General features: G+C 50.1%; 1 protein-coding gene across 1 annotated transcript; it reads right to left on the bottom strand.

Annotated features, from left to right (window-relative positions):
• Positions 1-11750: 11750 nt before the first annotated feature.
• Positions 11751-66891, bottom strand: ANKRD35 (ankyrin repeat domain 35). The gene is made up of 13 exons (XM_083167029.1): positions 66548-66891; positions 33813-33943; positions 33358-33446; positions 28458-28522; positions 27793-27850; positions 27576-27649; positions 27038-27144; positions 20801-20982; positions 17182-17222; positions 14168-16390; positions 13362-13451; positions 12997-13062; positions 11751-12226 (listed from the first exon to the last, which is right to left on the bottom strand). The coding sequence occupies exons 1-13, from the start codon at positions 66605-66607 to the stop codon at positions 12155-12157; spliced, it is 3258 nt and encodes a 1085-aa protein (XP_083023155.1). The 5' UTR covers positions 66608-66891; the 3' UTR covers positions 11751-12154.
• Between the last annotated feature and the right edge of the window lie 5198 nt (positions 66892-72089).

Below are 72089 nucleotides of genomic sequence, written 5' to 3'. Positions count from 1 at the left end.
GTTCGGTTTAGGATGATTACAATAATACTATGGGCCTTATTCTGGTTCACTTCTCAAATGGACAAAACCATGTGCACTGCAGGTGGGGCAGATGTAATTTGTGCAGAGAGAATTAGATTTGGGTGGGGTTTTTCTTCAAAGTGAGATCTATATTGCAGTGTAAAAATAAAGCAGCCAGTATTTACCCTGCACAGAAACAAAATAACTCACCCAAATCTAATTATATCTGCCCCACCTGCCCCACCCCACATGGTTTTGTCCATTTGAGAAGGAATTTCCTTCTGAGAGTGAACCAGAATAAGGGCCTATGTCCTATGAACAAATGTCATTCCAGCAGTCAGATTTTTTTATTTCACAAGTCTTTTTTATTTATTTTTTGGACAGAAGGCAAATAGTGTTGTGCACCATCCCCCGAATTCTACATCCGGTCACTAGTACATATACTAATGCACACATAACGCTGCCAATGAAAGCATACAGAACGCCATTGCGATCTGTATGCGCTTGTGCAATCGTGTCTCTAACCGACTTTTCCCATAACTCCCCGGGCTGGGTGCAGGAAACTAGTCACAGGGGGAACTCCGTAGGAGGGCTGCGCAGGAAGCTTCTGGACCAACAAAGTCTTCTATTTTTTATTTTTTTTTATTGCGAAAAATTTTTATTGACATTTTTGTCAAACATACAAAAATAAACATGAATACAACTTTACATAGATTGCAATGTTACAGATGAATTAAGAGTGGTATAAGCAAATGATTCTTGTCTTCAAGCATATTGAAAATACACATTCAAAGGAGTCCTATAAACCAAAGTACAGTCCCTGCGTAGTTATTATTATTATTATTGGGGCAGATATAAGTAACGTGCAGAAAATAAATTGCATAGCTTCTGTGAAATTGAGGTGTTCCACTTTCTATACCATAGACACTAGCGCCATCAGTGAGTTCTTCCAGCGATCCCAGCTATCATGGTACTGGTTTAACATACCTCATACCTCATACCTCTCATGACCAGAGACTTCATTTACCAAAGCACGCCACCGGTGTATGGAAGGAGAGACCGCGGCAAACCAATGGCGCACAATAACAACCTTAGCCATGGTGGAGAGACATAGGACGTATTTATAGATTGAGGGAGAGTGACTCTAAGGGCACACATGCAAATAGCCGGTGATATAGGGGGGAGAAAAGATTCCGCTGTCACACTATCCGACCAGACTGTCCTCCAAAAGGCAAACACCCCAGGACATCACCACAGTAGATGCCAGAAGTCCGCATCGGGCAAAGCACATCTGGGACAGTCCGCATTTAGTCTACGGATCCAAACTGTGGCCCTCCAGCTGTGGTGAAACTACACATCCCATCATGCCTTGCCATAGTTTTAGCATTCCCTAATAGCAAAGCGGTGGCAAGGCATGATGGGACTTGTAGTTTCACAACAGCTGGAAGGCCATAGTTTGGACATGCCTGGTCTATGCAGTACCACTGACATGCGACATGAACGGTGTACTATGTAACAGAATATCTGTTGGTATCTGATACAGGGAGTATTCTGTATCCACTGCGTTTCTTCTGTGTGTCCCAAATCAACTTCCCATTTAGCCCTGAGGCTGTGTAACTGGTGGGCAGAGGCATGTGAACGAAGGTTAACATATATAGTAGAGACCTGTTTAGGCTGAGGAGTAGGTCCGTGATAGGAGATGACGTGATATTTGGGGCAGAGCCGGCAAACTGCAACTGTGTCGTGTGGCGAAGTTGGAATTATCTAAAAAATAGTCTGTTGGAGTCCCAAACTCGGCACACAGTTGTTGGAAGGATTTTAGATCTACATGTAACAGTGCAACCGATGTGAGCCCCGGCCGCAGCCAGACATTGTCCTCTGATATTAATAGGAGGTCTCTGTACCATATTGGTGACTCCCCATCTATCCCTCCCCAGCCATAAATGGAATGTTGGGAGAGTAAATGCTGATTGTATCTGCCGAAAAGAAATGAGTTCGGACACACTGCTATAAATGTAACAATTTATAATAAAAATAAAATCACACAAAAAATTACAAGTCAGTAGGAATTAATATGGGTCCAAGCGTGTAATGAATAAGGAATGCAAAAAGCCCGTCCTTCTTAGCATGTCAGCAAACAGCCCGTCCTTCTTAGCATGTGAGCAAACAGCCCGTCCTTCTTAGCATGTGAGCAAACAGCCCGTCCTTCTTAGCATGTGAGCAAACAGCCCGTCCTTCTTAGCATGTGAGCAAACAGCCCGTCCTTCTTAGCATGTGAGCAAACAGCCCGTCCTTCTTAGCATGTGAACAAACAGCCCGTCCTTCTTAGCATGTGAACAAACAGCCCATCCTTCTTAGCATGTGAGCAAACAGCCCGTCCTTCTTAGCATGTGAACAAACAGCCCATCCTTCTTAGCATGTGAGCAAACAGCCCGTCCTTCTTAGCATGTGAACAAACAGCCCGTCCTTCTTAGCATGTGAGCAAACAGCCCGTCCTTCTTAGCATGTGAGCAAACACGCAGATGTTCTGTATTGTCAAAGGGGCTGATAGCACAAATTGTAGTGAATGAATTAGATCATAGGCCTTGTCCCCACACTAGCAATGTGAATTGTGGGCAATGTGCTCACCTACTGAAAGCTGAGTCCGGTCCTGGGTGAGCGGATAGGATGTTTGTGGTGTTAGTAAGCCGGTAGCGTTCTATGAGCCGCCACGCTCACGTTCCAGGGACCGGGCAGTGGGTCACTCTTAGGTTGCTTGTATCCGGTGCGTGGAGGCACTTCAGGGTGGACGCTCTGTGTGTAGCGTGGTGCGGCAGAGCTTGTTCAGGCAGACCGGAGAACCACCATGAAGCAGGATTTGCATCAATGCGTTTCGTAACCCTTTGTGTACGGGGAATTTTTGCAAGGAAGTGAGGGAGGGCCCTTAGGGTCGGAGAACAGAAAATGTAGCGGAGACATTGTAGGGTGTTCGCGGAGAGTAAAAAACCCAGAAAATGAGGGACTGTCCTGGTCCCTGAGCCAGTTAGAGATGTGCGCTAGTTGGGTTGTGTATAATAATCTAGACGTATGTTAGGTAGGCCAAGGCCCCCGTCACACTTATCTCTCACTAGGGTCCGTAGGGCCACCCGAGGGGATCTGCCTCCCCAAATAAACAAGGAGAAAATACTATTCACCCGCTTAGGGATATAAATAGGGGAATGTTGTAAAGGTACAAATATTTAGGTTGCACAACCATCTTTAAGAGGTTGATGCGCCCAGTCATCTCTAGGGGGAGCTTACCCCACACCCGCACCTTCTTTTGGAGATCCACTGTAACTGGGTCTATATTGTGACAAACATACCCCTCACGTCCGGAGTGACCCACACACCTATTAAAGCGAATGGTCCACTGCAGTGGGCAGGTACCGGGGACATTAGATTTACCCCAGTTTATGAGCAGTCCTGAGAAAGTGCCAGAGCAGGGACGTCAGGGAGGGGCCAGCGTCTTTTAAGGAAAGGAGCATGTCATCGGTGTACGGGGCAATCACATCAGTTATTGCACCCATGGGGATCCCCCTGATATCTAGGCTATCGCAAACCATACAGGCCAGAGGCTCAATAGCCATGGCAAAGAGGGCCAGGGAGAGAGGGCAACCCTGGCTTGTTCCGCGTCCCAAGGGAAAGCTTGACGTGATGTATCCATTAAGAGATAACCCAGGGTTGCCGACCCTCCCGGAATTTGCGGGAGTCTCCCGAAAATCGGGTCCTTCCTCCCGGCCCCCGGAAGGGTGGGCAACCCTACCGGAATCAGGAGGACCCCCACTGAGCCCCCTCGATCGCGGCATTTATATGCCGCAATCCGCGGGTCTCAGGGGAGAGGGCGGAGCTAAAACGGCACAATCGTGTCATTTTAGCCCCGCCCCCTCCATGGATATCAGTTATTTCGGCTATTTCCCGTAATGGGGGTGGGGCTTAATGACGGCACTGTTAAGCCCCACCCCCAAAATGTGTAATGCAAGATTCCTCTCCGGGCTTCTCCCGGAGAGGATTTTTTGAAAGTCGGCAACCCTGAGATAACCTTGCCTTGGGAACAGAATACAGTAACCGGATCCATTTTATAAACTTTGGGCCAAATTGAAACCTAAGCATAACCTCACATAGATACTGCCATTCAACAGAATCCAACGCCTTGGTGGCATCCAGCGATACCACCACAGCACCCGTTGTGTCCAAATCGCCTTGTTGTATGTGGCAGAGCAGTCTCCTTAAGTTTTGAAAAGTCGATTTGCCTGTCAAATCCTGTCTGATTGCCATGTATTATATTATGTGGAACAGAGTTGAGGCGTAATGCAAGAATCTTTGCCAGTATTTTAATTGGTGGCGTAACAATCGCACCGCAGCCCCCGCGGTCACGGGGAGGTGCTGTGTAAGTGCGGGCGCCAGGAGGGGGGGCGCCGCCTGCGGGGCTATTGTAATGAACCCCCATCCTGCGCAGCTTTACCTGTATTCGCTACAGTGGTCCCGGCTCCCCTCCTGGCTTCATTCTGCTGCTATGGAGACGGACCGTCATAAAATGTCCGCCCCCATATAGCAGACAGTTCTCTGAAACTGTCTGCTGTATGGGTGCGGACATTTTGTGATGGTCTGTTCTTCATAGCATCAGAATGAAGCCAGGACTCAGGAGGGGAGCCGGGAGCACCACAGAGAACCCGCCCACAGCACTGACATCACACCCTCAGCGCTGACAGGCATCCCAGCTCCCACCCGCAGCGATGACATCCCAGCTCCTGAGTACGTAAGTATATAGGTGGCGGGGTTGGGGGGGAGGGCACACCAGAAACTTTTGGCGGGGGGGGGGGCGCAATATTTCAAGTTACGCCACTGATTTTAATGTCTGTCGTTAACAGCGAGATCGGGCGATAGGAGTCTGGGGTAGTAGGGTCCTTACCCGGTTTGGGAATGACAACTATAATAGCCTTCATCATTTGGTCCCGAGTATAAGAGGCCCTAGAGGCATAAAATGTATGAAACCCCTGTGCAATATCTGGTGTGAGTACTGCCTAGAGCCATCGCTGTCCCTAACGTGATGAAGGCAGTGCCACCATTATCGCCCCTAGCTGAGTACAGTCTTCTATTTACAAACAAACAGGAGTGAACATTTATTTAGTAGAGGAGTGTGTGCAAATCTGTCGGCGCTCACCCCAGAGGGTGATGCAGATGGACCCCTCTAACGTAGGTAGGTCTTCTACACGCGGGATGAAGGTCTCCACTGCGGCTTCCGGTCACTCAATAACGAATGAAACGCATTGTGCACTTAATTTGATGGAGGGCCAGGTCTGAACTGTACGGCCAATGACCAAGCTCTTGGATGCGTTCATGGGCCAGAAAATACACTTTCCTGGACTTCAGGGGCAGGTGCATAGTCATGGTGGAGAAGGGTGCGAGTACTTGGATGGTGCCTTGAAATAGCTTCCAGCATTTGCAGCAGGATTTGGTTGGCTTACCCGCCCCAGGGACAGTGCGCTGTTACACGAGTGGTACTGTAGCTGCATGACCCGACTTAGCCACAAAAAGAGCAGCTATCTGCTTGGCCACACTGTACTTACATCAGAACTTCTGTGTGTGCACCGCCAACTGGGCCGACTGGTGTTTGGGCTCAGGGGTCGAACCTGTAGATCTAGGATTCATCGCCATTGGTGATCCCCCAGAATGTGAGTGCTGTAAGGGTGTGTCTGGTGTCTGCGACATGTAATGTATTTGAGGCTCCATTCCTCCTAGTGCCGCACCATGCAGTGGTGGTGATGCTGACAGCAGCACTCACTGGACCCTTGTGATTGGCTGAGTGTGTAGTGCACTGAGCTGCAATAGTGATAACTGGGGGGTTCAATACTGCGAATGCTTCACGTTCCGGATATTGTATACATCCGGCGGCATCCCATCCCCCTAAGAGGGATTGCAGCAGGTATTGGAGGTCCCTGCTGCGGACCCTCCTGCATAGATTCAGGGGATACTTAATGCAGTTAACCCCCAGAATTGGGTGTTTTTAGGGGAAACAGCTACAAATATAGATTGATAAATGGGCCCTTGATCACCCTAGAAAACGGCAAACATTGAAGCCGCTTCTCGGTAATGCCACCAGATATCTTTCAGAAGCGCCACGGCTGAGGCAGGAGAACATTGCTGCCAGCCACGTAAGTGGCACCTATGACACTGACGCGCCCTATGCCACCCTTGTGAGGCAGTGACTGAATCTAAAGGTATATGGGCAGTTTCTCTATGATGTGAAGCAGATCACTGTACACTGTGGCTTGGGTTCCACTTATGGCCACGACTGTAAGAGGGCAGTGGATGACAGGAATCCCCAGTAAGAGTAGAGCCTGAGGATGCGTGGGGACATAAGCTTTCCATAGCGTAATAACCGCTATACCCTGTATTGCAGGGAGCGGTCAGAGCCTTTCAGGTGTTCTCCACAAGATGGCCGCTCTCTTGCCTCAGCTGCAGCAGCGGCTTCTGCATCAGTAGCTAAAGATGATCTGGGTATCGGGGACACGAGGGATAATTATGTGGATTATTACATTTCCTGAGAGTACTGGGAACAACCTGACTAGAATGTTTGTTTGTATTTCTATGGAAATAAATCACGGCCTACTAGAGATGAATAGATTTATTAATGCAATTGGGGCAAGAGTTTGGTATCCTGTATGCCATGGACAGCTGGTCTCCCTTTAGTGCATACATTGGGTTTGGTGGACTCAGTAAGACGATTCGTCTGATGGAAGTCATGAAAGCGCTACTGAATATGCTGGTGCTATATATTAGTAAAGGTTAATAAATATACATGTAGATGTCCCCAGAGGCAGGAAGCCTTAGCAGACCACAGTTATCTTCTGGAAGCAGTGGAACTACCTCCCCCTGGTGGTGTGAGTACGCATGACATTCCTGGTAGAGAGGGAGGACGGGAAAGCTTCCTGAGGAGCATCTGATACATCAGTCAGGAAACAGAACAATGAATTGTGTTCTGGACAAACAGGGCTGCTTCAAGCGCGTCTCTTACCTGACCTATGTCATTGTATAACACCAGCTTCTCCTGGTCAGTGTGCGACACAGAGACCTGTGTTCCAGGTCCGTGGGATCACCTTAGCTTAGCGTCATCACTGACAGGAATTATTGTGCTTGCGAAACATACGGAACCAGTATTTTGTAAATTATATCCAGTAGTTTATTCCCCTGAGGTGTCCTGGTTCCCAGTGTTTTCACCTATTATCTATATCACACCCAAATGGACAGGGGCTCCTGTTTGCCCAATATAGCCAGCATGGTAAGGGAATGCGGGTGAGTGAGCTACAAACAGCTGGTGGAACCACAGATGATACCAGGTAGGTATGGTGTGTGGGGGATGCTCCATGAGAGGACGAGTAGAGCATATGGTATACAGTGGAGGTTCCTTCTTACAGCTCTTCCTAGTTCTACCTGATGTGGCACATTGGACTTTTGCCATGGTCCTTGATGGCCGTCATACTGGTTCCAGCTTGCTTAGTGAGACTGTATGGTCATGGCATGAGTAGAAGGCCAGTTCTCCTGTCCAATACCCCGATCCCTTCTGCGGGTTGGTGTTTTATTTGTGTGTGGCCGGAAAGTAACAGAGGCCACCAAATGTTTTTCTTGTGTGTGCACTGTACTTGTGTATTATCACGGCACCCGATTTAATCTAAATCGCATACCATATCGCATACGATTTGCGGCTGATTCTCCGCGATTTCCTACCGATTTGCATGCTATTCCATCCTTGCACACCCCCACTATCCAAGTCAGCCCGAAGTGTGGCGAGCATCCTCCCGACCTGTTATACCCCCCACTATCCACGTCGGCGTGGAGTTGATTTTGTAAAGCGTGGCGAGCACAGCGAGCCACCGAGCTTGAAGTGTGGCGAGCGTAGCGGAAAACGATCCCGAAGCATGGCGAGCGCAGCAGAATACACGCCGAGTAATCTGTGTCCCCTCGCGGGGCTCACCACGCTTCGGGATCGTTTTACGCGTTGTGCTCGCCACGCTTTATAAAATCAACTCCAATCCGATATGGATAGTGGGGGGTATGAACAGGTCGGGAGGACGCGTACAGCGTCCGCTCGACATGCTTTGGTCTAACTTGGATAGTGGGGGTGTGCAAGTATGTAATAGCATGCAAATCTCGGAAAATCGCCCACAAATTCAGCCGCTAAATCACATCCAATTTTTGCATGCGATTTGTGGCTGATTTCGTGGGCGCCGTGATAATACTTAAGTACCGTGTGCACATTAGTGGAACCCTCCGATCCAGTCCATGGTCTAGGTCCTGGTGTAATGGATAACAGAGGCCGATGTTCTGTGTCTGCTAATCAGGCCTTTCCAGATTAGAGGCACCCAACCCACAAGTTTACATCACCACCCGCATATCTACGTGTCTCAATGGGTGTAGCATGAGGGGTGGTGGCTTTTAGGGAGAGATTTATCAAAACTTGGAGAGAGATAAAGTACCGTCCAATCCAAACCGTCCAACGTTCATTTCAAAACACAGTCGATAACATGGCAGTTAGGAACCGATCGGCTGAAGGTGCCCATACACGTGCTATGCGATGCGCTCTCCCGCGGGCATCTCATCGCACATACTGCACATCCTTTTTGTCCAGCCCATAACGGGTGCGATCACTGCACCGTGTATGGGCACTTTGTCTCTCTTCAAGTTTTGATAACTATACCCCTGTGTTTGAGGAAATCTATTGTAGTGCCCCTGACATTGCTATGTGATTCCAGTATGATCAGGTTCCCAATAAATGACATTAATCTTCCAGTATTTCATGCTTTGTACTCACTATATATCCCGCTGGTAATGTTACGGTTTATAATCCTTTGCAGGATGAACCAAATGAAAGCACGCGGCGGGATGAGCTTGGCGTCTGCATTACAAGGTAATACTGGATATATTCCCTTATCTATTGATGTTTATGAACTGTAGTCCCTAAGCACAGATGCTTCATACGATGGTAAATAGAGAACAGGCTCATCTGTATCATCAATGGGTTTTACCGGAACATTTCTTTCCCATTGGTGCCTTTATGGATACGCCCTGATCCACAGATAATCAGCATCTGGTACATGGAATCTATACAGCGCAGTCCTCCGGTACCCTCAGCAGGTCATGTTCTCAGGATTTCTGCCTGTGGAAACAGCTTGGATAATTACCGGCCCAGCACAATGAACCCTCTGAGTGCCAATACCTCTGGCAGAGATGTGCAAGGTATTCGCTAAAAACGCCAGCGTCACTCAAATTTCATATATAAACTCAAATAAAAAATGTTGTGTAAAAAAAAAAGAATATATATATCCTATATACAGTAAGGTAACATTACAGGTCATTACGATGAATACAAAAATGTGGTAATTTTTACACCTATTTTGACAAATTCACTTGGCACTCGAAGGGTTAATCATGTTGCCTCTGCGTGATTAGTGAAATCCAGAAAACATGACCTGTTGGGACACTTTGAGTACCACTGATGGATACAACTGACAAACATCTCTCCCCTAGTCTCACAGTTCTGGTGCCCACACACACACTGCGTGTTGGCTCCTGCGTATCTTTGGCGATGCTGCGGTAAGAATCCCCATGGATTAGTAGATCTATTCACTAAACCTTGGAGAGAGATAATGTGGGTGAAGGTAAAGTACCATCCAATCAGCTCCTAACTGCCATGTTACAGGCTGTGTTTAAAAAACCCAACAACGTTATCTCTCTCTACGTTAATTCTCTACAAGGTTTATTAAATAGACTCCTACATGATGGTATTGAGAGAGGACGGTGCTGGTGTCACTGGAGGGTATTTGCAGGATCCCCCCAGCACCACCAAGGCATATTATATAGCCAACAACAGAAGTACATTACCCACAGTTCTGTTCCCGGGGGCTCACAGCTGTCAGATGGTCGCGTTCCATAAGGTAAGTGACTGGTTACAAAGGGCTCATTACGGTCACTGTATGTGCTAGATTGTGAACATTATCCCCTTGTTGGCACTGTAGCACAGTGGTTAGCACTGCTGCATCACAGCTCCCAGGTCATGCATTATATTCCTGCCGTAGGAAGTAGATGTGTGGGGTTTATATGTTCTCTCTGCATTTGCTTCCACCCTCTTGAAACATACTGGCAGGGTAACTGTCTTCTGACATAACTTGTACACATTAGGGTTCATTTTATGGGGAATATAGAGTGTAAGCTCCCTGGGCCAGAATGACATATTCTGTGTAAAGCGTTGTGGATTAGTGGATGAACATAACCTGTGTGTGTCCATATGTACAGAAATGCAATTCCTCATTCAGTCACTTAGAATGTGACAAGGACCACGGTCTCTTCAGGTGTAACTGCCTGTATTTCTATGTTTATGTATCTGCACGTAGTGACTGTGCTCTGCTAGTGATGTCATAATGCAGCTGATGTCATATCAATAACCTGAGGTCCTGACCTGTATCCTTAGCGTAAGGAATACTGCCTGTGCTTTGTGGCAGGATGGCGTAATGCTGCAAGGCCTTGTGGGGGGAGGGTGGCGCATGGATATGCAGTGGGGTGGCGGAACGCTGTATTGTTATGCATTGGGGTGGCGGAACGCCATATTGTTATGCATTGGGGTGGCGGAACGCTGTATTGTTATGCATTGGGGTGGCGGAGTGCCGTATTGTTATGCATTGGGGTGGCGGAACACCGTATTGTTATGCATTGGGGTGGCGGAACGCTGTATTGTTATGCATTGGGGTGGCGGAACGCCGTATTGCCATGCATTGGGGTGGAGAAACACCATATTGCTGTGCGGTGGGGTGGCGGAGCACCGTATGGACGTGGGGTGGGGGGCAGAACACCGCATGGAGGTGTGGTAGGGTGGCAGTACACCTCATGTTGGTGTGGCGATGCACCATATGGCTGTGCGGGGGGGGGGGGTGGAATGCCGCATGGCTTTCATCAGTTAATAGACTTATTCTGAATAATGTTTGCGTGTCATAATGGAATACATTGTGTGTGTGAAGGGTGCGATGTGCCATTACCGCGGCACCTTAACTTGAGATCACCACAGCTAATTGTATTATTAACAGTTTCTTATAGAAGGTTCCTTGTCGCTTTACAATTGGAAATAGGGATAAAACAAAGGGATGTCGTATTGTCGACACCACTTAGGATGACAGTCATTAGGTTGACACCGTTGGGTTGACAGGTGTCTAGGTCGACATGGGTGAAGGTTGACATGGCGCAAGGGCGACATGGTTTTAGGTCGACACAGCGTTAGGTTGTCAGAAGGTCAACTTTTGTTTTTCAATTTTTTGAAGCCGACATGTGCCGACAGGCAGTATTTCATGCCCTACCATCCACTAGGGTGTGGTGGGAGAATAAAATAGTGTGCCGAGCGCAGCGAGACACCGTGCCCGAAGTATTGCGAGTGTAGCGAGCGATGCGAGGGGCTGCGGTTGACATCCAACTGTGTCCATGTTGACTGTGTCGACATTCGTGTAAAAAAAAAAACCATGTCGACCTTCCGACCTGTCTACCTAACCCGTGTCGACCTAAACTCATGTCGGATCTACTCCATTGGTAGCGCTTTAAACCTGTTACTAGCAATTTCTGCTACATGCTGAAATCAAAGCTACTGTACAGATGTAGCCGGAATCACTGTTGCCATGATACGTGCCAAAGTCGTACCTGCGACACGGAAATGCCAACGTGCACCGTCCTAGCAGAGAATTACATATGCAAGACAGATTTATTTTCTCATTTTCACCGATTTGGTTTTAATCGGACCGATACCAAACATCTATAAGTTATTCTTGTATTAAATATAAAAAAAGAATATGTACGAAATTGTATAATTAAAATATAATTCTAGTGTTTGTGGCTGGACGCTGTGAGCTCTTGGCACCTGGGATATGTACAGGTTACAGGGGTGGTCTGTAAGGCACAGGGAGACAGGTGACCAGTGAGCCGTGCTCTGTGCCCGACACCTCCCGGAAGGTGAATGAATGAGGAACGGCTTCGGCTCTGTCCTGGGTGTGTTCATATAGGATTCCCATCCTCCTTGCAGCACTTGGGAACGCACAGTATTGTTCGGGAGAAGGGGCCTGTGCAGGAGCCAACGTCTTCTCACCCCCCAACAAGGTTCCGATCAGTACACGATTTCTTTCTGCATCTTGAGAATCCAATGCAAGGTGAAATGGATATCTTCATCCATGTATCCCTGCGGGGAGGAACAGGAGTGCAGTCAGACATTGCTTTCAGCTGCATAACCTACCTCTATCCAGTAACCAGAGGCCGTGCAGCGCACATGCCGCTCTGGATCTGCGTGGGCCTCTGTCTGGAGGAACTGGCAGATGTCACCAGGCTGCCATCAGAAATGTGGGGCCCGAGACAGCGTCACAGCAGCAGCATGGGGGGAAGGAGTCTGGAGCAGGCAGCCATAGAGGGACAGCATCAGCGGCACCTGGACTGTGGAGGCAGCCGCGAGCCAATTGGAGCTCACGGACCAGCAGTGAATTAGGAGAGGCCTGCGGTGTGCTCTAATCCACGCTGCTGCCATGCAGGCCCCATAGCAGTCTAGGTCCCGTGAGTGACCCTGCATCTCCCCATAAGCTATTGTAAAGCCCCATACACACAAGATGACTCATTTTGGCCCTTCTGAGACCTATCATTTAAAAACTGTGCTAAATAAGTGTGCTCAATATCGCTAATGATGCGCACTCCCGCACATCGCTCATAACCTCCGCCATGGTCTGAACATGCAGGTCCATTTTGGTTCTGTAGCTAACAATTGCTGTATAGTCAGTGATAACAGGTCCTGGTGACGTCACTCACTATACTCAGTGTGGTTTGTCCGGGGGCTCAGAGAAAACACTGATCGCTCATACCGTCCTGTGTGTACGCAGCAGCGGGTGTGTGCGGGTCCCATTTCTCTGCGGGTCTGACCTCGTGGGTCACAGCAGAACCGATTATAAGCCCAAACCCCCTCACCTGAGCTGCGTTCAGCAGGTGCGCCCTGTACACGGAGATGATTTCCTCGTGCCGCTTGTTGGTGTCCTGTGGGGAACAGAGAAATGATGTGTCATGTACATAGAAGAAAACAGATAGAATCTGTTTGGTTACCCATAGCAACATCCCAACTTCAATAAACCCCCGCGAGTCTGTAGGTACTGTAAGTATCGGCATTTACTAACACAGGGGACTCGCAGGGAAATGGTTTGTCTCTAATGTACTTATTCCAGTAAATGCACAAGAAGTAGGCAGAGTGAAATTAAATGGAATTGGAAGAGCGCCCCCTGGTGGTGAAATGGTTATGGAAGCGATACACCTGCAGCCTGGCCTGCGCAGTCACTTGCCTTGAGTTGGCCAGTTAGCTCCTCGCACTCTCTCTGCTGCTGCTCAATCACTTTTGTCATGGACTCCAATTCCTTCATTGATTTCTCCACCTTGGAAATAGAGGAGCAACATTGAATTTAATTCTGTAGCATCGCCAGCATGTTCTGCTGCACTTCACAAGCCATAATAACACATGACTGGGTCATCACAGACAGACATAGAGGTAACAGGGCCTAACATTATGTGCAGGTAATAATATGCTGATCTGTTTGTCCCCTGGTCACTAGTTCTCCTATGCTCCTACCTGCATTATCCATAAATGTGCCTGACCTACAGCACTTGCCCCTACGCCTGGTTGGGGCTTATCTCCATCTATGGAGCTCCTACAGAACATCGCATGTGTCATGATGCGAAACTCGTTATTCCTGTTAAATTGATTTTTATTAAAACCGTGTGGGAACAATATGAGCTTCATGATTGTCACGGATTTACACCACTCACATATATTTATTGTTAGAGCAATAAAACCTTGTTCATTCGTAATACCAGTAAATCCTAGTAGAGGATCAGCCTGTCAAGGTGGATGTGATTTAAGATTACCTAGTAAATATCCTACTATTTTTATACTTTTTATATCCTTTGGGGAATTCCCCTATTATCTTTATGTAACTTCCTCCTGAGTGAAGACCATATGATGCTTAATAATAGTTATGGGCTTGTGTTGTCTACCGTAATTTAAAGGCCCTAATTTGAAACCTATGTCTTGGGGCACGTCGACCTGATTGGAAACAATCATTGAGGCCCACCAGCTGTGTGTCCCGCTTACCTTCTCCTGTTTCTCCTGGGAAGTCAGAGATAGGTGGTCACACTTCTCACTGAGATTGCGGTTCTCTTCCTCATATTTCTGGGACTTTATCTTCAGCTGCTCCGCCTCCTTTATCAGATCGCTAACTTTCTCCTCTACAAACTTTACCTTATCCCTCTCAGATGCCAACATTACTTTGCAATTGGCGGCTTCCTTTGAGGTCTCCGTATATTTCACAGAAAGCTCCTGGACTTCCATCCGTAATTCTTGAAATCGGATATCTAAACCACGCCTGGCTTTCTCAAACTCACATTTTGTGCTTTCTTCCTTTTGCCTCAACGCCTCTTTTTCTTCAGCATCTTGTTTAAGCTGCTGTTTTAGCACCAAGATTTCTTTGCATTTCCCCTCCAATGCTACCTGGCACCCCTCGTTCTCTTCCTTTAGAGCTGTAACCACCCTTTCCAGGTCAGCCAAGCGGCTCTCGACTTCTTGTCTAGAGAAGCTGTTGGAGGTCTGGGCAGCCAGTTGCTCTTTGAGTTCGACCATGCTTCCCATGACTTGGAAAAGCCTCTGTTTTAGATCCTCTGTTTCCCTGATCTTGGTGTGTAACTCATTCTTTATTTCATTGAGGATGTTTTTGTGCTCCGTCATTGATATCGTCTGGACCTGGTCATCTAGAAGCCTTTGATTTTTCTTCTCTAAAGCAACAGCTTGCTGTGTCGCCTCATTGTATTTCCTTACAAGAGTTCCGACGTTCCAGTACAGCCCTTCCAAGACGTCGGAGCTGAACATCTTCGCGCCCCTGCTGCTTTCTTCTTGAATGATCTCGGTAGGGAAACTGTCCTGTAGCATGACCATTTCTTCTTGTTGAGCATCCAGCCTCATGTGCAACTTGTTGAGTTTCTCCTGCTCTGCCAGCAGTTCATCCGACAGGGCTGAGACTTGGTTTTTGTAATCCTTGCATCGTATTTCCATTTCTTGTCTCATGGCAAACTGCAACTGCATGCTTTCTTGCAGTGCAAGGAGTCCTTCTTCCAAGTTCTGCTTCTCCTGAACGACGAGGTCCATCTGGGTAAGGAGTGTGTCGTGAGCCACCTTGAGAGTTGATAACTTGGTTTCTAGTTCAGCTTGCTTCGATGGTTCTTCTTTGTTTGGGAAGCTGCCCTCCTGCTCATTAACCTGGGATGATATACTATTGAGTTGGTTCATAGTGCTTTTAGTATATGTTAGGTCATTCTGTAAACAAGGCACATTGGCTTCCACTGGAAGATTGGCTTTGGTGGACATTCTCATCATTATGTGTCCATTATTTTGCTTACCTGTGGGACTGTTGCTAAGACCAGAGTCAATTTTCCCTGATGCGGCAGTGGCCAGATTGTCTTTCGGTCTTTCAACATTTATGATATAGTTCTCTATGGCAGGAATTGCGGTCTTCCAATAATCTACATTTTTTTGTAGGACATCTTTTGGCACATAACTAGGACCTCTATTTGATACTTCATTGCCTGGTCTTATTTCTACATTAACACAGTCACTTTTCAGTTTGATGAGTAATTCGTTAAGTACATTGTTGTCTGGCAAGGATTGGCCATTATCAAGTCTTTTTATGTGGACATTTTTATCCTTCTCTTCTTGCTCCTGGAGTTTTTGAAGCAAAACTAGCAGCTCTTCCTTCTCACACATCACCTCTGAGATCTGTTCCTGCAGATCTTCCACCACTGCACTCTGTATGCGCTTCCGCTTCTCGAACTGTGACATTACTTCCCTCATGTTCTCCAGGTGGCCTTCCAACTCTGTCACTCTCCTTCGTGCACTCTCCTCCCTCGATCTTGCCGCGGAAGCTTCACCCTGGAGATGTCTCATCTCCTCTCTGTGTCGTTCTTCCAGCTTTTCAGTCTCAGTAGACCTGGCATTGAGCGCTCTAATCTTTTCTTCCTGAAGATTTTGTTCGTTGGCTTGACGATCCTGGAAGGTTTTAACTTGACCAAGAACTCTAGTTAATAGATTGTATGTGTCAGAGGTGGGATAATATTCTGCCTTAGCTCCCGGTGTCTTGGTCTGGCCATCTAGAAGACCATCGAGTGTCTCAGCAAGTTCTCTGATTCTGTTGCCCTCCTTTGATATAGTCTCAAGTTCTTGGGTCTTCGTCATTAGTTCACCTTGTAGCCAAACACCGCGTTTCTGCTCTTCATCATATCTTTTCTTCCATATGTTGACCAGCTCATGTTCTCTGCTTGGGGTCTGCTGTAGAGAAATTATAATCGACACATTATCAATATACAATGCACGGCTATATCTCACTATTATACATTATACAGTGACCAATGCTACCTTGCCATCTGCATCTGTGCACGTAGCGGCTGTGCAGTAATATGCTAATTAGATGCATCCTGCCGGTATCTATGATCTGCTGCTGCTTCCAAGGAGACAGCATCAGATCATCTGCATGGACAAAGCTCTGACACAATTTTAGTGTGCTCCAATAGCAAAAATCTGATAGGGCATGCTGGGACGTGCAGTTCCCCAGCAGCTGGATAGAAGCAGGTTGAATACCTCTAATCTTCAGGAAGTGAAAGTCGTCATTAAGGTGTGGTCTTAACCAAGTAGGAGAGGGTGCAGAGAGCTTGTCCACGGTAGGGGAGAGGGAGAGAGCTGAAGACTGAGGGGCAGCCTGGGCCCCCGAACCCCAGGGTGTGTTCCAGTGTATAGATAGACCATGTCTAGTTAGACAGGCAACAGGATGACCCATAAAGTTGTCATGCTATAGGTCACCAGGTATGTTGACCACCTTGCCCAAATTGTGGGAGCATCGACAATTGCACTTTTCGTGGTCACCTGCTATAATTCTTGACCTATTTTGTCAAGAAAACATAAAATATCTTGTGTCGGACATTTCCATGTTGATCATATGAGGTTTACCACCTAGTGACTATCTACCCCCCCTCAGCGCAGTGAGCCTGGAAGTATGGTCTGTGCTGCAGGCCTCCGCTCCTCTGGCCACCAATCCCCCACAGGGAGGTAAGTATCGGACATACCTTAGATGCCACCAGGGTTTCAGCACCTCGGGCAGACTGTTCTGTAGGAAGAATCACAAACAAATCCGTATAAATAAAGCGCATTAGCCTAAGGCACAATACTATCATGACTCGCATTCTACTGATTACTGAATTCTCTGGTGGGGTTTTGCGAATCGCTAATTTTCTTGCTAACAAGAAAAGTGTTTAGTGAAATGATGGGATTCCTGTTATTGCCGTTAGGAGAGAATTCTGCTATACACCTCGGAGTGCGCCCTCTAGGGGGCGCAGTATCACAACGATCAGGAATTCCTTTATGGATTCACCAATTCACAAACAAATGGTTTTAGGCTGGATTGGAATTTAGTGTATTGCAGAGGCGAGGACCTTTATAAAATCTCTCTTGTTATAGAAAATATACAATTCTTTGGGATAGCAAATTCATTATATGTTATCCTGCTATTAGTGTGACATTCATAAGGTCAACACTCAGTGTTAGGTACTAGGGGGAGGCTTGGGATTAGGGTTTGACACTAGAGGGAAGGTTAGGGTTAGGCTACAGGAAGGAAGGTGAAAGGGTTAGGCACAAGGGGAAAGGTAAGGGTTAGGATACAGGAAGGTGTAAGGGTTAGGCACTAGGGGGGAGGTTAGGATACAGGAAGGAAGGTGTAAGGGTTAGGCACTAGGGGCAGGGGTGGCCAACTGGTCAGAGGTAAAGAGCCGAAAATATCGGTAGTCAAGCTAAAGAGCCGACATCATGCGCGAGCCGAAGGCGCATGCGCCAAAAAAAGGGGCGTAGCCTATTTTGACCCCTTGGGTGGGTGTGATACAAATATGCCTCCAATAGTGCAGTGCCATATATACATATGCCCCCAATAGTGCCAGATACACATATGCCCCCAACGGTGCCAGGTATGCACCACACGGTACCGGGTATGCCCCCACAGTGCCAAAAAGCTGGTATGCCCCCACAGTGCCACAAACTGCGATGCCCCCACAGTGCAACAAACTGCCATTCCCCCACAGTGCCACAAACTGCTATGCCCCCACAGTGCAACAAACTGCCATTCCCCCACAGTGCCACAAACTGCTATGCCCCCACAGTGCCACAAACTGCTATGCCCCCACAGTGCAAATTTCCCAGCAGCAGCACTCACCGTTGTTGCTGCTGCTGCCAGGTGGGGAAAGGACAGTCTGGTGTCCCCCTGCAGTCCTCCTGTCATGTCACCGATGGGAGGAGAGCACAGCACACCGCACGTCTCCTTCCCCCTCACTTCCCTGTGACTGGGCCGCCCACCAATCAAAGCTCACTGGCCGGCTCCTGATTGGCTGCTGGCCCACGAGCTCTGATTGGCGGATGGCCCAGTCACAAGGATGCACAGTAAGGGATAGGAGAGATGTGCGATGTGCGCTCTCCTCCCCTTAGAAGGAGAAGGGATTCAGGGAACCAGCAGCAGGGGGGACTGGGACAGACGGTGGGCGGCAGGCAGCAGTGGGAGCAGGAGCCGCACTTTACAAGGGGAAGAGCCGCATGAGGCTCAAGAGCCACAGGTTGGCCACCACTGCACTAGGGGGAAGGTTAGGATACAGGAAGGAAGGTGTAAGGGTTAGGCACTAGAAGGACGGTTAGGATACAGGAAGAAAGGTATAAGGGTTAGGCACTAGGGGGAAGGTTAGATTTAGGCTACAGGAAGGAAGGTATAAGGGTTATAGTCTTCATTCTAGCACCCGCCATATTTGAAAGACCATGCAGTTCCTGTTCCCTGCCTGGGGTGTCACTGTCTGCTGTGGTGTTTCTAGCACAGGTCTGGATTGCATATCAGTGCAGATATACAGACCACACTGTGCTACAAACACTACAGCAGACAGTGACATCCCAGGCAGGGAAGAGGAACTGTATGGGTTTTCAAATATGGCGGGTGCTAGAATGAACACTAGGTATAAGGGTTAGGTACTAGGGGGAAGGTTAGGGTTAGGGTACAGGAAGGAAGGTGTAAGGGTTAGGCACTAGGGGGGAAGTTAGGGTACAGGAAGGAAGGTGTAAGGGTTAGGCACTAGGGGGGAGGTTAGGCTACAGGAAGGAAGGTATAAGGGTTAGGCACTAGGGGGAAGGTTAGGCTACAGGAAGGAAGGTATAAGGGTTAGGCACTAGGGGAAAGGTTAGGGTTAGGATACAGGAAGGAAGGTGTAAGGGTTAGGCACTAGAAGGAAGGTTAGGGTTAGGCTACAGGAAGGAAGGTATAAGGGTTAGGCACTAGAAGAAAGGTTAGGGTTAGGCTACAGGAAGGAAGGTGTAAGGGTTAGGCACTAGGGGGAAGGTTAGGGTTAGGCTACAGGAAGGAAGGTATAAGGGTTAGGCACTAGGGGGGAGGTTAGGGTACAGGAAGGAAGGTGTAAGGGTTAGGCACTAGAGGGAAGGTTAGGGTACAGGAAGGAAGGTATAAGGGTTAGGCACTAGAAGGAAGGTTAGGGTTAGGCTACAGGAAGGAAGGTATAAGGGTTAGGCACTAGGGGGAGGTTAGGGTACAGGAAGGAAGGTGTAAGGGGTAGGCACTAGGGGGAAGGTTAGGGTTAGGCTACAGGAAAGAAGGTGTAAGGGTTAGGCACTAGGGGGGAGGTTAGGGTACAGGAAGGTGTAAGGGTTAGGCACTAGAAGGAAGGTTAGGGTTAGGCTACAGGAAGGAAGGTATAAGGGTTAGGCACTAGGGGGGAGGTTAGGGTACAGGAAGGAAGGTGTAAGGGTTAGGCACTAGAAGGAAGGTTAGGGTACAGGAAGGAAGGTGTAAGGGTTAGGCACTAGAAGGAAGGTTAGGGTACAGGAAGGAAGGTGTAAGGGTTAGGCACTAGGGGGAGGTTAGGGTACAGGAAGGAAGGTGTAAGGGTTAGGCTCTAGGGGGAAGGTTAGGGTTAGGCTACAGGAAGGAAGGTGTAAGGGTTAGGCACTAGAAGGAAGGTTAGGGTACAGGAAGGAAGGTGTAAGGGTTAGGCACTAGAAGGAAGGTTAGGGTACAGGAAGGAAGGTGTAAGGGTTAGGCACTAGAAGGAAGGTTAGGGTTAGGCTACAGGAAGGAAGGTGTAAGGGTTAGGCACTAGAAGGAAGGTTAGGGTTAGGCTACAGGAAGGAAGGTATGAGGGTTAGGCACTAGGGGGAAGGTTAGGGTTAGGCTACAGGAAGGAAGGTATGAGGGTTAGGCACTAGGGGGAAGGTTAGGGTTAGGCTACAGGAAGGAAGGTATGAGGGTTAGGCACTAGGGGGAAGGTTAGGGTTAGGGTACAGGAAGGAAGGTGTAAGGGTTAGGCACTAGAAGGAAGGTTAGGGTTAGGCTACAGGAAGGAAGGTGTAAGGGTTAGGCACTAGGGGGAAGGTTAGGGTTAGGCTACAGGAAGGAAGGTATGAGGGTTAGGCACTAGGGGGAAGGTTAGGGTTAGGCTACAGGAAGGAAGGTGTAAGGGTTAGGCACTAGGGGGGAGGTTAGGGTACAGGAAGGAAGGTGTAAGGGTTAGGCTCTAGGGGGAAGGTTAGGGTTAGGATGCAGGAAGGAAAGTACTGTACAAGGGTTAGGTACTAGGCGGACTATTATAGCATTATGCCCGTCCTGCACAGCCCACATTACATCGCTGCAATTGGGCTGCACCGCACCATTTTTCCTTCTGTCCAATGCAGTGTGGATCAGTTTCTTGAGGGCTCCATCCGCGGATAGGTTGGCATAATAGAGAGCATCGTTGCCTTTGTTGTCCTTGAGCCTGGGGTCAGCTCCCTTTGTGATCAATGTTTCTGCGGCCTGGATGTTACCTTTCTCACAGGCCAGGAGCAGAGCGGTCCTGTCACAAAGACACAATGCACACTGGGGAGTTATTATACGCGTCTGCCAGTTACTGTCAGCAATATGGATTATTCCATATATCCGTTATATACACAGAGATAACGGCCAATGTGTGGCCTGGCCTAATATTCATGAGACTGCACCATCAAATGTTATGAAGTGATTTCCGTTACGTGAGTGGAGAGTGTAGTGGGTGTCATAATGGTAAGGGGCTGCTTTAATGTGGCATAATATGAGCAGACCAATGTAGTGTTTCAATTAGATGGACTCTTTATTATGTGGAGGGCACTATGATGTTACTTAATAAGAACTGAAGCACTTTAATGTAGTACAGTATTAAATGCAGGCACTATAGTGCGGCACAGAATGGATAGGGGGCACGGTCATTTGCAATATGAACTGAAGGACACTGTGATGTTTCATATTCTGAACTGCTCTTTGTAATGTGGAGGGCATCATAATGTTACATAACCTGATGGTAAGTCAGTAATCCGTGTCTGCATGTAATAGATAGGCTGTAGCGCAGTATGTACTTAGCACACACGTCACACCACAGGCTGTAGCGCAGTATGTACTAAGCACACACGTCACACCACAGGCTGTAGCGCAGTATGTACTAAGCACACGTGTCACACCATACTGCGCTATCACTGCTGCTTCCACGGAAGGATAAACCCTTCCACCGCGACTTTATTAAACCCCAACGTGTCCTGGCAGCCCTACAATGTGACATCATTGGGCACTACCATGCTTCTACAATAACCTAGGGCACTGCTGTGGTTCAGACAATAACCTAGGGCACTATGATGCTTCTACTATAACCTAGGGCACTGCTGTGGTTCAGACCATAAACTAGGGCACTACGATGCTCATACAATAACCTAGGGCACTGCTGTGGTTCAGACCATAAACTAGGGCACTATGATGCGTCTACAATAACCTAGGGCACTGCTGTGGTACAGACAATAAACTAGGGCACTATGATGCGTCTACAATAACCTAGGACACTGCTGTGGTACAGACAATAAACTAGGGCACTATGATGCATCGACAATAACCTAGGGCACTGCTGTGGTACAGACAATAAACTAGGGCACTGCGATGCTTCTACAATAACCTAGGGCACTGCTGTGGTACAGACCATAAACTAGGGCACTACGATGCTTCTACAATAACCCAGGGCACTGCTGTGGTACAGACAATAAACTAGGGCACTATGATGCGTCTACAATAACCTAGGGCGCTGCTGTGGTTCAGACAATAACCTAGGGCACTATGATGCTTCTACTATAACCTAGGGCACTGCTGTGGTTCAGACAATAACCTAGGGCACTACGATGCTTCTACAATAACCTAGGGCACTGCTGTGGTACAGACAATAACCTAGGGCACTACGATGCTTCTACAATAACCTAGGGCACTGCTGTGGTACAGACAATAAACTAGGGCACTACCATGCTTCTACAATAACCTAGGGCACTGCTGTGGTACAGACAATAAACTAGGGCACTATGATGCGTCTACAATAACCTAGGACACTGCTGTGGTACAGACAATAAACTAGGGCACTACCATGCTTCTACAATAACCTAGGGCACTGCTGTGGTACAGACAATAAACTAGGGCACTATGATGCGTCTACAATAACCTAGGACACTGCTGTGGTACAGACAATAAACTAGGGCACTATGATGCATCGACAATAACCTAGGGCACTGCTGTGGTACAGACAATAAACTAGGGCACTGCGATGCTTCTACAATAACCTAGGGCACTGCTGTGGTACAGACCATAAACTAGGGCACTACGATGCTTCTACAATAACCCAGGGCACTGCTGTGGTACAGACAATAAACTAGGGCACTATGATGCGTCTACAATAACCTAGGGCGCTGCTGTGGTTCAGACAATAACCTAGGGCACTATGATGCTTCTACTATAACCTAGGGCACTGCTGTGGTTCAGACAATAACCTAGGGCACTACGATGCTTCTACAATAACCTAGGGCACTGCTGTGGTACAGACAATAACCTAGGGCACTACGATGCTTCTACAATAACCTAGGGCACTGCTGTGGTACAGACAATAACCTAGGGCACTACGATGCTTCTACAATAACCTAGGGCACTGCTGTGGTACAGACAATAAACTAGGGCACTACCATGCTTCTACAATAACCTAGGGCACTGCTGTGGTACAGACAATAAACTAGGGCACTATGATGCGTCTACAATAACCTAGGACACTGCTGTGGTACAGACAATAAACTAGGGCACTACCATGCTTCTACAATAACCTAGGGCACTGCTGTGGTACAGACAATAAACTAGGGCACTATGATGCGTCTACAATAACCTAGGACACTGCTGTGGTACAGACAATAAACTAGGGCACTATGATGCATCGACAATAACCTAGGGCACTGCTGTGGTACAGACAATAAACTAGGGCACTGCGATGCTTCTACAATAACCTAGGGCACTGCTGTGGTACAGACCATAAACTAGGGCACTACGATGCTTCTACAATAACCCAGGGCACTGCTGTGGTACAGACAATAAACTAGGGCACTATGATGCGTCTACAATAACCTAGGGCGCTGCTGTGGTTCAGACAATAACCTAGGGCACTATGATGCTTCTACTATAACCTAGGGCACTGCTGTGGTTCAGACAATAACCTAGGGCACTACGATGCTTCTACAATAACCTAGGGCACTGCTGTGGTACAGACAATAACCTAGGGCACTACGATGCTTCTACAATAACCTAGGGCACTGCTGTGGTACAGACAATAAACTAGGGCACTATGATGCGTCTACAATAACCCAGGGCACTGCTGTGGTTCAGACAATAACCTAGGGCACTGCGATGCTTCTACAATAACCCAGGGCACTGCTGGCATAATAGAGAGCATCGTTGCCTTTGTTGTCCTTGAGCCTGGGGTCAGCTCCCTTTGTGATCAATGTTTCTGCGGCCTGGATGTTACCTTTCTCACAGGCCAGGAGCAGAGCGGTCCTGTCACAAAGACACAATGCACACTGGGGAGTTATTATACGCGTCTGCCAGTTACTGTCAGCAATATGGATTATTCCATATATCCGTTATATACACAGAGATAACGGCCAATGTGTGGCCTGGCCTAATATTCATGAGACTGCACCATCAAATGTTATGAAGTGATTTCCGTTACGTGAGTGGAGAGTGTAGTGGGTGTCATAATGGTAAGGGGCTGCTTTAATGTGGCATAATATGAGCAGACCAATGTAGTGTTTCAATTAGATGGACTCTTTATTATGTGGAGGGCACTATGATGTTACTTAATAAGAACTGAAGCACTTTAATGTAGTACAGTATTAAATGCAGGCACTATAGTGCGGCACAGAATGGATAGGGGGCACGGTCATTTGCAATATGAACTGAAGGACACTGTGATGTTTCATATTCTGAACTGCTCTTTGTAATGTGGAGGGCATCATAATGTTACATAACCTGATGGTAAGTCAGTAATCCGTGTCTGCATGTAATAGATAGGCTGTAGCGCAGTATGTACTTAGCACACACGTCACACCACAGGCTGTAGCGCAGTATGTACTAAGCACACACGTCACACCACAGGCTGTAGCGCAGTATGTACTAAGCACACGTGTCACACCATACTGCGCTATCACTGCTGCTTCCACGGAAGGATAAACCCTTCCACCGCGACTTTATTAAACCCCAACGTGTCCTGGCAGCCCTACAATGTGACATCATTGGGCACTACCATGCTTCTACAATAACCTAGGGCACTGCTGTGGTTCAGACAATAACTTAGGGCACTATGATGCTTCTACTATAACCTAGGGCACTGCTGTGGTTCAGACCATAAACTAGGGCACTACGATGCTCATACAATAACCTAGGGCACTGCTGTGGTTCAGACCATAAACTAGGGCACTATGATGCGTCTACAATAACCTAGGGCACTGCTGTGGTACAGACAATAAACTAGGGCACTATGATGCGTCTACAATAACCTAGGACACTGCTGTGGTACAGACAATAAACTAGGGCACTATGATGCATCGACAATAACCTAGGGCACTGCTGTGGTACAGACAATAAACTAGGGCACTGCGATGCTTCTACAATAACCTAGGGCACTGCTGTGGTACAGACCATAAACTAGGGCACTACGATGCTTCTACAATAACCCAGGGCACTGCTGTGGTACAGACAATAAACTAGGGCACTATGATGCGTCTACAATAACCTAGGGCGCTGCTGTGGTTCAGACAATAACCTAGGGCACTATGATGCTTCTACTATAACCTAGGGCACTGCTGTGGTTCAGACAATAACCTAGGGCACTACGATGCTTCTACAATAACCTAGGGCACTGCTGTGGTACAGACAATAACCTAGGGCACTACGATGCTTCTACAATAACCTAGGGCACTGCTGTGGTACAGACAATAAACTAGGGCACTACCATGCTTCTACAATAACCTAGGGCACTGCTGTGGTACAGACAATAAACTAGGGCACTATGATGCGTCTACAATAACCTAGGACACTGCTGTGGTACAGACAATAAACTAGGGCACTACCATGCTTCTACAATAACCTAGGGCACTGCTGTGGTACAGACAATAAACTAGGGCACTATGATGCGTCTACAATAACCTAGGACACTGCTGTGGTACAGACAATAAACTAGGGCACTATGATGCATCGACAATAACCTAGGGCACTGCTGTGGTACAGACAATAAACTAGGGCACTGCGATGCTTCTACAATAACCTAGGGCACTGCTGTGGTACAGACCATAAACTAGGGCACTACGATGCTTCTACAATAACCCAGGGCACTGCTGTGGTACAGACAATAAACTAGGGCACTATGATGCGTCTACAATAACCTAGGGCGCTGCTGTGGTACAGACAATAAACTAGGGCACTATGATGCGTCTACAATAACCTAGGACACTGCTGTGGTACAGACAATAAACTAGGGCACTATGATGCATCGACAATAACCTAGGGCACTGCTGTGGTACAGACAATAAACTAGGGCACTGCGATGCTTCTACAATAACCTAGGGCACTGCTGTGGTACAGACCATAAACTAGGGCACTACGATGCTTCTACAATAACCCAGGGCACTGCTGTGGTACAGACAATAAACTAGGGCACTATGATGCGTCTACAATAACCTAGGGCGCTGCTGTGGTTCAGACAATAACCTAGGGCACTATGATGCTTCTACTATAACCTAGGGCACTGCTGTGGTTCAGACAATAACCTAGGGCACTACGATGCTTCTACAATAACCTAGGGCACTGCTGTGGTACAGACAATAACCTAGGGCACTACGATGCTTCTACAATAACCTAGGGCACTGCTGTGGTACAGACAATAAACTAGGGCACTATGATGCGTCTACAATAACCCAGGGCACTGCTGTGGTTCAGACAATAACCTAGGGCACTGCGATGCTTCTACAATAACCCAGGGCACTGCTGTGGTTCAGACAATAACCTAGGGCACTGCGATGCTTCTACAATAACCCAGGGCACTGCTGTGGTTCAGACAATAAACTAGGGCACTGCGATGCTTCTACAATAACCCAGGGCACTGCTGTGGTTCAGACAATAAACTAGGGCACTATTACGAGGCAGAAAATGAATAACTGCTGTGGAGAGGGGTCTCGGGAAGCATTGGGACAGGGACCCCTTCTATGTTGCTATGGGGCCCACACAGTTCTGGTTACGCCCCTGCTCCTAGTGACTGGATTCTCAGTGATGTCACTGGTACCAGGCAGATGTATGATTGAGTAACCCCAGGGTAGAGGGCTCTGAAGAGATCTCACTCCTGCCTGCAATGTGAGGAAAGCTGCTCTAGGAATGGAGATCTCTGCTCCTGTCCTACATTCCAGGGATACTAAATATTATGCTGGTTCTAATGGTTGTTTACATGGAATAAGCTGTAAGTTATCAGTGATAAATGGGCCCTATAATGTGCACATGTCAGGAACACATCTGTCTCATTGTAGATCAGTAAATCTTACTTCTTCTCCCTGTCCGCGTGATCCAACTCTGCGCCGCGGTCCAGCAGCAAGGAGCACACTGTTGGATGGTTGCGTATCGCAGCTATAATCAGCGGTGTCCGCCCGTCCTGAACCAGGAGAGAACACAAATCACTGCCATCATTTTCACAGAACGCTTGCCATAAAGTAATTAGATGACTAATCATCGACCTTGGTCGTATTTCTGGGGGGTTGCTGTATAGGAAATGCTCATTAGAATTGCTGCAACATCAAACTTCCCAGAACTCTGCATGATTTCCATCAAAATAAGTCCAACAGCCTGGGGTCAGGGAAGGACCGTTCGTCTGATGTTGACCGGCCAGCACCCCCCCTTTACGGTCACATCTGTCTCCCCCCTCCTGTCACTCTGAGCGTGGGATACTAGTGAGGTCCAACAAAACCTAGCTGATAAGAGTCTATGGAATTTCCTGCTCATATTGATGGAATAACATCTACAGCGACACCAGAGAGATACATCGCATATGGCGAAGTCACGTCAACGTTAAAGGGATCAACTCACGTCATCCACCGCATCCAAGATGGTGTCCTCTGCGCTGCACAGCAGTAGCACGCTGGAAACACATCCTGACGTGGCTGCGATAGATCATGAGGGAAAACAGTAATGATTATTACAGTAATACCAGTGATGGCGCTGTATGTATAGTAACATATATGCAGCCGGCGATCTTGTCCTGCCGGGAGTAGCTCTTATTAGTCCATTACCCCCAGGGACTCACCAGCACAGTGTAACGGCGTGCGGCTCTGGAAATCTATGGAATCTTCATGGGCTCCACGCTGCAACAACACGGAACAGGATGAGACCCCCACGGCCGCACCAGTACATCATGTAGACAAAAGATGTGTGTTGTGATGGTATAAAATGGGTAAAGGGTCACTGATTATATTTGCTGATGCAATAGCTGTCGGAAGAAATGAACCGAGTGTGAAAAGGGGATCATTGCATGGTGCTGAACCGGAGGTATGGGTGTGAGAAGCATTGGGGATGTTTGGAAGGTCCCTAAATCCACCGTCTTCTATCATTAATGTGTGGACACAGAACAACCATGGTGGATGTCACCCAGATAGATGGGGCGAGCGATGGCATGACAGATGTGCCTGAAAGTCGTCCCTTCACAGACAACTTGTGCACATTCTGATGCTAAATCCCCAATTACAAAGTCACGGAGTCTGTTCCCAGCCAATGAAAAGCGCCATTCAGATCCATGGTATTCCTGTCACATGAGAGCACCCACACTGCAGGCTGTGTTCTGTGTGTGACGGGCACTCAGCCCTTCCCATAGAATATAATGTGCCAGTGTGTACCGCTCTGCACGCTGCAATGCATGGTCACCCAGAGCTGGCGTGTGACAGCGGCCACAGGTGGATAAGGGGGTCGACCTACCTGCAGGAGAAGCTTCACACAGTCCGGGTGGCAGTTACTTGAGGCCAAATGTAGTGCAGTGCAGCCTGTGGGAAACAGAGATTGGTCAGGTGGTATTACATGGGCAAGGCTGTGCCCTGTCTAGCTGGAGTCACTAATGATGGTGGCACACAGGGACGTAGTTACAAGAGATGGTGGGGACAACTATGTAACTCACCGGAACTTAGGTGACTCTAGGTGGAGATTCAGGGACACTAATATATGTGACACATAGAACTGGGGGGTTACTAATGCAAGTGACACGCGGAGCTGAAGGGACACTGATGAATGGGACACGCGGAGCTGAGGGGACACTGATGAATGGGACACGCGGAGCTGAGGGGACACTGATGAATGGGACACACGGAGCTGAGGGGACACTGATGAATGGGACACGCGGAGCTGAGGGGACACTGATGAATGGGACACGCGGAGCTGAGGGGACACTGATGAATGGGACACGAGGAGCTGAGGGGACACTGATGAATGGGACACACAGAGCTGAGGGGACACTGATGAATGGGACACGCAGAGCTGAGGGGACACTGATGAATGGGACACGCAGAGCTGAGGGGACACTGATGAATGGGACACGCGGAGCTGAGGGGACACTGATGAATGGGACACGCGGAGCTGAGGGGACACTGATGAATGGGACACGCGGAGCTGAGGGGACACTGATGAATGGGACAGGCGGAGCTGAGGGGACACTGATGAATGGGACACGCGGAGCTGATGGGAAACTGATGAATGGGACACACAGAGCTGATGGGAAACTGATGAATGGGACACGCGGAGCTGAGGGGACACTGATGAATGGGACACGCGGAGCTGAGGGGACACTGATGAATGGGACATGCGGAGCTGAGGGGACACTGATGAATGGGACACGCGGAGCTGAGGGGACACTGATGAATGGGACACGGAGCTGAGGGGACACTGATGAATGGGACACGCGGAGCTGAGGGGACACTGATGAATGGGACACGCGGAGCTGAGGGGACACTGATGAATGGGACACGCGGAGCTGAGGGGACACTGATGAATGGGACACGCAGAGCTGAGGGGACACTGATGAATAGGACACACAGAGCTGATGGGAAACTGATGAATGGGACACGCGGAGCTGAGGGGACACTGATGAATGGGACACGCGGAGCTGAGGGGACACTGATGAATGGGACATGCGGAGCTGAGGGGACACTGATGAATGGGACACGCGGAGCTGAGGGGACACTGATGAATGGGACACGCGGAGCTGAGGGGACACTGATGAATGGGACACGGAGCTGAGGGGACACTGATGAATGGGACACGCGGAGCTGAGGGGACACTGATGAATGGGACACACAGAGCTGAGGGGACACTGATGAATGGGACACACGGAGCTGAGGGGACACTGATGAATGGGACACGCGGAGCTGAGGGGACACTGATGAATGGGACACGCGGAGCTGAGGGGACACTGATGAATGGGACACGGAGCTGAGGGGACACTGATGAATGGGACACGCGGAGCTGAGGGGACACTGATGAATGGGACACGCGGAGCTGAGGGGACACTGATGAATGGGACACGCGGAGCTGAGGGGACACTGATGAATGGGACACGCGGAGCTGAGGGGACACTGATGAATGGGACACGCGGAGCTGAGGGGACACTGATGAATGGGACACGCGGAGCTGAGGGGACACTGATGAATGGGACACGCGGAGCTGAGGGGACACTGATGAATGGGACACGCGGAGCTGAGGGGACACTGATGAATGGGACACGCGGAGCTGAGGGGACACTGATGAATGGGACACGCGGAGCTGAGGGGACACTGATGAATGGGACACGCGGAGCTGAGGGGACACTGATGAATGGGACACGCGGAGCTGAGGGGACACTGATGAATGGGACACGCGGAGCTGAGGGGACACTGATGAATGGGACACGCGGAGCTGAGGGGACACTGATGAATGGGACACGCGGAGCTGAGGGGACACTGATGAATGGGACACGCGGAGCTGAGGGGACACTGATGAATGGGACACAGAGCTGAGGGGACACTGATGAATGGGACACGCGGAGCTGAGGGGACACTGATGAATGGGACACGCAGAGCTGAGGGGACACTGATGAATGGGACACGGGGAGCTGAGGGGACACTGATGAATGGGACACGCGGAGCTGAGGGGACACTGATGAATGGGACACGCGGAGCTGAGGGGACACTGATGAATGGGACACGGAGCTGAGGGGACACTGATGAATGGGACACGCGGAGCTGAGGGGACACTGATGAATGGGACACGCGGAGCTGAGGGGACACTGATGAATGGGACACGCGGAGCTGAGGGGACACTGATGAATGGGACACGCGGAGCTGAGGGGACACTGATGAATGGGACACGCGGAGCTGAGGGGACACTGATGAATGGGACACGCGGAGCTGAGGGGACACTGATGAATGGGACACGCGGAGCTGAGGGGACACTGATGAATGGGACACGCGGAGCTGAGGGGACACTGATGAATGGGACACGCGGAGCTGAGGGGACACTGATGAATGGGACACGCGGAGCTGAGGGGACACTGATGAATGGGACACGCGGAGCTGAGGGGACACTGATGAATGGGACACGCGGAGCTGAGGGGACACTGATGAATGGGACACGCGGAGCTGAGGGGACACTGATGAATGGGACACGCGGAGCTGAGGGGACACTGATGAATGGGACACGCGGAGCTGAGGGGACACTGATGAATGGGACACGCGGAGCTGAGGGGACACTGATGAATGGGACACGCGGAGCTGAGGGGACACTGATGAATGGGACACGCGGAGCTGAGGGGACACTGATGAATGGGACACGCGGAGCGGAGGGGACACTGATGAATGGGACACGCGGAGCGGAGGGGACACTGATGAATGGGACACGCGGAGCGGAGGGGACACTGATGAATGGGACACGCGGAGCTGAGGGGACACTGATGAATGGGACACGCGGAGCTGAGGGGACACTGATGAATGGGACACGCGGAGCTGAGGGGACACTGATGAATGGGACACGCGGAGCTGAGGGGAAACTGATGAATGGGACACGCGGAGCTGAGGGGACACTGATGAATGGGACACGCGGAGCTGAGGGGACACTGATGAATGGGACACGCGGAGCTGAGGGGACACTGATGAATGGGACACGCGGAGCTGAGGGGACACTGATGAATGGGACACGCGGAGCTGAGGGGACACTGATGAATGGGACACGCGGAGCTGAGGGGACACTGATGAATGGGACACGCGGAGCTGAGGGGACACTGATGAATGGGACACGCGGAGCTGAGGGGACACTGATGAATGGGACACGCGGAGCTGAGGGGACACTGATGAATGGGACACGCGGAGCTGAGGGGACACTGATGAATGGGACACGCGGAGCTGAGGGGACACTGATGAATGGGACACGCGGAGCTGAGGGGACACTGATGAATGGGACACGCGGAGCTGAGGGGACACTGATGAATGGGACACGCGGAGCTGAGGGGACACTGATGAATGGGACACGCGGAGCTGAGGGGACACTGATGAATGGGACACGCGGAGCTGAGGGGACACTGATGAATGGGACACGCGGAGCTGAGGGGACACTGATGAATGGGACACGCGGAGCTGAGGGGACACTGATGAATGGGACACGCGGAGCAGTGGGGACACTGAGGAATGGGACACGCGGAGCTGAGGGGACACTGATGAATGGGACACGCGGAGCGGAGGGGACACTGATGAATGGGACACGCGGAGCGGAGGGGACACTGATGAATGGGACACGCGGAGCTGAGGGGACACTGATGAATGGGACACGCAGAGCTGAGGGGACACTGATGAATGGGACACGCGGAGCTGAGGGGACACTGATGAATGGGACACGCGGAGCGGAGGGGACACTGATGAATGGGACACGCGGAGCTGAGGGGACACTGATGAATGGGACACGCGGAGCTGAGGGGACACTGATGAATGGGACACGCGGAGCTGAGGGGACACTGATGAATGGGACACGCGGAGCTGAGGGGACACTGATGAATGGGACACGCGGAGCTGAGGGGACACTGATGAATGGGACACGCGGAGCTGAGGGGACACTGATGAATGGGACACGCGGAGCGGAGGGGACACTGATGAATGGGACACGCGGAGCTGAGGGGACACTGATGAATGGGACACGCGGAGCTGAGGGGACACTGATGAATGGGACACGCGGAGCTGAGGGGACACTGATGAATGGGACACGCGGAGCTGAGGGGACACTGATGAATGGGACACGCGGAGCTGAGGGGACACTGATGAATGGGACACGCGGAGCTGAGGGGACACTGATGAATGGGACACGCGGAGCTGAGGGGACACTGATGAATGGGACACGCGGAGCTGAGGGGACACTGATGAATGGGACACGCGGAGCTGAGGGGACACTGATGAATGGGACACGCGGAGCTGAGGGGACACTGATGAATGGGACACGCGGAGCTGAGGGGACACTGATGAATGGGACACGCGGAGCTGAGGGGACACTGATGAATGGGACACGCGGAGCTGAGGGGACACTGATGAATGGGACACGCGGAGCTGAGGGGACACTGATGAATGGGACACGCGGAGCTGAGGGGACACTGATGAATGGGACACGCGGAGCTGAGGGGACACTGATGAATGGGACACGCGGAGCTGAGGGGACACTGATGAATGGGACACGCGGAGCTGAGGGGACACTGATGAATGGGACACGCGGAGCTGAGGGGACACAGGAATGGGACACGCGGAGCTGAGGGGACACTGAGGAATGGGACACGTGGACAAATGTATGTGATACACCACATTCTGTGTCAAGTTACCATCGTCCGTTTTGGCATTTATCTCCACCTTGTGAGATATAATCACGCTCATACATTCCAGAAGGCCCTTGGAAGCGGCAAGATGGAACCTGTGGGGCGAGAGTTACAGAATGGGGTGAGCAGCACTGTAACATCGCTGACATGAGATGAGACTGGGGCTGATTCAGAAGTGGATGCAGACGCGGAATTGCTGGCGGCTTCTGTGATCTGCTGTTGTATACAACGACACAGCATCATATCATCTGTGTAACGCACAAACCCAGCATGCAAAATGACAGTTGGGGGCTGTTTGCCCAGTGATAAAGTACCAGCCACATTAAATCTGCTCCTCTGTAATGGTGCGTAATGTTATCACAAAGGCATTACACCCCCGTATTAGGGTTTACGTTCCTTATGGGGTACTATGACTGCCGATTCCACCTGCGGACCTCGGCCCTGGGGTTGTCGCTACTTACGCCGATTGTCCATTGGGACCGGTCTTGGTGGCTCGGATGGGCTTCTTGGACAGAAGTGAAGCGACCTTCTTCGCATCTCCCTTCTCCACCGCCTCCAGCAGCTTCTGGTCATGTTTGTCCCACTTGTCTACCTGCAGGAGAGACGGCACAGGTGAGTGGGAGCTGGGAGTGTCAGGTACAGAGTACAGAGATATATATGTAAACGTGGCCGTGCTTCCACTACGCCGCCAGACCTCCGCTTAGTAGCGCCTGAGGAATCCTCAGGGTCACAGGAACTGCAGATTGTCGGGGGGGGGGGGGGGAGGACCACACTGTAGCTGACCCCATTGATGGCCCTGTTCTCTGGGGATGAGCCGTCCTACCGGACCCTATATCTAGTAGCTTCCTGATTGTTCCCAGGCTGGCTGCTGACACTGTCACCCTGACCTGTAATCACAATGGCTAATAATAGAGAAGGTTCTGTATTCAACTATAAACCAGTCTGTTCCTACCATCAGTAATCCCTGATACTCACAGTACTGCCTGCAAATATTCCTCACTGTCATGGTGCTGTGCTCAGTACAACTGCTGTTCTATACATAACTCTCAGTACCTGTCCCCCATCAGTAGGTCTGGGTAACACGGCAGCCTCCCCTTCCTCACTGTCATTGTGCAGTGCTCAGTACAACTGCTGCTCTATACATAACTCTCAGTACCTGTCCCCCCATCAGTAGGTCTGGGTAACACGGCAGCCTCCTCTTCCTCACTGTCATGGTGCTGTGCTCAGTACAACTGCTGTTCTATACATAGCTCTCAGTACCTGTCCCCCCATCAGTAGGTCTGGGTAACACGGCAGCCTCCTCTTCCTCACTGTCATGGCGCTGTGCTCAGTACAACTGCTGTTCTATACATAACTCTCAGTACCTGTCCCCCCATCAGTAGGTCTGGGTCACACGGCAGCCTCCCCTTCCTCACTGTCATGGTGCTGTGCTCAGTACAACTGGTGCTCTATACATAACTCTCAGTACCTGTCCCCCCATCAGTAGGTCTGGGTAACATGGCAGCCTCCCCTTCCTCACTGTCATGGTGCTGTGCTCAGTACAACTGCTGCTCTATACATAACTCTCAGTACCTGTCCCCCCATCAGTAGGTCTGGGTAACACAGCAGCCTCCCCTTCCTCACTGTCATTGTGCTGTGCTCAGTACAACTGCTGCTCTATACATAACTCTCAGTACCTGTCCCCATCAGTAGGTCTGGGTAACACGGCAGCCGCCCCTTCCTCACTGTCATGGTGCTGTGCTCAGTACAACTGCTGTTCTATACATAACTCTCAGTACCTGTCCCCCATCAGTAGGTCTGGGTAACACGGCAGCCTCCCCTTCCTCGCTGTCATTGTGCAGTGCTCAGTACAACTGCTGCTCTATACAAAACTCTCAGTACCTGCCCCCCATCAGTAGGTCTGGGTAACACGGCAGCCTCCCCTTCCTCACTGTCATGGTGCTGTGCTCAGTACAACTGCTGCTCTATACAAAACTCTCAGTACCTGCCCCCCATCAGTAGGTCTGGGTAACACGGCAGCCTCCCCTTCCTCACTGTCATGGTGCTGTGCTCAGTACAACTGCTGCTCTATACATAACTCTCAGTACCTGCCCCCCATCAGTAGGTCTGGGTAACACGGCAGCCTCCCCTTCCTCACTGTCATGGTGCTGTGCTCAGTACAACTGCTGCTCTATACAAAACTCTCAGTACCTGCCCCCCATCAGTAGGTCTGGGTCACACGGCAGCCTCCCCTTCCTCACTGTCATGGTGCTGTGCTCAGTACAACTGCTGCTCTATACATAGCTCTCAGTACCTGTCCCCCCATCAGTAGGTCTGGGCCACACGGCAGCCTCCCCTTCCTCACTGTCATTGTGCAGTGCTCAGTACAACTGCTGCTCTATACATAACTCTCAGTACCTGTCCCCCCATCAGTAGGTCTGGGTTACACAGCAGCCTCCCCTTCCTCACTGTCATGGTGCTGTGCTCAGTACAACTGCTGCTCTATACATAACTCTCAGTACCTGTCCCCCCATCAGTAGGTCTGGGTTACACAGCAGCCTCCCCTTCCTCACTGTCATGGTGCTGTGCTCAGTACAACTGCTGCTCTATACATAACTCTCAGTACCTGTCCCCCCATCAGTAGGTCTGGGTAACACGGCAGCCTCCCCTTCCTCACTGTCATTGTGCAGTGCTCAGTACAACTGCTGCTCTATACATAACTCTCAGTGCCTGTCCCCCCATCAGTAGGTCTGGGTAACACGGCAGCCTCCCCTTCCTCACTGTCATGGTGCTGTGCTCAGTACAACTGCTGCTCTATACATAACTCTCAGCACCTGCCCCCATCAGTAGGTCTGGGTAACACGGCAGCCTCCCCTTCCTCACTGTCATTGTGCAGTGCTCAGTACAACTGCTGCTCTATACATAACTCTCAGTACCTGTCCCCCCATCAGTAGGTCTGGGTAACACAGCAGCCTCCCCTTCCTCACTGTCATTGTGCTGTGCTCAGTACAACTGCTGCTCTATACATAACTCTCAGTACCTGTCCCCCCATCAGTAGGTCTGGGTCACACGGCAGCCTCCCCTTCCTCACTGTCATGGTGCTGTGCTCAGTACAACTGCTGCTCTATACATAGCTCTCAGTACCTGTCCCCCCATCAGTAGGTCTGGGCCACACGGCAGCCTCCCCTTCCTCACTGTCATTGTGCAGTGCTCAGTACAACTGCTGCTCTATACATAACTCTCAGCACCTGTCCCCCCATCAGTAGGTCTGGGTCACACGGCAGCCTCCCCTTCCTCACTGTCATGGTGCTGTGCTCAGTACAACTGCTGCTCTATACAAAACTCTCAGTACCTGCCCCCCATCAGTAGGTCTGGGTAACACGGCAGCCTCCCCTTCCTCACTGTCATTGTGCTGTGCTCAGTACAACTGCTGTTCTATACATAACTCTCAGCACCTGCCCCCATCAGTAGGTCTGGGTAACACGGCAGCCTCCCCTTCCTCACTGTCATTGTGCAGTGCTCAGTACAACTGCTGCTCTATACATAACTCTCAGCACCTGTCCCCCCATCAGTAGGTCTGGGTAACACGGCAGCCTCCCCTTCCTCACTGTCATTGTGCTGTGCTCAGTACAACTGCTGCTCTATACATAACTCTCAGTACCTGTCCCCCCATCAGTAGGTCTGGGTCACACGGCAGCCTCCCCTTCCTCACTGTCATGGTGCTGTGCTCAGTACAACTGCTGTTCTATACATAGCTCTCAGTACCTGTCCCCCCATCAGTAGGTCTGGGCCACACGGCAGCCTCCCCTTCCTCACTGTCATTGTGCAGTGCTCAGTACAACTGCTGCTCTATACATAACTCTCAGTACCTGTCCCTCATCAGTAGATCTGGGCAACACGGCAGCCTCCCCTTCCTCGCTGTCATTGTGCAGTGCTCAGTACAACTGCTGCTCTATACATAACTCTCAGTACCTGTCCCTCATCAGTAGATCTGGGTAACACGGCAGCCTCCCCTTCCTCGCTGTCATGGTGCTGTGCTCAGTACAACTGCTGCTCTATACATAACTCTCAGTACCTGTCCCCCCATCAGTAGGTCTGGGTAACACGGCAGCCTCCCCTTCCTCACTGTCATGGTGCTGTGCTCAGTACAACTGCTGTTCTATACATAACTCTCAGTACCTTTCCCCCCATCAGTAGGTCTGGGTAACACGGCAGCCTCCCCTTCCTCGCTGTCATTGTGCAGTGCTCAGTACAACTGCTGTTCTATACATAACTCTCAGTACCTGTCCCCCCATCAGTAGGTCTGGGTAAAACGGCAGCCTCCCCTTCCTCGCTGTCATGGTGCTGTGCTCAGTACAACTGCTGTTCTATACATAACTCTCAGTACCTGTCCCCCATCAGTAGGTCTGGGTAACACGGCAGCCTCCCCTTCCTCGCTGTCATTGTGCAGTGCTCAGTACAACTGCTGCTCTATACATAACTCTCAGTACCTGTCCCCCCATCAGTAGGTCTGGGTAACACGGCAGCCTCCCCTTCCTCACTGTCATGGTGCTGTGCTCAGTACAACTGCTGTCCTATACATAACTCTCAGTACCTGTCCCCCCATCAGTAGGTCTGGGTAACACGGCAGCCTCCCCTTCCTCACTGTCATTGTGCTGTGCTCAGTACAACTGCTGCTCTATACATAACTCTCAGTACCTGTCTACCATCAGTAGGTCTGGGTAACACGGCAGCCTCCCCTTCCTCACTGTCATGGTGCTGTGCTCAGTACAACTGCTGTCCTATACATAGCTCTCAGTACCTGTCCCCCCATCAGTAGGTCTGGGTAACATGGCAGCCTCCCCTTCCTCACTGTCATTGTGCAGTGCTCAGTACAACTGCTGCTCTATACATAACTCTCAGTACCTGCCCCCCCATCAGTAGGTCTGGGTCACACGGCAGCCTCCCCTTCCTCGCGGTCATGGTGCTGTGCTCAGTACAACTGCTGCTCTATACATAACTCTCAGTACCTGTCCCCCCATCAGTAGGTCTGGGTAACACGGCAGCCGCCCCTTCCTCACAGTCATTGTGCTGTGCTCAGTACAACTGCTGTTCTATACATAACTCTCAGTACCTGTCCCCCCATCAGTAGGTCTGGGTAACACGGCAGCCTCTCCTTCCTCACTGTCATTGTGCTGTGCTCAGTACAACTGCTGTTCTATACATAACTCTCAGTACCTGTCCCCCCCATCAGTAGGTCTGGGTAACACGGCAGCCTCCCCTTCCTCACTGTCATTGTGCAGTGCTCAGTACAACTGCTGCTCTATACATAACTCTCAGTACCTGTCCCTCATCAGTAGGTCTTGGTACCACGGCAGCCTCCCCTTCCTCACTGTCATTGTGCTGTGCTCAGTACAACTGCTGCTCTATACATAACTCTCAGTAACTGTCCCCCCATCAGTAGGTCTGGGTAACACGGCAGCCTCCCCTTCCTCACTGTCATTGTGCAGTGCTCAGTACAACTGCTGTTCTATACATAACTCTCAGTACCTGTCCCCCCATCAGTAGGTCTGGGTCACACGGCAGCCGCCCCTTCCTCACTGTCATTGTGCTGTGCTCAGTACAACTGCTGCTCTATACATAACTCTCAGTACCTGTCCCCCCATCAGTAGGTCTGGGTAACACAGCAGCCTCCCCTTCCTCACTGTCATGGCGCTGTGCTCAGTACAACTGCTGTTCTATACATAACTCTCAGTACCTGTCCCCCCATCAGTAGGTCTGGGTAACACGGCAGCCTCCCCTTCCTCACTGTCATTGTGCTGTGCTCAGTACAACTGCTGCTCTATACATAACTCTCAGTACCTGTCCCCCCATCAGTAGGTCTGGGTAACACGGCAGCCTCCCCTTCCTCGCTGTCATGGTGCTGTGCTCAGTACAACTGCTGTTCTATACATAACTCTCAGTACCTGTCCCCCATCAGTAGGTCTGGGTAACACGGCAGCCTCCCCTTCCTCGCTGTCATGGTGCTGTGCTCAGTACAACTGCTGTTCTATACATAACTCTCAGTACCTGTCCCCCCATCAGTAGGTCTGGGTAACACGGCAGCCTCCCCTTCCTCGCTGTCATTGTGCTGTGCTCAGTACAACTGCTGTTCTATACATAACTCTCAGTACCTGTCCCCCCATCAGTAGGTCTGGGTAACACGGCAACCTCCTCTTCCTCACTGTCATGGTGCTGTGCTCAGTACAACTGCTGTTCTATACATAACTCTCAGTACCTGTCCCCCCATCAGTAGGTCTGGGTAACACGGCAGCCTCCCCTTCCTCACTGTCATTGTGCAGTGCTCAGTACAACTGCTGTTCTATACATAACTCTCAGTACCTGTCCCCCCATCAGTAGGTCTGGGTAACACGGCAGCCTCCCCTTCCTCACTGTCATTGTGCTGTGCTCAGTACAACTGCTGCTCTATACATAACTCTCAGTACCTGTCCCCCCATCAGTAGGTCTGGGTAACACGGCAGCCGCCCCTTCCTCACTGTCATGGTGCTGTGCTCAGTACAACTGCTGCTCTATACATAACTCTCAGCACCTGCCCCCATCAGTAGGTCTGGGTAACACGGCAGCCTCCCCTTCCTCACTGTCATTGTGCAGTGCTCAGTACAACTGCTGTTCTATACATAACTCTCAGTACCTGTCCCCCCATTAGTAGGTCTGGGTAACACGGCAGCCTCCCCTTCCTCACTGTCATGGTGCTGTGCTCAGTACAACTGCTGCTCTATACATAACTCTCAGTACCTGTCCCCCATCAGTAGGTCTGTGTAACACAGCAGCCTCCCCTTCCTCACTGTCATGGTGCTGTGCTCAGTACAACTGCTGTTCTATACATAACTCTCAGTAGAAATACAGGGGTAAAACAGCGTGGAGTCCTATGTATGTCACTGAGCCACCATCGGGCTCTGTGAGCTAGTCCTGGTTCTAGAAATACAGGGGTAAAACAGTGTGGGGTCCTCCGTATGTCACTGAGCCACCATCGTGCTCTGTGAGCTAGTCCTGGTTCTAGAAATACAGGGGTAAAACAGTGTGGGGTCCTCCGTATGTCACTGAGCCACCATCGCGCTTTGTGAGCTAGTCCTGGTTCTAGAAATACAGGGGTAAAAAAGCGTGGGGTCCTCTGTTTGTCACTGAGCCTCCATCGGGCTCTGTGAGCTAGTCCTGGTTCTAGAAATACAGGGGTAAAACAGCGTGGGGTCCTCCAAATGTCACTGAGCCACCATCGCGCTCTGTGAGCTAGTCCTGGTTCTAGAAATACAGGGGTAAAACAGTGTGGGGTCCTCCGTATGTCACTGAGCCACCATCGCGCTCTGTGAGCTAGTCCTGGTTCTAGAAATACAGGGGTAAAACAGCGTGGGGTCCTCCAAATGTCACTGAGCCACCATCGCGCTCTGTGAGCTAGTCCTGGTTCTAGAAATACAGGGGTAAAACAGCGTGGGGTCCTCCAAATGTCACTGAGCCACCATCGCGCTCTGTGAGCTAGTCCTGGTTCTAGAAATACAGGGGTAAAACAGCGTGGGGTCCTCCAAATGTCACTGAGCCACCATCGGGCTCTGTGAACTAGTCCTTGTTCTAAAAATACAGGGGTAAAACAGCGTGGGGTCCTATGTATGTGACTGAGCCACCATCGGGCTCTGTGAGCTAGTCCTGGTTCTAGAAATACAGGGGTAAAACAGCGTGGGGTCCTCTGTATGTCACTGAGCCTGTGACTGGTTCTAGAAATACAGAGGTAAAACAGCGTGGGGTCCTCTGTATGTCACTGAGCCTGTGACTGGTTCTAGAAATACAGGGGTAAAACAGCGTGGGGTCCTCCGTATGTCAATGAACCACTATCAGGCTCTGTGAGCTAGTCCTGGTTCTAGAAATACAGAGGTAAAACAGCGTGGGGTCCTCCGTATGTCAATGAACCACTATCAGGCTCTGGGAGCTAGTTCTGGTTCTAGAAATACAGAGGTAAAACAGCGTGGGGTCCTCCGTATGTCACTGAGCCACCATCGGGCTCTATGAACTAGTCCTTGTTCTAAAAATACAGGGATAAAACAGCGTGGGGTCCTCCGTATGTCAATGAACCACTATCGGGCTCTGTGAGCTAGTCCTGGTTCTAGAAATACAGAGGTGTGTGGAAGTGTGCGGTGGAGCTGGTCCATGTGTAGACACTGGGAGAGGTGTATTGGGGTATTATTGTTCTATTGCATGGAAAGATCACAGCCGCAGCGCCTCCCCTCCCCAGCACCTGCTCCCAGTGACTGTCATTGTGCGGCCCACCACCACCTCCACACTCCCAGCGTAGCAGCTGCCACACGCACAGCAGGAGATTAGAGCAGACAGGTCACAGACACCCGACGGACCCCTGACCGAGGCCTTCAAATCTGTGAGTGGAAAGATCATGCAAGATGGTCAACTAAACACAGATTTCCATACGCCCATTATCTGGCTGCCATCTTGTTCCTCCATGTAATTCTGCTATGCCTCTCCAGAAACCCAGCGCCCGTCCCTCAGCCAAGCCCTGGACTTCTACCACAATATACCCTGTACACAGGCCCAAATAGAACTGCCTGATCCTATGTATGTACATTCCTATGGGCCAGGTTCTAAGTCCTGGCTCCGACTACACAAACAGCGCCATTCCGGTACGCGCTGTCTGCGGCGGCCACATGTGCGCATCGTGCCAAAGACGGATCTGCCTTTTCACAGCTTCAGACGTCTCGGAGCCTCAGAATGAAAAGCAAATGCAGGTTTGGATGGATAGAGAGCGGCATGTTTGATCCAGATGTGGGAACGCAGCCCAGGATTTCAGGATTCCCAGCCGGCTCCGCAAGTCAGTCAGCTGTAAAATCCACGAGCAAGGTGCCCAGACGTGACGCTCCGCCATCTGCGTCCTATGAATTTATTCACCCCGAGCGGCACATCCTGCATTACCCCCTTTGCTGGCCAGCTGCGCCAAGGCTGCTTTTTAAGTCTCCTTTGAAGGGTCACCAATGTGGACACGCAAGTGGTGCACTACGCAAAGTGTTACGGTAACAAATAACGTTATACCGGCCACCTACAAGCTGCACGCAGATAAAGTTTGACATAATGGTTTGATGTTGGGGGCGGCGCAGGAAACTCTGCCAGTAATCTAATTAAGTACGCCACAGGAAGCCCTTGTGAGCCGAAAATGTCAGATAACAATAAGATAACGTGTTCAAATATAGCAGCAGATACCGACGTTTCCCATAAACATTACCAGTACAGTATCATGTGCACGGCACCCGATGTATTCATTCAGGCATGGAAATCCCCGGAACGCGTAAGCCGGGTATCCAAACCTTGTACGGCTTCCCCCGGTTCCATCCTCTCCAATGGCGCCTATCTGGGAATAACCCAAATCAGTGCCGCATTACAAAGAGGAATGTTCCAAGTCCCAGGACAGGGACGTGGATGGAAAAGTGGTATAATATATATATATATATATATGCTATACCAAAAGTAGCTTGGATTTCGGTTATATCCGTATTTTCCGGTATTTGCAAACCATAATGAGATACCTTCGGGATAGGGCCCAAATTTGACCAGGAAATGCGTTTGTGGCATTATACACCTTATACACACAGTCTGACAGTCTTTTCCCTCTGTGTGTGTGTGTGTGTGTGTGTTATATACACACACACACACATACTGTATGGTCTCCCTCCAGGTGTCTCCGTCACACAGGAACATGTCAGGACCATTCCTGTCATAATGACACCACTGGGGCTCAGAAATGGAAAAAGACTTCTGGCAGATTCTCCATTGACCTCCCGAATCTGTGGGCGCCATAAGCTGGCAGAGCCCGCGATGTGTAATTACAGGCAAGTCACCGGAGCAGGATGACACAATGACAGCCGGGAAGTGAGCGTGCACTGAGGTTGGCACTGTGCTGCTGCACACATCAAACACAACTCCAAAAGTCACATTTACTGTAGACCCCAGGCAAAGGGCGGAGGAGGCTGCTCTGCTCTCTCCATGGAAATCCATTCTGTCCACTAATCACTGACCGCAGCCAAACTCTCTCTGGAAGCACCGTCTTTGTGTCCAGCTGCTGCTGGGGACACCTGGCTCCAATGTCAGGTTACAGTAACGGGTGCAGTAAACACACAACGTGTCTCCATGTAACGAGTGTTACTGATTGCTAACAGCAAACAGCTCTCACTGACAGCATCCGAAACGCATCGCTACATCCCTGCCAGTGCCCACCACCCATATACGGTGTCACCTAGGTATCCATGTACCTTCTATCTACAGCCAAGTGTCTGCAACCGTCCCAAGTGCCCAGTTGTTACCTGTTCCTGTCCCCCCCCCCCCCCCCCATAAATACGTCCCCTCCGGTACGGAGCAGGGGACGTTACAGACACACAGTTAAATACCTACAGGAAACTGGGAAGTGGAGCAGGAGAAAATCTTCTTCATCCCGAGTTGGAAGGCAAAGAGTGGCGAGGGTCCGTAGGTGCGGAGCTAGTGGCTCATGGTCCCCAGTCCTGGCTGCGGGGACAATGACATGCCTTGTGACACAGATAGCAGCAGTAAACACACGCACACACTCAGACAGACAGCTATGCACTGAGAGTGCCTCCCAGGGAAATGGGTGTCTCCAGCCTGGATACTGGAGTGACTGGAGAAACCTCCCTCTCACATGTTGTAATGAGAGAGAGAGAGGAGTCCGTCGCTTAACACCTCGAGTGCTGCACGGGATACACGGACATCTTTCTGCGCAGGGTTTAAAGGGACGCTGGGCCTGAAATACAAGCTGACGCCAGAGGGGGAGGCATGACGTAACAATGACTAGGACTGGGGATCCTGCGCAATGACGTGCTCTGGGGGTGACAAGACCGCTAAAAAAAGTTGTATTAAATGTCAAATATTTCAGGGGCCATTACCCTTTGAGTGCTGAGTGAAATTGACAAAATAGGTGTGAAAATTGGCAAGCAAACCTTTTCATTCATCATAATGGCCTGGACGTCACCTTATATAGGAAATATAATCTTTTACTACACAACATTTTTACATTTAATTTATATAACAAATGTACGCTGGGATTTTTAGCGGATAGTTCGCTTATCTGTCACGGCAATCAAAGGGTTAATATTAAAGGGAGATGAGCCCTGTACCCCACAGAGGGGACCATTCCGAAGAGACCGGTATCCCGCCAGTACAGGATGGCGATAACGGAGGAGCCTTATGGGAAACCATGGTTTTATCCTATTATATAACGCATTTTTCCAATCTTAGGTGATTTCTTATTTGTAGCGTGTTTAGGCCTATTATATTTTGACCCTATTTTTTGTTTTTGAAAAAGCGATTAGGTCGCGTTTGCTGCGACATAGAAGATGGATTTTGTGTAACGGGGTAAATGCCATCCCTGCGCAGCATCACCAATGTATACTATACCTATTACCTACAGATTGCTCTATGGCGTCACTTTAGATACCCTCAGACCCCTGTGGGTGGTTTGTTTGTTTGTTTTGGTTCTAATTTCATCCTCATGTTTTGGTTTTGCAAAACCAGACTCCAGATTACCGACCCTGGGATGAACGAGGCAGATCAGGCTTTTAGGGTGGCACTGTGACTCCCTTAAGTCATCCGAATAGGGTTAAAAAAGATGGTCTGCCGCAGGCTGTTAGGGGCTGCGGGTCCCCGGTGATGTTGCACGCACCCCGTAACACTCATCTCTAGTGAGACAGGGCCGAGCCTGCCCGGCAGGTGATGATTGTGTGTCCTTTATTACACTGATAAAGAGCCGAGATCCACAAACAAAACATCCTAAACTGGGTGTCAGAGACCGAAACTGGAGCGCTCAGGTTGGGACACGCAGAGCCGGCTCCCAGTCTGATGAAACATCTGTAACTTTCTCTGCAGTCTCAACATGTATCTCCATGCCAGAGTGCTGGGGTGATCACATGAGCGGGGCCGGGGAAACTGCTCTTATAGGGGCCCATTATCATGTATCTCCATGCCAGAGCGCTGGGGTGATCACATGAGCGGGGCCGGGGAAACTACTGTTATAGGGGCCCATTATCATGTATCTCCATGCCAGAGCGCTGGGGTGATCACATGAGCGGGGCCAGGGAAACTGCTCTTATAGGGGCCCATTATCATGTGTCTCCATGCCAGAGCGCTGGGGTGATCACATGAGCGGGGCCGGGGAAACTACTCTTATAGGGGCCCATTTATCATGTATCTCCATGCCAGAGCGCTGGGGTGATCACATGAGCGGGGCCGGTTAAACTACTCTTATAGGGGCCCATTATCATGTATCTCCATGCCAGAGCGCTGGGGTGATGACATAAGCGGGGCCGGGGAAACTGCTCTTATAGGGGCCCATTTATCACGTATCTCCATGCCAGAGCGCTGGGGTGATCACATGAGCGGGGCCGGGGAAACTACTGTTATAGGGGCCCATTATCATGTATCTCCATGCCAGAGTGCTGGGGTGATCACATGAGCGGGGCCGGGGAAACTACTCTTATAGGGGCCCATTTATCATGTGTCTCCATGCCAGAGCGCTGGGGTGATCACATGAGCGGGGCCGGGGAAACTGCTCTTATAGGGGCCCATTATCATGTATCTCCATGTCAGAGCGCTGGGGTGATCACATGAGCGGGGCCGGGGAAACTACTCTTATAGGGGCCCATTATCATGTATCTCCATGCCAGAGCGCTGGGGTGATCGCATGAGCGGGGCCGGGGAAACTACTCTTATAGGGGCCCATTATCATGTGTCTCCATGCCAGAGCGCTGGGGTGATCACATGAGCGGGGCCGGGGAAACTGCTCTTATAGGGGCCCATTATCATGTATCTCCATGCCAGAGCGCTGGGGTGATCACATGAGCGGGGCCGGGGAAACTACTCTTATAGGGGCCCATTATCATGTGTCTCCATGCCAGAGCGCTGGGTGATCACATGAGCGGGGCCGGGGAAACTACTCTTATAGGGGCCCATTATCATGTGTCTCCATGGCAGAGCGCTGGGGTGATCACATGAGCGGGGCCGGGGAAACTACTCTTATAGGGGCCCATTATCATGTATCTCCATGCCAGAGCGCTGGGGTGATCACATGAGCGGGGCCGGGGAAACTACTGTTATAGGGGCCCATTATCATGTATCTCCATGCCAGAGCGCTGGGGTGATCACATGAGCGGGGCCGGGGAAACTGCTCTTATAGGGGCCCATTATCATGTATCTCCATGCCAGAGCGCTGGGGTGATCACATGAGCGGGGCCGGGGAAACTACTCTTATAGGGGCCCATTATTATGTATCTCCATGCCAGAGCGCTGGGGTGATCACATGAGCGGGGCCGGGGAAACTGCTCTTATAGGGGCCCATTATCATGTATCTCCATGTCAGAGCGCTGGGGTGATCACATGAGCGGGGCAGGGGAAACTACTCTTATAGGGGCCCATTATCATGTAACTCCATTCCAGAGCGCTGGGGTGATCACATGAGCGGGGCCGGGGAAACTACTCTTATAGGGGCCCATTATCATGTGTCTCCATGCCAGAGCGCTGGGGTGATCACATGAGCGGGGCCGGGGAAACTACTCTTATAGGGGCCCATTATCATGTATCTCCATGCCAGAGCGCTGGGGTGATCACATGAGCGGGGCCGGGGAAACTACTCTTATAGGGGCCCATTATCATGTGTCTCCATGTCAGAGCGCTGGGGTGATCACATGAGCGGGGCCGGGGAAACTACTCTTATAGGGGCCCATTATCATGTGTCTCCATGCCAGAGCGCTGGGGTGATCACATGAGCGGGGCCGGGGAAACTACTGTTATAGGGGCCCATTATCATGTATCTCCATGCCAGAGCGCTGGGGTGATCACATGAGCGGGGCCAGGGAAACTGCTCTTATAGGGGCCCATTATCATGTGTCTCCATGCCAGAGCGCTGGGGTGATCACATGAGCGGGGCCGGGGAAACTACTCTTATAGGGGCCCATTTATCATGTATCTCCATGCCAGAGCGCTGGGGTGATCACATGAGCGGGGCCGGTTAAACTACTCTTATAGGGGCCCATTATCATGTATCTCCATGCCAGAGCGCTGGGGTGATGACATAAGCGGGGCCGGGGAAACTGCTCTTATAGGGGCCCATTTATCATGTATCTCCATTCCAGAGCGCTGGGGTGATCACATGAGCGGGGCCGGGGAAACTGCTCTTATAGGGGCCCATTTATCACGTATCTCCATGCCAGAGCGCTGGGGTGATAACATGAGCGGGGCCGGGGAAACTACTCTTATAGGGGCCCATTATCATGTATCTCCATGCCAGAGCGCTGGGGTGATCACATGAGCGGGGCCGGGGAAACTACTCTTATAGGGGCCCATTATCATGTATCTCCATGCCAGAGCGCTGGGGTGATCACATGAGCGGGGCCGGGGAAACTACTGTTATAGGGGCCCATTATCATGTGTCTCCATGCCAGAGCGCTGGGGTGATCACATGAGCGGGGCCGGGGAAACTACTCTTATAGGGGCCCATTATCATGTATCTCCATGCCAGAGCGCTGGGGTGATCACATGAGCGGGGCCGGGGAAACTACTCTTATAGGGGCCCATTATCATGTATCTCCATGCCAGAGCGCTGGGGTGATCACATGAGCGGGGCCGGGGAAACTACTCTTATAGGGGCCCATTATCATGTATCTCCATGCCAGAGCGCTGGGGTGATCACATGAGCGGGGCCGGGGAAACTACTCTTATAGGGGCCCATTATCATGTGTCTCCATGCCAGAGCGCTGGGGTGATCACATGAGCGGGGCCGGGGAAACTACTCTTATAGGGGCCCATTATCATGTATCTCCATGCCAGAGCGCTGGGGTGATCACATGAGCGGGGCCGGGGAAACTACTCTTATAGGGGCCCATTATCATGTGTCTCCATGCCAGAGCGCTGGGTGATCACATGAGCGGGGCCGGGGAAACTACTCTTATAGGGGCCCATTATCATGTGTCTCCATGGCAGAGCGCTGGGGTGATCACATGAGCGGGGCCGGGAAACTACTCTTATAGGGGCCCATTATCATGTATCTCCATGCCAGAGCGCTGGGGTGATCACATGAGCGGGGCCGGGGAAACTACTGTTATAGGGGCCCATTATCATGTATCTCCATGCCAGAGCGCTGGGGTGATCACATGAGCGGGGCCGGGGAAACTGCTCTTATAGGGGCCCATTATCATGTATCTCCATGCCAGAGCGCTGGGGTGATCACATGAGCGGGGCCGGGGAAACTACTCTTATAGGGGCCCATTATCATGTATCTCCATGCCAGAGCGCTGGGGTGATCACATGAGCGGGGCCGGGGAAACTGCTCTTATAGGGGCCCATTATCATGTATCTCCATGTCAGAGCGCTGGGGTGATCACATGAGCGGGGCAGGGGAAACTACTCTTATAGGGGCCCATTATCATGTAACTCCATTCCAGAGCGCTGGGGTGATCACATGAGCGGGGCCAGGGAAACTACTCTTATAGGGGCCCATTATCATGTGTCTCCATGCCAGAGCGCTGGGGTGATCACATGAGCGGGGCCGGGGAAACTACTCTTATAGGGGCCCATTATCATGTATCTCCATGCCAGAGCGCTGGGGTGATCACATGAGCGGGGCCGGGGAAACTACTCTTATAGGGGCCCATTATCATGTGTCTCCATGTCAGAGCGCTGGGGTGATCACATGAGCGGGGCCGGGGAAACTACTCTTATAGGGGCCCATTATCATGTGTCTCCATGCCAGAGCGCTGGGGTGATCACATGAGCGGGGCCGGGGAAACTACTGTTATAGGGGCCCATTATCATGTATCTCCATGCCAGAGCGCTGGGGTGATCACATGAGCGGGGCCAGGGAAACTGCTCTTATAGGGGCCCATTATCATGTGTCTCCATGCCAGAGCGCTGGGGTGATCACATGAGCGGGGCCGGGGAAACTACTCTTATAGGGGCCCATTTATCATGTATCTCCATGCCAGAGCGCTGGGGTGATCACATGAGCGGGGCCGGTTAAACTACTCTTATAGGGGCCCATTATCATGTATCTCCATGCCAGAGCGCTGGGGTGATGACATAAGCGGGGCCGGGGAAACTGCTCTTATAGGGGCCCATTTATCATGTATCTCCATTCCAGAGCGCTGGGGTGATCACATGAGCGGGGCCGGGGAAACTGCTCTTATAGGGGCCCATTTATCACGTATCTCCATGCCAGAGCGCTGGGGTGATAACATGAGCGGGGCCGGGGAAACTACTCTTATAGGGGCCCATTATCATGTATCTCCATGCCAGAGCGCTGGGGTGATCACATGAGCGGGGCCGGGGAAACTACTGTTATAGGGGCCCATTATCATGTGTCTCCATGCCAGAGCGCTGGGGTGATCACATGAGCGGGGCCGGGGAAACTACTCTTATAGGGGCCCATTATCATGTATCTCCATGCCAGAGCGCTGGGGTGATCACATGAGCGGGGCCGGGGAAACTACTCTTATAGGGGCCCATTATCATGTATCTCCATGCCAGAGCGCTGGGGTGATCACATGAGCGGGGCCGGGGAAACTACTCTTATAGGGGCCCATTATCATGTATCTCCATGCCAGAGCGCTGGGGTGATCACATGAGCGGGGCCGGGGAAACTACTCTTATAGGGGCCCATTATCATGTGTCTCCATGCCAGAGCGCTGGGGTGATCACATGAGCGGGGCCGGGGAAACTACTCTTATAGGGGCCCATTATCATGTATCTCCATGCCAGAGCGCTGGGGTGATCACATGAGCGGGGCCGGGGAAACTACTCTTATAGGGGCCCATTATCATGTGTCTCCATGCCAGAGCGCTGGGGTGATCACATGAGCGGGGCCGGGGAAACTGCTCTTATAGGGGCCCATTATCATGTATCTCCATGTCAGAGCGCTGGGGTGATCACATGAGCGGGGCAGGGGAAACTACTCTTATAGGGGCCCATTATCATGTATCTCCATTCCAGAGCGCTGGGGTGATCACATGAGCGGGGCCGGGGAAACGACTCTTATAGGGGCCCATTATCATGTATCTCCATGCCAGAGCGCTGGGGTGATCACATTAGCGTGGCCGGGGAAACTACTGTTATAGGGGCCCATTATCATGTATCTCCATGCCAGAGCGCTGGGGTGATCACATGAGCGGGGCCGGGGAAACTACTGTTATAGGGGCCCATTATCATGTATCTCCATGCCAGAGCGCTGGGGTGATCACATGAGCGGGGCCGGGGAAACTACTGTTATAGGGGCCCATTATCATGTGTCTCCATGCCAGAGCGCTGGGGTGATCACATGAGCGGGGCCGGGTAAACTACTCTTATAGGGGCCCATTTATCATGTGTCTCCATGCCAGAGCGCTGGGGTGATGACATGAGCGGGGCCGGGGAAACTACTCTTATAGGGGCCCATTTATCATGTGTCTCCATACCAGAGCGCTGGGGTGATCACATGAGCGGGGCCGGAGAAACTACTCTTATAGGGGCCCATTATCATGTATCTCCATGCCAGAGCGCTGGGGTGATCACATGAGCGGGGCCGGGGAAACTACTGTTATAGGGGCCCATTATCGTGTATCTCCATGCCAGAGCGCTGGGGTGATCACATGAGCGGGGCCAGGGAAACTGCTCTTATAGGGGCCCATTATCATGTGTCTCCATGCCAGAGCGCTGGGGTGATCACATGAGCGGGGCCGGGGAAACTACTCTTATAGGGGCCCATTATCATGTATCTCCATGCCAGAGCACTGGGGTGATCACATGAGCGGGGCCGGGGAAACTACTCTTATAGGGGCCCATTATCATGTATCTCCATGCCAGAGCGCTGGGGTGATCACATGAGCGGGGCCGGAGAAACTACTATTATAGGGGCCCATTATCATGTATCTCCATGCCAGAGCGCTGGGGTGATCACATGAGCGGGGCCGGGGAAACTGCTCTTATAGGGGCCCATTATCATGTGTCTCCATGCCAGAGCGCTGGGGTGATCACATGAGCGGGGCCAGGGAAACTACTCTTATAGGGGCCCATTATCATGTGTCTCCATGCCAGAGCGCTGGGGTGATCACATAAGCGGGGCCGGGGAAACTGCTCTTATAGGGGCCCATTATCATGTATCTCCATGCCAGAGCGCTGCGGTGATCACATGAGCGGGGCCGGGGAAACGACTCTTATAGGGGCCCATTATCATGTATCTCCATGCCAGAGCGCCGGGGTGATCACATGAGCGGGGCCGGGGAAACTACTCTTATAGGGGCCCATTATCATGTGTCTCCATGCCAGAGCGCTGGGGTGATCACATGAGCGGGGCCGGGGAAACTGCTCTTATAGGGGCCCATTATCATGTATCTCCATGCCAGAGCGCTGGGGTGATCACATGAGCGGGGCCAGGGAAACTACTCTTATAGGGGCCCATTATCATGTGTCTCCATGCCAGAGCGCTGGGGTGATCACATAAGCGGGGCCGGGGAAACTGCTCTTATAGGGGCCCATTATCATGTATCTCCATGCCAGAGCGCTGCGGTGATCACATGAGCGGGGCCGGGGAAACGACTCTTATAGGGGCCCATTATCATGTGTCTCCATGCCAGAGCGCCGGGGTGATCACATGAGCGGGGCCGGGGAAACTACTCTTATAGGGGCCCATTATCATGTGTCTCCATGCCAGAGCGCTGGGGTGATCACATGAGCGGGGCCGGGGAAACTACTGTTATAGGGGCCCATTATCATGTGTATCCATGTCAGAGCGCTGGGGTGATCACATGAGTGGGGCCGGGGAAACTACTCTTATAGGGGCCCATTATCAAGTATCTCCATGCCAGAGCGCTGGGGTGATCACATGAGCGGGGCCGGGGAAACTACTCTTATATGGTCCCATTATCATGTGTCTCCATGCCAGAGCGCTGGGGTGATCACATGAGCGGGGCCGGGGAAACTGCTCTTATAGGGGCCCATTATCGTGTATCTCCATGCCAGAGCGCTGGGGTGATCACATGAGCGGGGCCAGGGAAACTGCTCTTATAGGGGCCCATTATCGTGTATCTCCATGCCAGAGCGCTGGGGTGATCACATGAGCGGGGTCGGGGAAACTGCTCTTATAGGGGCCCATTATCATGTATCTCCATGCCAGAGCGCTGGGGTGATCACATGAGCGGGGCCGGAGAAACTACTCTTATAGGGGCCCATTATCATGTATCTCCATGCCAGAGCGCTGCGGTGATCACATGAGCGGGGCGGGGAAACGACTCTTATAGGGGCCCATTATCATGTATCTCCATGCCAGAGCGCTGGGGTGATCACATGAGCGGGGCCAGGGAAACTGCTCTTATAGGGGCCCATTATCATGTATCTCCATGCCAGAGCGCTGGGGTGATCACATGAGCGGGGCCGGGGAAACTACTCTTATAGGGGCCCATTATCATGTATCTCCATGCCAGAGCGCTGCGGTGATCACATGAGCGGGGCCGGGGAAACGACTCTTATAGGGGCCCATTATCATGTGTCTCCATGCCAGAGCGCTGGGGTGATCACATGAGCGGGGCCAGGGAAACTGCTCTTATAGGGGCCCATTATCATGTATCTCCATGCCAGAGCGCTGGGGTGATCACATGAGCGGGGCCGGGGAAACTGCTCTTATAGGGGCCCATTATCATGTATCTCCATGCCAGAGCGCTGGGGTGATCCCAAAAGCGGGGCCGGGGAAACTGCTCTTATAGGGGCCCATTATCATGTATCTCCATGCCAGAGCGCTGGGGTGATCCCATAAGCGGGGCCGGGGAAACTGCTCTTATAGGGGCCCATTTATCATGTATCTCCATGTCAGAGCGCTGGGGTGATCACATGAGCGGGGCCGGGGAAACTACTGTTATAGGGGCCCATTATCATGTATCTCCATGCCAGAGCACTGGGGTGATCACATGAGCGGGGCCAGGGAAACTGCTCTTATAGGGGCCCATTATCATGTATCTCCATGCCAGAGCGCTGGGGTGATCACATGAGCGGGGCCGGGGAAACTGCTCTTATAGGGGCCCATTATCATGTATCTCCATGCCAGAGCGCTGGGGTGATCACATGAGCGGGGCCGGGGAAACTATATATATAATAATAATAATCTGCAGGATATATCACTATGTACCTGTCAGGGGGTAGATGGGACAGAGCGATGTTCTGCTGATCACTAGGGAGGTCAGTAATGTAATAATCTGCAGGATATATCACTATGTACCTGTCAGGGGGTAGATGGGACAGAGCGATGTTCTGCAGGTCACTAGAGAGGTCAGTAATGTAATAATCTGCAGGATATATCACTATGTACCTGTCAGGGGGTAGATTGGATAGAGCGATGTTCTGCAGGTCACTTGAGAGGTCAGTAATATAATAATCTGCAGAATATATCACTATGTACCTGTCAGGGGGTAGATGGGACAGAGCAATGTTCTGCAGACCACTAGAGAGGTCAGTAATGTAATAATCTGCAGGATATAACACTATGTACCTGTCAGGGGGTAGATGGGACAGAGCGATGTTCTGCAGGTCACTAGAGAGGTCAGTAATGTAATAATCTGCAGGATATATCACTGTGTATCCGTCAGGGGGTAGATGGGACAGAGCGATGTTCTGCAGGTCACTAGAGAGGTCAGTTATGTAATCATCTGCAGGATATATCACTATGTACCTGTCAGGGGGTAGATGCGACAGAGCGATGTTCTGCAGGTCACTAGGGAGGTCAGTAATGTAATAATCTGCAGGATATATCACTATGTACCTGTCAGGGGTAGATGGGACAGAGTGATGTTCTGCAGATCACTAGAGAGGTCAGTAATATAATCATCTGCAGGATATATCACTATGTACCTGTCAGGGGGTAGATGGGACAGAGCGATGTTCTGCAGGTCAGTAATGTAATCATCTGCAGGATATATCACAATGTACCTGTCAGGGGGTAGATGGGACAGAGCGATGTTCTGCAGGTCACTAGGTAGGTCAGTAATGTAATAATATGCAGGACATATCACTATGTACCTGTCAGGGGGTAGATGGGACAGAGCGATGTTCTGCAGATCACTAGGGAGGTCAGTAATGTAATAATCTGCAGGCTATATCACTATGTACCTGTCAGGGGGTAGATGGGACAGAGCGATGTTCTGCAGGTCACTAGGGAGGTCAGTAATGTAATAATCTGCAGGATATATCACTATGTACCTGTCAGGGGGTAGATGGGACAGAGCGATGTTCTGCAGGTCACTAGGGCGGTCAGTAATGTAATAATCTGCAGCATATATCACTATGTACCTGTCAGGGGGTAGATGGGACAGAGCGATGTTCTGCAGATCAGTAGAGCGGTCAGTAATGTAATAATCTGCAGGATATATCACTATATACTTGTCGGGGGGTAGATGGGACAGAGCGATGTTCTGCAGGTCAGTAGAGTGGTCAGTAATGTAATAATCTGCAGGATATATCACTATGTACCTGTCAGGGGGTAGATGGGACAGAGCGATGTTCTGCAGGTCACTAGAGAGGTCAGTAATGTAATAATCTGCAGGATATATCACTATGTACCTGTCAGGGGGTAGATGGGACAGAGCGATGTTCTGCAGATCACTAGGGAGGTCAGTAATGTAATGATCTGCAGGATATATCACTATGTACCTGTCAGGGGGTAGATGGGACAGAGCGATGTTCTGCAGGTCACTAGGGAGGTCAGTAATGTAATAATCTGCAGGATATATCACTATGTACCTGTCAGGGGGTAGATGGGACAGAGCGATGTTCTGCAGATCAGTAGAGTGGTCAGTAATGTAATAATCTGCAGGATATATCACTATATACTTATCGGGGGGTAGATGGGACAGAGCGATGTTCTGCAGGTCAGTAGAGTGGTCAGTAATGTAATAATCTGCAGGATATATCACTATGTACCTGTCAGGGGGTAGATGGGACAGAGCGATGTTCTGCAGGTCACTAGAGAGGTCAGTAATGTAATAATCTGCAGGATATATCACTATGTACCTGTCAGGGGGTAGATGGGACAGAGCGATGTTCTGCAGATCACTAGGGAGGTCAGTAATGTAATGATCTGCAGGATATATCACTATGTACCTGTCAGGGGGTAGATGGGACAGAGCGATGTTCTGCAGGTCACTAGGGAGGTCAGTAATGTAATAATCTGCAGGATATATCACTATGTACCTGTCAGGGGGTAGATGGGACAGAGCGATGTTCTGCAGATCAGTAGAGTGGTCAGTAATGTAATAATCTGCAGGATATATCACTATATACTTATCGGGGGGTAGATGGGACAGAGCGATGTTCTGCAGGTCACTAGAGAGGTCAGTAATGTAATAATCTGCAGGATATATAACTATGTAACTGTCAGGGGGTGGATGGGACAGAGCGATGTTCTGCAGATCACTAGAGAGATCAGTAATGTAATAATCTGCAGGATATATCACTATGTACCTGTCAGGGGGTAGATGGGACAGAGCGATGTTCTGCAGGTCAGTAGAGAGGTCAGTAATGTAATAATCTGCAGGATATATCACTATGTACCTGTCAGGGGGTAGATGGGATAGAGCGATGTTCTGCAGGTCACTAGAGAGGTCAGTAATGTAATAATCTGCCGGATATATCACTATGTACCTGTCAGGGGGTAGATGGGACAGAGCGATGTTCTGCAGATCACTAGGGAGGTCAGTAATGTAATAATCTGCAGGATATATCACTATGTACCTGTCAGGGGGTAGATGGGATAGAGCGATGTTCTGCAGGTCACTAGAGAGGTCAGTAATGTAATAATCTGCAGGATATATCACTATGTACCTGTCAGGGGGTAGATGGGACAGAGCGATGTTCTGCAGATCACTAGGGAGGTCAGTAATGTAATGATCTGCAGGATATATCACTGTGTACCTGTCAGGGGGGAGGTGGGACAGAGCGATGTTCTGCAGGTTACTAGAGCGGCCGGTGATGTGTCTGTGTACATATGTAAATGCCCGTCCCGTATCACTGTGTGGCATGCATATTGGTTTGGGCTATGTAAGCATACATATCCGGATGTGCTTTGTATTGAGGACATGACCATCACAGCCATGATTCCCTGCGGTGTGCTGGTGATGCCACATAGATGATCTTGGAGATCAGGGCAGAGGGTGGTGATGATTTATAGTGCATTCTGTATGCGTGCCCACTCCCCATGTCGGGATGCGGGAGTCTCGTACAGTTTGTGGTAGAGTGGGCAGGTAAGTGGATGAGGTTAGTGATTCTGTGCAGACTCTGACGCTGCAGGAGGCATCTTGTGTAAGCAATAGATATTACCAATGTACCTTAGATAAGCATGCCCACCGGCTGAATGCTATGCAGATCCATTGGGACATATTCCAGTGAGACCTGTGCCGTTTCCCCCATACACTCTGCGCACGCCGCGTATCTATATGACATCACCTGGGTGGGATCACTCAGCCCCTCCCCATACAGTCACTGCGAGGAGCGCTGTCATAGGGTGTCATGGTGAGGACAGTGGCAGGAGCTGTGTGGTGTGCAATTATAACATATATATGTATGTGTGTGTGTGTATATATATATATATATATATATATATATATATATATATATATATATATATATATATATATATATATATATATATAACACACGCGCGCACACACACAGTGACAAATAAAATGAGAGTACTCCCATGGCTGAACTTTGGATTATTACATTATTAACATTGAAACAACGTAATGATATAATTGTTCCCTACTAATGGGAAAAAATTGGCCACTCCCTTTTCCACTAAGTTACACCCTCATTCCCCAAGGCTAGGACCCCTCCCCTAATATTGCAGGCCACACCTCTTTTTCCAGCCTAGCGGTTGAGGTGCGCTCATAGTTATGTAAATATACAGAGACCCACGTTACCCAACCTCCAACCACTATACTAACATAGAGCCTTTCCGGATTACACCCAGGATCATTATAGGCGTGCGGGGCACTAAATAAACTAATACTTTTATATATATTATTATAATTTATATGAAGGCGCAGGCGCAGCAAGTACACCTGGGCCACATTTATACAGGGCATGCTGCCACGTTGGCACACATGATGAGAAGGGAACAGATGAAAACAAAGCTGACATAACTGCAGTGACATGTGCCAGGAAGGTGTTAATTATAGGACAGGAATCCTGCCCTGCCCCATCGCGATTATTCACAGTAAGAAACTCATTTAACGCTTTCCTCGCAATGTACCCGCAGAACTGCAGCCACACAACACTACACCCAGAGGCACAGACTCCGTGTGTTCCGTCACCTTACTTCACACCATTGGCACAACTGTGACTCGTGTTCAGTCTTGTGAGGTGCATGGCCGATTATTACGTCTGCAGCTACAACTTTTGCTTTATTTTTGTTATATCATTCTGTGCTCTTCAGTCCGGCCCTTATATCATCTGTCTTATAAAGACCGGACTGAAAAGCACAGAAGGTTATAAGACAGGTGATATAAAGATCCTTATTCTGGTTGACTCGCAAGGCTGCAAATTTCGCAGCCTTGTGTGAGTCCCTCTGACGCCCCCCCCCCCCTTGAACCTCTACAGGCATGTGAATGGATGATTTGCATAATATCCCTATATATAATCTGTGTTATATCCGTCTGTACTTTTCAGTCCCGTCTTCCTATAATCTGTGTTATATCCGTCTGTGCTTTTCAGTCCCATCTTCCTATAATCTGTGTTATATCCGTCTGTGCTTTTCAGTCCCGTCTTCCTATAATCTGTGTTATATCCGTCTGTGCTTTTCTGTGCTTTTCAGTCCCGTCTTTCTATAATCTGTGTTATATCCGTCTTTGCTTTTCAGTCCCCTCTTCCTATAATCTGTGTTATACCCGTCTGTGCTTTTCAGTCCCGTCTTCTTATAATCTGTGTTATATCCGTCTGTGCTTTTCAGTCACGTGTTCCTATAATCTGAGTTATATTCGTCTGTGCTTTTCAGTCCCGTCTTCTTATAATCTGTGTTATATCCGTATGTGCTTTTCAGTCCCGTCTTCTTATAATCTGTGTTATATCCGTCTGTGCTTTTCAGTGCCGTCTTCTTATAATCTGTGTTATATCCGTCTGTTCTTTTCAGTCCCGTCTTCCTATAATCTGTGTTATATCCGCCTGTGCTTTTCAGTCTCGTCTTCCTATAATCTGTGTTGTATCCTTCTGTGTTTTTCAGTCCCATATTCAAATCATCTGTATTATATCTTTCTGTGCTTTTCAGTCCGGTCTTTGTATCATCAGTCTTATATCCTTCTGTGCTTTTCGGCCTGGCCTTTGTATCATGTGACTTATATCCATTTGAAGCTTTTCAGCCTGGTCTTTGTATCATCTGTATTATATACATTGGTGCTTTTCAGTCCTGTCTTTGTATCATCTGTATTATATCCTGTGTTTTTCAGACCCGTCTTTGTATCATCAGTCTTATATCCTTCTGTGCTTTTCAGATCCGTCTTTGTATCATCAGTCTTATGTCCTTCTGTGCTTTTCAGTCCTTTTTTCGTATCATATGTCTTATGTCCTCCTGTGCTTTTCAGTCCTGTATTTGTATCATCTCTATTATATCCTGTGCTTTTCACACCCGTCTTTGTATCATCAGTCTTATGTCCTTCTGTGCTTTTCAGTCCTGTTTTCGTATCATATGTATTATGTCCTTCTGTGCTTTTCAGTCCTGTATTTGTATCATCAGTCTTATGTTCTGTGCTTTTCAGTCCCATCTTTGTATAATTTGTATTATATCCTTCTGTGCTTTTCAGTCCAGTCTTTGTATCATCTGTATTATATCCTGTGCTTTTCAGACCCGTCTTTGTAGCATCAGTCTTATGTCCTTCTGTGCTTTTCAGTCCTGTATTTGTATCATTGGTCTTATAGCTTTCTGTGCTTTTCAGTCCGGTCTTTGTATCATCAGTCTTATATCCTTCTGTGCTTTTCAGTCCTGTTTTTGTATCATCTGTTTTTATATCTTCTGTGCTTTTTGGCCTGGTCTTTATATAATCTGTCTTATGTCCGTTGATGCTTTTCAGTCAGGTCTTCATATCATTTGTCTTATATCCTTCTGTGCATTTCAGTCCAGTCTTTGTATCATCTGTCGTATATCTGTATGTGCTTTTCAGTCCGGTCGGGAATGCACTCTCTGGCAGTAATACAACAATTGCTTGTGATACCCGCATTCATCTTTACACGTAAAATCTGACAGCAAATGGCCTGGGACTGCTACGGTACAGAATGGGGCGTCTCACAGCTCGCCCCAGGGCTACTGACTCATCCTCACAGATCACTATCTCACCTTTCCCGTCTCTGTAGAAACTGCAATTGAGTCTAATTTGGGAACCAGAGGCATGCAGGGACTTGTAGTTCTGCCTAGCTGCCCGTGCACATTGCACTTACACCAGAATGATAGAGTAATGTTCACATATAAAAAAAAGGAAGGGGCGTGTCAAGGATGACATGAGTTTTCATGATTTTTTTTTTCTTCCTTCACCATCCCTGTCGGCAGAGAGGGAGACGCTTGACACCGACCCCAAAGCATGGTGACCGTTACACCAATTGGGGGTCCATGATGACAGTTGTTGACATTGACACAAAAATTGTGAAAAACTCATGTCGACATTTTCATGTGTCAACCTTTCGACCCTTTAGACCTATTGACTGTCTAATACGAAGTCAGTAAAGATTGCTGCTTTAACAATTTGGGCAAACTCCCGCACCTCCTGCTTCTCCCATGTGACCCCACAGAATAGTCGCCAAACTCGTTCCCGTTGCCTAAATTCCGCTCAGTAGCTTCATCTGTCTACAGTTGGGGGATATATTTTGTATTTCCCAACCACCAATCTGATTTGTCGACTGAAGTGTTGACTGGCGACTAGTTTCATCTACATGTACAGTGAACAGTTATGGGCTGGGGAGAGGGGTGTGGGGTACAGGACTGAAGCCACAGCCCCAGACATTGTACGGTAGCTAATATATAATATAATAGACCAGTAGGGGTTACAGCCATGGCTGGGCCGGAATTGCTGTGTACACAGGTGCTGGTAAAATAGGGAATCAGGGCGCATTCTCTCAAACAATGGTTTAAAGAATGGACTAAAAAGCTCTTTTGTGTTGGGTAATAGAATCCGAATGTGTCACTCACTGGGAACTTGCATTATAAAAGATCCCAGGGCAGTCTGTGCCAGCCAGGGCTTCCTGAGAATGGGATACCTGCCGCCAGCCCCCACATTGCACCTACAATGCCATTCCTGGGTCACTAGCCTGACTACGCCCCGGGACAATAATAGCAGAAAAAGCAGAAATAGCCGTGGTGTGTCCCGTACCACTCCATTCAGCAGCAGGAGCGACGCACACAAACATAGCGAACAGCAGTACGCAGATAATATGGCTGTCGCCTCTTTGTAGACTTCCAGGCTGCACAACCATTTATTCATCCAGGTATATCATTCCTAAAATGGCTCTTGTCGGGTCCCCGCTGTACATGATGGAAGATGCGCGCTCCCACTGCAAAGATGATGCATTGTGCAGCACGACCCTTGCTCCCCCCGGCGTCATTAGTTACCCACATCGGCTGCTCTCTCCCAGTGTAACCCAGGCACATACACTACTGCTCTCTCCCTCTGTAACCCAGGCACATATACTACTGCTCTCTCCCGATGTAACCCAGGCACATATACTACCGCTCTCTCCCGGTGTAACCCAGGCACATATACTACTGCTCTCTCCTGCTGTAACCCAGGCACATATACTACTGCTCTCTCCTGGTGTAACCCAGGCACATATACTACTGCTCTCTCCCGATGTAACCCAGGCACATATACTACCGCTCTCTCCTGGTGTAACCCAGGCACATATACTACTGCTCTCTCCTGCTGTAACCCAGGCACATATACTACTGCTCTCTCCTGCTGTAACCCAGGCACATATACTACTGCTCTCTCCCAGTGTAACCCAGGCACATACACTACTGCTCTCTCCCTCTGTAACCCAGGCACATATACTACCGCTCTCTCCTGCTGTAACCCAGGTACATGTGCTACTGCTCTCTCCCGGTGTAACCCAGGCACATATACTACTGCGCTCTCCCGCTGTAACCCAGGTACATATACTACTGCTCTCTCCCGGTGTAACCCAGGCACATATACTACTGCTCTCTCCCGTTGTAACCCAGGCACATATACTACTGCTCTCTCCCGGTGTAACCCAGGTACATATACTACTGCTCTCTCCCGTTGTAACCCAGGCACATATACTACTGCGCTCTCCCGCTGTAACCCAGGTACATATACTACTGCTCTCTCCCGGTGTAACCCAGGCACATATACTACTGCTCTCTCCCGTTGTAACCCAGGCACATATACTACTGCTCTCTCCCGGTGTAACCCAGGTACATGTGCTACTGCTCCCTCCCGGTGTAACCCAGGCACATATACTACTGCTCTCTCCTGGTGTAACCGAGGCACATATACTACTGCGCTCTCCCGCTGTAACCCAGGCACATATACTACTGCTCTCTCGTGCTGTAACCCAGGCACATATACCACTGCTGTCTCCCGGTGTAACCCAGGCACATATACTACTGCTCTCTCCTGCTGTAACCCAGGCACATATACTACTGCTCTCTCCTGCTGTAACCCAGGCACATATACTACTGCTCTCTCCTGATGTATCCCAGGTACATATACTACTAGTCTCTCCTGGTGTAACCCAGGCACATATACTACTAGTCTCTCCTGGTGTAACCCAGGTACATATACTACTGCTCTCTCCTGGTGTAACCCAGGCACATATACTACTGCTCTCTCCTGGTGTAACCCAGGCACATATACCACTGCTGTCTCCCGGTGTAACCCAGGCACATATACTACTGCTCTCTCCTGCTGTAACCCAGGCACATATACTACTGCTCTCTCCCGGTGTAACCCAGGCACATATACTACTGCTCTCTCCTGCTGTAACCCAGGCACATATACTACTGCTCTCTCCTGCTGTAACCCAGGTACATATACTACTAGTCTCTCCTGGTGTAACCCAGGCACATATACTACCGCTCTCTCCCGGTGTAACCCAGGCACATATACTACTGCTCTCTCCCGGTGTAACCCAGGCACATATACTACTGCTCTCTCCCGGTGTAACCCAGGTACATATACTACTGCTCTCTCCCGGTGTAACCCAGGCACATATACTACTGCTCTCTCCTGCTGTAACCCAGCCACATATACTACAGCTCTCTCCTGCTGTAACCCAGGCACATATACTACTGCTCTCTCCTGCTGTAACCCAGGTACATATACTACTGCTCTCTCCCGGTGTAACCCAGGCACATATACTACTGCTCTCTCCCGGTGTAACCCAGGCGCATATACTACCGCTCTCTCCCGGTGTAACCCAGGTACATATACTACTGCTCTCTCCTGGTGTAACCCAGGCACATATACTACTGCTCTCTCCCAGTGTAACCCAGGCACATATACTACTGCTCTCTCCCGCTGTAACCCAGGCACATATACTACCGCTCTCTCCCGGTGTAACCCAGGTACATATACTACTGCTCTCTCCCGCTGTAACCCAGGTACATATACTACTGCTCTCTCCCAGTGTAACCCAGGCACATATACTACAGCTCTCTCCCGGTGTAACCCAGGCACATATACTACTGCTCTCTCCCGCTGTAACCCAGGCACATATACTACTGCTCTCTCCCGGTGTAAACCGAATATATGTTCAGCTTTGTAAATAAAACAAAATGCAGCTTTTTATTGTAGCACAGAGATCAGGGGTACACAGGAGCCAGATCTGCTCATTGCTGGGTGTCAATATATAGCAAAGAAAACATTTACACAGTGTTCCTGAGTGGGTGGATTATGCACAGAACTCTGCTTTACCACCATGTCTCATCCCACGGTCCTACATGTCTTTCCTGTAATTATCCCAGTATGGGGCACATTTATCATGATCGCATTTACAATGCGATCTGGGCGGAATATTACCACCCAGGATCACATTGTAAAATGCGACCAGATCACTGGGATGTATCATCCCTGGCACTGCAGGGACAGGGTTCTGAAAGGGAGCCGGGGGGGTCTGCGCATGCGCGGTTATGCGCTGACCCCCGCTGACCCCTCTTACCGCACTGCCCTGCTCGGCAGTGCGAAGTGTATCCATAGGCTACAATGGGCTATCGCCATACCAGAATGGCGATAGCCCAGGGGTTCGAAGCCGGGCTGCCCGATAACCTATGGGGGATGCGGACGGCAGCGCTGCAGGGAGGATCGCAGCAGGGATCAGAGATTCCTGCTGCGGTCCCCCTATGCTACATTTAGGGGATACTTAGTATTTGCGGCTAAACCCCGAAAATGTGCGTTTTTGGGGATTTAGCCGCAAACATGGTTTGATAAATGGGCCCTTATGTCTGTAGGGCCGCTGCCTCCAAGCTCACCCCCAAGTCTCTATACAATCCCTACAAGCTTCTCTGTAACCCACAGCACCCTATGCCTCTATACATTCCCTGCCAGCCTCCCTGTTACCCACAGCACTCTGGGCCTCTGTACATTCCCTGCCAGCCTCCCTGTAACCCACAGCACCCTGTGTCTCTATACATTCCCTGCCAGCCTCCCTGTACCCCACAGCACCCTGTGTCTCTATACATTCCCTGCCAGCCTCCCTGTAACCCACAGCACCCTGTGTCTCTATACATTCCCTGCCAGCCTCCCTGTAATCCACAGCACCCTGTGTCTCTATACATTCCCTGCCAGCCTCCCTGTAACCCAAAGTACAGTACCGTGTCTCTATACATTCCCTGCCAGCCTCACACAGCACGTGTCTCTATACATTTCCTGCCAGCCTCCCTGTACCCCACAGCACCCTGTGTCTCTATACATTTCCTGCCAGCCTCCCTGTAGCCCACAGCACCCTGTACCTCTATACATTCCCTGCCAGCCTCCCTGTAACCCAAAGTACCCTGTGCCTCTATACATTCCCTGCCAGCCTCCCTGTAACCCAAAGTACCCTGTACCTCTATACATTCCCTGCCAGCCTCCCTGTAATCCACAGCACCCTGTGTCTCTATACATTCCCTGCCAGCCTCCCTGTAACCCACAGAACCCTGTGCCTCTATACATTCCCTGCCAGCCTCCCTGTAACCCACAGCACCCTGTGTCTCTATACATTCCCTGCCAGCCTCCCTGTAATCCACAGCACCCTGTGTCTCTATACATTCCCTGCCAGCCTCCAACAGCACCAAGTTTCTCTATACATTCCCTGCCAGCCTCCCTGTGACCCACAGCACCCTGTGCCTCTATACATTCCCTGCCAGCCTCCCTGTTACCCACAGCACCCTGTGCCTCATCCATGTGTAATACGTATGCCAGTTACAATTCTCCGATAGGGGCCCATTTATCAGTAATGACATTTGCAATGTGAACGGAGCGTGATACTAGTGCACAACGCCCAGCTGGATGTGATTACACTGCCCAGATGTGTGACGTGGCACTGCATGGACGTCGTGCCCACTTCAGTGTCTGGACTGCTGCTCATGTGTGACCATTGGTTATGGGGGTTGCGGCTGCTGTCGGTGATATCTGCTGCTATATATTTGGCTGATATTACATATTTCCAGGAACAAATAGGGAGGCCCTTCACCAATCATATAGAGCTAAAACGAGTATTACTTTCCTGATAGTATTTCTCAGGTTTCAGGTCTGGTTCTTTTAATGATATCTGTAATAAAAAGACACAAACACCTTCCCCCTCGTGTAATACTGTTATGTCACAGGGATATTTTGCTCCAGCCTCTAAGGCTATGGCGAAATACAGATAGTAATAGGTAAAAAGAATTTTTTGGAATCCGACGAGGGTAGCGATACTTGCCGGGAGAGAGGGGATATCTACACTGTCTTAAACTCTATGAGGGGTATTCAATGATGCAGCGAGCGGCCGGCGAGGGGGTTAAACAGCGAGGATTGCAGAAAACCAGCGATCCTCGCTGTTTAACCCCCGCGTCGGCCGCTCGCTCTATTCAACGTTCTCGGGAAATCCTCGCCGTCACAGGACGGCGAGAATTCCCCAAAACAGCGAGACCCGCGGCTGCTGCAGAAACCTCGCAGTTTTTAGCCGCGAGTCTCGCTGCTTCTGGAGCCGCATCCGCCAATTCTCCCTCGCTCAAAAAACGGAGCGAGGGGGAATTGGCGTATGCGGAGGGTGTGTTGAATGCTGTCAGGGTGAGTGGTGACAGCGAGCAGGAAGACCCGCTCGCTGTCACCACTCGCAAACAGCATTGAATACCTGCCTATGTGGAGAGTGGAAAAGAACCTGAGACACGCTTACACACACAAAACCTGTGTGAGTACCCAGAAAGGGGGGATCCCCCGAAAAATTATTTTTACCTGTTACTATCTGTATTTCGCCATAGCCTTAGAGGCTTGAGCAAAATATCCCTGTGACATAACAGTATTACACGAGGGGGAAGGTGTTTGTGTCTTTTTATTACAGATATTATTAAAAGAACCAGACCTGAAACCTGAGAAATACTATCAGGAAAGTAATACTCATTTTAGCGCTACATGATTGGTGAAGGGCCTCCCTATTTGTTCCTATTTTCACTACTAGAGGGGTGGTGTTTCCCTCTTGGCCTTTTTACCATACATTTAGCGGCTTGTAGGAACCCCATCTATCTTTCAAAACCTATTACATATTTCCAGACCCCTGAAAATAGTGACCCAATAATCATAGAATCCATCATCAATAAACTGTCCCTTCACTTATTCACATGCACTGCAGGTGTTCTATCAATACATTATGTCCTCCCTATGCCAGCCTCACCCTTCCTGTATGCCAGCCTCACTGGTCACTCCCCTCTCACTCTCATATCAGTATACAATCTCTGTTCTCACACATCTCGGTGCCCTCCTGGCACCACACAATACAACATCATCTCCTTCCTTATCATCTGCCACTTCCTCTCCAGGGTGCCCAGGGAGGGGGCTGCCACCCCTATTCTTATCCTGCCCCCATACACCTGCACATCACCCCACTCATCACTTCCCATCCTTGCCACCCTCGCCCACCGTGATCACTCAGAGATATGCCTTTCCCTCCACTACGTCCACATCTCCCCCCCCCCCCCCACACTTGTTTTACTCACTGCCGATGGCTTGTACGTCTGCCTGGCAAACAAGGTCTGCCACTTCTTCCTGGTGGCCATGCCCCGGGCAGGATGGGGCTGTGCCTCCCTGGCATACAGGAAGGAAGGAAGGGCTCTGCGATGCCGCCTCTACCTGCAGACGCTCTCCGCCATCTCTCAGGACCGGAGTGAGGGCTTGTTCAGTCACAGATCACTATTTCCTGGCTGTGTGTCTGGAGGCGGTGTGTGTGTGTGTGTGTGTGTGCGGACACCTGCTGTCACTGCTTTGTGTGTTCTTGTCATGCTCGGGTGACAATCACACATTGGTGGACACAGAGTCCCTCCCAGGCATTCTAACAGGTGGGTTCGGCAAGTGTCCCATGACTGAAATAGAGGCACTGGTCCTGGGTCACGCCATGCACTGGCTGCGGTATATGTGTGCGCTATAATAATACATACCACACTGCGGAGACGGTCAGCAGCTCCACTCTATTAAGGTCCACATGGGTAATGTCAACATGGTCGGAAGGTCGACACAAGCATTAAGTCGACAATAGGAAGGTCAAAAGATCAACATGAATTTTTGAAGTTTTTTTGTCCCAAATGTCGACACAGATGTTGACATGGGCCCCGTCTAAATGTGCGCTCGGCAAACTTATTTATCCTCCACGCCGTAGTGTATGGTATAAAATACTGCCTGTCAGCACATGTCGGCTACAGAGAAAATGGGAAAAACTCATGTCCACCTTTTGACTGTCAACCTAATTCTTGTGTCGACCCCCTGGTTATGTCGACATTACCCATGTCAACCTTCAGTGGTGGAGCCCATGGAGCAGGGCTGGTGACATCAGAGCAGGCGGCAGCTATATATAAGCAGGAGGGAGGCCTCGGTGTATGCTAATGACAGGGCCTGGCTGAATCACACTCCCGGATTAACCCCTCCTGGTCCCTTCTATTCGCTGTTCCTTGTCCTTTATATGAATGGCCTACAATTTGCATTAGTTCATTTTTAGAATCTGCAGTTGCTGTTGTTCGCATCTTTAATGAATCCTAAAGATGGTCGACAGTCATTAGGTCGACATACTGCAAGGTCGACATGGGTTTAGGTCAACATGGGACAAGGTCATTAGGTCGACAGTCATTAGGTCGACATACTGCAAGGTCGACATGGGTCTAGGTCAACATAGGACAAGGTCATTAGGTCGACACCACTAGGTCGACATACTGCAAGGTCGACATGGGTCTAGGTCAACATAGGACAAGGTCATTAGGTCGACACCACTAGGTCGACATACTGCAAGGTCGACATGGGTCTAGGTCAACATAGGACAAGGTCATTAGGTCGACACCACTAGGTCGACATACTGCAAGGTCGACATGAGTCTAGGTCAACATGGGACAAGGTCATTATGTCGACACTCAAAAGGTCGACATGGGGTTTTTCATTGTTTTTTTTTACCTGAATGTCGACATAGTCAACATGGACACAGGGTTAAGTGCACCGTGTCCCCTCACATGGCTCACTGTGCTTTTGGGCACAGTATTTTATTCTCCCACTGCGCCCTAGTGGGTGGTAGGGCATGAAATACCGCCTGTCGGCACATTTCGGCTCAAAAACAGTGAAAACCCCATGTCGACCTTTTGACTGTCGACCTAGATCATGTTGATCTAATGCTTGTGTCGACCTAATGACCTGTCGACCTTGTTGCGGTATGTCGACCTAGTGGTGTCAACTGACTGTTGACCGTATCCAGTTGGAATAACAAAGGGAATAATAGTGTCTCGGCCAATCAGAGCGATGCAGCTGATGATCTGCACACAGTGAATGTATCAGTATATTGTAACACTGTACTCAGTGGGGAATGATTTGTACTTACCTACTCTCCCAGACTGGCCGGGAGGGAGTGGCGTAGTAATGGGACCGCAGACCAAGCGGCACAGCGGAAGCGCATGTTCTATGGTTGTCTGCATGGAATCTGCTGAAAATATCCCTGCAAATATGGCTGCAGCCTAGGAGGAGGCAGATGGAGTCCTACTGAACCTCTAGTGCCTGTCAATGAATTTCAGGACAACCCCATTGCCAGAGGATGACATGGTCAGGATTTTACATTCGTTGCCTGGGGTGCACCAGCTTTCTCAGCACTTCCGGGGGTGTGGATCGGTTTATTGACCACACTTAGGTCGACGCAGTTGGGTCGACAGGGTTCTAGGTCAACATGGTTGAAGGTCGACATGTGTAGGTCGACATGGGTTTAGGTCAACATAGAGTTAGGTTTAGGTCGTCATGGGTAAGGTTGACAGGTCGCGAGGTCGACATGGTTTTTTTTCAGTTTTTTTTTTTTACCCGAATGTCGACACAGTCGACATGGACACAGTTGAAAGTCAACCGCAGCCCCCTAGCATCGCTCGCTTTGCTCGCCATGCTTCGGGCATGGTGCCTCACTGCGCACGGCACATTATTTTATTCTCCCACCATGCCCTAGTGCATGAAATACCGCCTGTCGGCACATGTCGGCTCAAAAAAACTGTGAAAAAAATCCATGTCGACCTCGCGACCTGTCAACCTAACCCATGTCGACCTAAACCCATGTCGACTTAAACCCATGTCGACCTTGTCCCATGTCGACCTAGACACCTGTTGACCTTCAACCATGTCGACCTAGAACCCTGTCGACCTAGTTGCATGTCGACCCAACGGTGTCAACCTAATGACTGTTGACCTAAGTGTGGTTGATAATATGACCGTATACCTGGCAATTAGCATGTAACACTCAGGCAATGAACATGTAACCCCTGGCAATGACCAAGAAACCCCTGGCAATGAGCATGAAACTGCTGGCAATGAGCATGAAACTGCTGGCAATGAGCAAAAAAATGCTGGCAACGAGCAAAAAACCACTGGCAATGAGCAAGAAACTGTTGACAATGAGCATGCAAGATTACAATGAATGTATGGGGGGGGGGGGGGGTGTGTTTACCACATTTTTCGTTACACCACCGCTGGGATTCTCATGGAATTTGGTGGTGCTCCTGGCCACCTGGAAAAGTTGGCAAGTCTCCTGGCTGGCAGCTAAACCCCACAGTAGCATGCATATGCCCTGCAGCGGGGGGTTGCTGATGACATGATTGGTGCAGAATTGTGTTGTGGTCCCGCCTCCTGCACCACTCTGCCAGTGATATTAGTGTAGTGAGGGCGGGGTAACGATGACTTCTTGTAACCCCCCCATATTGGTCCCTGACTAATCGCTTTGCAGATAAATCCCCACGGCGAGTGGCGTCACTGTGGTACCTTGGCACGTGCGCAGCGTGATCCTGACAAATGCGCAGTTGGCCGATGATCGCTCCTCTCCGTGGATATTGGCGTTGCACACATCCCTGAATCAAGCCCTCTACTGGGTTCACTGGCAACAAGATCAATTGTGCCACCTACTGGCCAGAAAAAGCGCCACGCTGGGTGTTGTTCAACAGTGCAATGCCGCTACTAAGGGCGTGATGGTAGCCCAATATCAATGACTGGGCAAAATTAGGGAGACACTTCTTCAGGTTCAAGGGTGTAACAAGCAGCCAATGAGTGCACACACTGATAGCAGTCTTTGGCCAATCACAGGAGATATTCTCATGTTCCAGTTCAAAATGGCCCCCATTCCGCTTCTCTCGTCGGTTCTTGGATAATGGGTGACAACAATGGGTGTCAACAGTTACTAAGTCGACCATTATTGGTCGACAGTGACTAGCTCAACAACTTTGAATGGTTGACATACCCTTGATGGACAGTAAATGCTTAATGTTGACATGTACATGGTCGACACTCAAACAGTCAGCGCGAGTTTTCCACAATTGTTTGTGTCGATGTTGGCATATGTCGACATGGAGACCGTATAAGTGTCCTGCGCCCCATCACATGGCTCGCTACGCTCGGCACACTGTTATATTCCCACTCCATGGCCACTGGGATAGTAACGTATGAACCAAGTCCCAGTGGTGTAGCTAAAAAATTTTCTCCCCCCTCCCGGCCCCCATGAAAGGTGGACAACCCTCCCGAATTCCGGCGGTCCCCGGCCACCCCTCATGTACCTGGTGGCAGAAGGTTTAAATTGCCGCGATTCGTGGCTTTCGATGGAAGGGGCGGGGCTAAATATACAAATCACATGTATTTGTCTCGCCGGAGACCGGCATATTGCGGTATTTGCACTACTGGCAGGGGCGGATCCAGGATAAAATGACAGGGGGGGCACCATGATAAAAAAGGGTTTGGGTGGGGGAGGGGCAGTGTTAGTGGTGCCAGTGTACATGCTAAGAGAGCAGCAGGAGAGGGTGGGAATGGAATTAAAAATAGGCCCTGGCATTTAAAGTACGCAGGCCCACCATGGCGACAAAAGTGAAGGATGTAGTTGTGCGCACGCCAAAGGCGCGCTCCGGAAAAGGGTGTGTGGCCACTCAACAGGGTGCGTGTCAACACCATATACAACTTCTACACATTATGCAACAAAATACTAGACCCCATTATACTTGCCCCTTACGCATGATGCCAAATGGAATGAGCCAAAATTCAAATAATGCCACATGGATTGTGTCAAAATTCACATAATGCCACATGGATTGAGCCAAATGCATATAATGCCACATGGATTGAGCCAAAATTCACATAATGCCACACGGATTGAGACAAAATTCACATAATGCCACATAGATTGAGCCAAAATTCACATAATGCCACATGGATTGAGCCAAAATTCACATAATGCCACACGGATTGAGACAAAATTCACATAATGCCACATGGATTGAGCCAGAATTCACATAATGGCACACAGATTAAGCCAAAATTCACAATACACTTCATAAACAGGGACATTGTCCACCAAATGCTCGCATTAAACATTTACACCATAATGTCCATTACACGTTAAGTTACACGCCATTATGTCCATTATGTGTTATGCCAAACACCATAAAGCCTAATAAAAATTATGCTACATAAGTGCTGCTTCTCTACATGCTCATTGCCAAGGTTTCTATGCTCATTGCCAGAGGTTCCATGCTCGTTGCCATGTGGGATTACATGCTCATTGCCAAGGGGGAATACATGCTCGTGGTAAATGGGGGACAGCCGCCGCCAGGCAGAAGTGATAGCCACTGACAGTGGCAGAGCCTGGCTGTATTCAGAGCACTGCAGGTCCCGGCTATTTGAAATAATACCCCTTTCACACCAGAAAATGCATTCCCAGGTTGGCCCCTTTTACATCAGCCTAGTCCCTGCATTTTCTGGTGTGAGGGGTAGAGAAAACCACCCCTCCCCCTTTAACCAGTTATCTAATTTAACCGGCTATATCTTCGGAACCAACTGACCCATTACATGAGACAAGTATTATATTGAAGAACTTTTGAGTGGGCTTTGAATGATTTTTGGTCCAGTGAAACTGGAACATTTGGTTCCAGAGTAATCTGCCCTCAAAGAACATGAACAGCCATGAAATTACATTTCAAAAATAAAAAAATCGGTTTACACGCAATATCTCTGGAACTGATTGACGGATTTGGACCAGCCTGGTATCATATTGAA

This window comes from Crinia signifera, chromosome 12 (genome assembly GCF_055691185.1).
Source record: "Crinia signifera chromosome 12, ASM5569118v1, whole genome shotgun sequence".
Lineage (NCBI taxonomy): Eukaryota > Metazoa > Chordata > Amphibia > Anura > Myobatrachidae > Crinia > Crinia signifera.
The sequence above is the reverse complement of the archived record's forward strand: the minus strand, read 5'-3'. Positions and strand labels throughout refer to the sequence as shown.

Bases quoted from the DNA above. Each gene is read 5' to 3' on its own strand.
- ANKRD35 (XM_083167029.1), bottom strand. From the start codon at position 66,607: ATGGCCACCAGGAAGAAGTGGCAGACCTTGTTTGCCAGGCAGACGTAC. The intron at 27,650-27,792 runs GTGAGTCCCTGG...GATCTATCGCAG, and splicing joins CACGCCGTTACACTGTGCTG to CCACGTCAGGATGTGTTTCC. The intron at 12,227-12,996 runs GTGAGGGGGTTT...TCCTCCCCGCAG, and splicing joins ACCTGCTGAACGCAGCTCAG to GGATACATGGATGAAGATAT.